Source organism: Acipenser ruthenus, chromosome 1, assembly GCF_902713425.1.
Source record: "Acipenser ruthenus chromosome 1, fAciRut3.2 maternal haplotype, whole genome shotgun sequence".
NCBI lineage: Eukaryota > Metazoa > Chordata > Actinopteri > Acipenseriformes > Acipenseridae > Acipenser > Acipenser ruthenus.
Window position 1 is genome coordinate 23,010,912 of NC_081189.1, and position 72,089 is coordinate 23,083,000.

Consider the following 72,089-nt stretch of genomic DNA (forward strand, 5'->3'; position numbering starts at 1 on the left):
AAGCCCTGAGATCAAGACCAGAGAACTCTTTTGGAAGTTTAGTGGAGACAGCTTCAGGACAGAGGGCGGGAGGCACATTTTTGGGTATATGAATAAATGTGACGGGGTGGTTGCCCTCTAAATAGATAATCCGCTCCATCTTGGTACCTCAAAACCATATTCTTCATTTACAACAGCAGCAAATTATCCCACACAAACACACAGAATTATTGTGCAGAATGCTCATCAGTTTTGAGTCTATTCCTTGTGAAACACCAGTAATTTGCTGTCGTGATACCGAACACCCTGCTAATTGAGCACCTACTAATAACCCCGCTATCAAAGTCTGTCAGACCTGTGTTGACCATTATCACAGGATCTAATTTACAACAGAAAGATGCAATTATATAATCAAATTTATACAATGCTTTTATATAATAGAAAATACGCCTCATTGATTCCCTTTGCTTAACAAATAAAGTGTGGGACAGTCCATTTAAACTAAAGTGTGTTCAAAATTTTGTAGGTATTACTGATTTTTGGTTTTTTTTCAATCCCTGTACATTAATCGTGCAGTTTGTGTTTTCATTTCCAGTTTCCATTTGTTAATTTTCAATTTGTTAGACTTTAAAAGTCCCAACAGCACGATATCTTGAGCAAGAAGAGCAGAACTTAATTATTTTCACCAAACAATCTGATCAATAACTATCTAATGTATTGCAACAGTAAGCATACGGGTCAGCATGTCCATCACTTGTGGAAATTAAGCGCAAGACACAGTCAGTTTCTAGTTTGTGTGCTGCCTTCACCACCTTCTCCAGCCTTGATGCAGTAATGCTATTTGAATACAGACATCATTGTATGCAGGGAGTCAGTAGAAGTACTTGAGTCCCACTTTTTAAAAACACATTGGGAATTTCAGACGAGCAGTGATTGTAATAGTTAATATATTGGGTAGGGTGAAACTGGACACTGTGGTGAAAACAGACATTAGAAATGTTTGCTAAAATGCTGAGGCTGGTCACATGTCCCTGTAGGATTGTTGGGATACTAAATACACCACAATAAAGTTTTGCTGTTCCAAAATAGCAAAATCTATCAAAAAAACTTAAGAACAGAATAGAACTGAAATTCATCACATTTTACATGTTGTTGAAAGAGTTATAAAATTAAATGAAGAGAGATTCATGGTGAATATATATATATGGCTAAAAAGAAATTGATGGTAGAACAAAGAAGCTTGACTTTGAAGACTCTTTACCCTGGCTTGTGGGGTTGTTGGGCTGCAGGCTGAGGTCTAATATCCTCCAGTTTCTAGCAGGTGGTGTCTCAGCCCTCAGGTCCACTCATTGCCTGTACAAGTTTAGCTCCAAAGGCAAATTCCTCAAGAGTAAGGGATTGTTCATGAGATTAAGTTACATGTGTCCGTGTTTGTGTGGAGGGCAAGTATTGCAACAGCGTGCTCATCAAGAATGGTATTCAAACAGGGCAGTGGAAATGCAGCTCAAGTCTTTCTAGACATCAACCCAGTTTAGCCACCACCAACTGCTGCTGGCTGGCCAATGAAATCGCACAAAGGCATCCCAGGGATTTGAATTTACATATGGATTTGAATGAGTCAGTTTCTGTCATTTTACATAAAACAAAATGTACAATGAAATTACTCACATGCATGGATATAAGGGACCCCACTGCAAGTTGAATTGGCACTTTAAGGGTTACTAGCTCAGGTGTGTATAATTACTAGTTAAATATAGAATGGCTGCTATGGAATGTACTGTATATCTCTACCTAATCACCTTAGCTAAATAATGTGCAATCAACCCACATTGAAAACACGACTGCCATTTCACAATTACATTTTCAACACATGTTGATCGCACATTATTTACACAGTGTGAATAGGGTACTAGAAGTCATTTTTCATAACCTTGGTTCACAATAAGACCAATGTAAATGATTTAAAACTGGGGCAAATTTAGATTAATTGAAAAGACCAATAAACAAAAAGCATGCTCACCAAGGTTTTAAAATCCACTTTCTTACATCTTATTAGCACAAGCAATATTATCACTTCTTCACTGCTGAAGTTCTTCCTTTTTCTGCTTGTTTTTAAAGATATGCTGAATAACTGATCTTGTTTTCTGAATAAAAGGATATAAAAAAAAACAAAGTAAATAACCACATCATCTTGAACACAGGAAAAGGGTACCAATGCCAACAAGAAGTAAGAAAATTTGATTTTAAAACCTTGGTTAGGACTAGAATCGAGAAAATCTAGTTTATCACATTTCTGTAAACCAGTTTTAACATGCTATTAGCTCATGTCAGTGTGATCTACATGGGTAATGCTACCAGGTTCAGAAAACAAACACAGATCCATAACATAGCTGTAGGGTAAAAGAAGACTTGCCATTACATAGACAGCTGGAAATAACTGACTTAGCAAGCTGTAAAGGAGAGTTCCGGAGACGCACATCTGTGAAACACATCACCTGTGGAAATGTAGCAAAATTCAGCAGTTACAGTAACCACTAAAATTGTCAATTTCTAACCCTGGACTACAAATCACTTTTTCTGTTTGCAGGCTCATCCACCTGCTCCTGCTTTATCACAGCACACAGGGGAAGGAATCTATCAGTTCATGAAGTGCGACTGTGTATATTGGTAAACAGGCTTTATATTCCTTGGAATATGTTTAAACTGTAGTTTAAAGTCCATTAAACTTCTACATTCCATTAGTCACTGGAAGCAGCTTGTTCTAGTAAGTATTACGTGTAAAAGCCCAAATACACTAAAGCTTAACTTTAAGGCCACCTCAATAAAAAAGACCACCTTGCAAAAAAAAAAAAAAAGAAATGACAGTCCCGATTTGCTCCTATTGACAGCAATGCAAAATTGTATGATTATTTATTTTTCTGTAGATGTTTACCTACTTAGGGTCCATGTGAACGGTGAAATTGACTCCAACCGCCTTTTCTGTCTGGCCCCATTGTCTCAGTCCATTAAGGTGACAATATGCCAATAGAAAACTTCAATACTGGTTAGTGTCAGTTACATTCTGTATAATAAGGATTTCAAAAAGACCAAACTACCTTTGACAAGCTTTGGAGACCAGATGAAGTAAACTTCACAACATTCTGAATTCTAGAATAAGAAATGGGTGTCACTGATATTTTTCTGTTTTGACTGACATTATTTTAATGGTCGAAAGATTTTTTTTGCCCAGAACAGCAGGTAAAGGGCCTGCTTCAGCTTATTCACAGAGCAAAAGTCATCAAATGGAAATTGAGCTTGAACAGTATCAATAAAGAGGTCAATATGAAGTTAATTAACTAGACTCTATGCTTGTTCTAAGGGGCTATCTCAAAGGATAACAGCTTCAAATGCAAGAAATGAAAGGTCCATCCCAGTTATGCTATGGTACTGTTTGCAGTTTCTAATTTGCCAGCAGAATCAGCTGTGAGCTTGAGAAAGATCTAGATATAGGCTTGGAATATTTCTTTATGTGCACAAAAAGGAAAACAGGATACCACAGGAATACTGGTCATATAGAAAATAAAAGTATAGTAGCATAAAGATCTAGCCATGAAAGATAAATAAAAATGAGTGTAGCTAAATGCAAAAACTATTTATTTGATTTATTGCTTTAAATAAATAAATAAATAAATAAATAAATAAAGAAAGAAAGATATAATAATAATGCTGTTATACGTGGCAATTGCTCAGATCAGCATTTCTGGAAGACGACTCATAATCTACACAGACGGAAACTATATTAAAGGAAACTGACGAAAGAGATAATCGGATACTTCAGCAAATTAAATGCAGCTGTTGCTAGTTGTTGCATATTCCACAGACCTAAAATTTATTTTTAATTCCTTTTAAACAGCTCATGAAACCTACAAACACAATGGCAATAAAACAAATACAAGAACTACCATGGAAGACAGACAAATAAAATATTTAGTGCAAACTGTAACCACCAACTATTTGTTATTATTATCAGCTGAAAAGCAGCAATGAATCATGTTATTGTGTTCAGCAGGTATGTTTCTTTAAAATGAACACAGCCTGCTTTTAACACCTTTTTATGTATGTTTTGTAAAACTTGTTTCTAACAACTTCTAGCAATACATGTTTACCTGTTTTTTTCTGAGATCGTTATTATATAGAAGCAACACTGCCATCTAATGTTCAACCATACTGTAACTGCTGCTGAATGAAGTTACCTTCATTCATGAAAAGGTATTTTTGACTGCAAAAACATGGCAGAGAATACAAGTTTTATAAAATAAAGATGCAACATTGGGGAGGGCATGTCTTTATTTTGAAAACTATATTACAACACATTAAATAAATTAATTGTTTAAATTGTGAATACAAAATATAAAGAACCAAAGTTAGTGCACAAAACGCACTTACAGATAAGTGACATTCACCATTGAAAGCGAGCTCACCACTGAGCAGTTTCTATGGCAACAGTAAAATAAAGTTCAGCCTTCAAGTGACCTGAAGAACAGAAGTAGGCTTTTGCACCTTTGATACTGGTTTGGTTTGCATGATCTTGTTGGGGATCATGCAAGTCATGCATTCTTCTTGGTAGGGTTATCACAATAAGGTTGATTTTCCAGAAGATGTTCTTCTCTGTACCGAAGTTCTGTCAAAAAAGCAGAACAATGTTGACCTCTTTTATCTTGTTTTACAGAAGACATATTTAATTGGGTGAAACATGCTTGCAGAAAACTCAGTGTATTTGAGGGTCTGGGATATACAAACTCCAGTATGTAAATGACAATATTCCAGGACACACAAGGCGACTAATAATAGAAAATCAACATATTTGCTTGATTTATTTATGTTTTTTTTTTTTTTTTACAGTAAAAACTATATTACTAATTACAATTGACTTCATTTAATATATGGAATTTCTTGCTTGTATTTCTGATCTTTGTCTTGATCATATCGCATCCAACTCATGATATACAATGAAAAAGACCAAAAAACTGGGTAAAAATCTGAAAAAAATTGCAAAATTTCAAGCGAATTAATATCCGACACAAAACTGGTATGAAATCTTACAAAGGTAACAGTTATTAGAAAGTTATTATTTTCATGGACGCTTGTTGTTGAAATGACTGAGGTTAGCTTTATAAAGGGTGGAGTCTTCTCCTGAAAATTCTGCGAAACTTATCTCAAATTAGTCTTTGTAGTTATTATTTTTTGATTAATATTGTATAATATCAACAATGGAAAATGTATTTGGAAACTACTGGACATATTTTACTGTATTTATTAAAATGCCACATCTCTTGCATATTACATTTTTTGTAACATTAAACACTGGGTGTATTTATTGCAGATCATAACAATTCATTTACATTGTCATCTGACCAAAATATGTTAAACTTACAAAAGGCCAGGCTGGAAACATTTGATGAGCTTTTACCAATTATATACAGTACATATAATTACAAAGGTTGTGCATCACCCTATAGAATTAACTAATAATTTTGCTTCAAGTCGAATGAAACCTGCTGAATGTTACATTAACATATTGAATTACAAACCCAGCTTTCTTGGATGTCTGGTAAATCTATGTGTGATTCTGTGAATTCTAACCCAAGTTTTACATGAAAGTTAATGATAAAAACAAGCATTGGTTTGTGTAATATTGGTCACTGTAATAGATAATTATATATATAAGTAGGTATTTAAGAAAAAATGTACCAACTTCTTTCAGAACAGTTTTTAATCACCTGATGTAAACATCCACGTCTTAACCACAATGAGAAAGTAACCAGGGGTGCTAGATGCTTGAAACGATTCAGATGGCAGCTCTGTATGTTCTTTAAACAATATCCTCACTAGCCAGGTTACTCCATATAGTAACTCCAGTGTAGTATAGACATCAGACATGGGCTCAATTACAATTGTAATTGTGCAATTCGTAATTAATTGCAATTCATTTAATTGTAAATGTAATTGAACCTTGGCACCCAGTTTCATTCTGCATTTTTTTGTCATTCAATCATTATTCTTGTATCTTCAACCCCATTTCTGTATATGTACCTGCGATTATTGCTTGCTTATTTAGAACAGAATAAACATGTTAATATGTGTAGCTGTTTATGTGCCTCTTGAGTGTAACTTTTGAGTGTAATTGTAATTATAATTGTAATTACTTCAGCATGATTGTAATTAATTGCAATTGAACAAAATAGCACTGTAATTTTAACTGCAATTTCAGCAGACAATCCTGCTGTAGGTGTAACTGTAATTGATCCAGGTCTGAGAAACATACAGATATTGTTCTTACAGGGGCAGCAGTGTGGAGTAGTGGTTAGGGCTCTGGACTCATGACTGGAGTGTTGTGGGTTCAATCTCAGATGGGGGACACTGTTGCTGTACCCTTGAGCAAGGTACTTTACCTAGATTGCTCCAGTAAAAACTGTATAAATGGGTAATTTTATGTAAAAATAATGTGATATCTGTATAATGTGAAATTATGTATAATGTGAAATAATGTGATACCTTGTAACAATTGTAAGTCGCCCTGGATAAGGGCGTCTGCTAAGAAATAAATAATAATACTTACGTATTTTTTTGTCTTCTACATGAACTCCCTGGATTACTGTTTTTCGAAGAATAACTTCAACATCCGAACCAATTTTAATCATCTGAAAAATATTTTTCAAGTTAAATACATTGGTTTTAAGAATAACCGCCCCACTGGAATCAACTTAGAACTTCTCATTTGAGGAACTGAATACAATCACCACATGAGTCTCTCTTCAATCAACACATTTTTTTTTTTAAACAGTAATCCAGTATCGAAGAATATTGTAAGTTTGAAATATCTATTTAACTTCTAAAGAATAAACGGAGGATATATACATTTTGAATTATTGATTATCAGGATGATCACGATTATCTTAAATCCTGTTTTAGACTCCCTAAACTGAGACTAAGGCCCTGTCCACACTATGCCTTTAAACTATATTAGTTGCCTTTAAACCGGCTTAAAAGTGCAAAATACAGTTAGCGTCCACACTACGCAATGTTTACTACCGTTCTCGAGAACCGCACTCGAGCCCACCTCGGGGGTAGTCTCAAGTCCGGTTCTAAATTAGAGCAGGGGGTGCGGTTTGTCAGAAGTGTGGACACACTGTGATACCAAACTACATTTTTTGTGTCCCAAAATGCTTTCTTATATGTTTTGGCGCGTGGACATTACAAATACAGTACTCAGAACAGGCGCCTGAAGGAGTTGAGTACGGCTATCAATAGTGCTGTAACGTATACAATTTTTGATGTTTGTTGTAAAATGGTAGATCAAGAAGCGACGTGATCAGATGCCAAAATCAAAGCACATTCTTATCTGGAGCGATGAAATAGGTCAAGAAGAAATTTAGAGTTCAAAACGAAACACACACATGATGCTTAAATGTACCTTGTGTTTTTAAGAAACAAAGCCACAACGTTCAGGCTAAGAAGCTCTGTGTTCTGTGGGTACGTGCCCCATATTTGCCGGGTTGTAAACAAAATACAGTGCATGATGGGATAATGTCATATTAAGTCCCACAGTTCTGCTAGGAACTGTAACCAAACTATTTTAATAGTGTTTGTACGCATTAAGCCCAACTAAACATGAAACGGTACTTCAGTGTGGACGCTTTGAGCTGGATTAATTAGAATGAGTATGGTTCTCGAGTTCGGTTATGTAGTGTGGACGGGGCTTTTCCCTTGAAATAGTTTATTTCTTCAACACACCCTTTTTCATTTCCCCCCCCCCACCGTCTGCTTTTTGCACACTGGCCTTTTAAAATAAAGCCATACTACTTCTCTCCCACAACAGAGGGCAAGACTGAATTGGAATATTTTTCTAATAAAAACAGGTTTAATAAAAATAAAAAATACCTTATTTATTGTTTCTGTACATGTTTCATTTCTGTATTTCTTGAATTCTTCGTTTATCTTCTCCCTGGCAGCTTTTAAGAAAAAAACATGTTGCATTGATTATACCTTCTATAGTATTTTTAATTTTTTTTTTAAGTGAAAAATGAAGGCATTTGGCAGAGCCTAGTACAGACTAATAGTAATACTCATAGGGGTCATTCTCCAAAAGGCTGTTTTCCAATTTACAAAGACACATCTCGTAGGCATGACTGGCAGATAGCAATGTATGATTGGGATGGGGTCTCTTATTTGACATGCTAGTAATAAAGCTCACAGTAAAACTAAGAATGCCATTGTATGTCCATCTGCTATACCATGTCGCCATGGCCGTTCTGGGTTTATTCCATTGCGATTACTGCAACAGTGGTTTTGGATTATTATGTAAAGAGCAATTTAATAGAAATATAAATAAATAAATAAATAAATAAATAAATAAATAAATAAATATCACCTCCCAAAGCTCTTGTGTCATCTCTGAACACGTTCTGTCTCGTTCTGTGCAGTGCCTTGAATAACCTCAGAACCTGCCGTATGTACAAAGAAATTATATATATATATATATATATATATATATATATATATATATATATATTAGTGCAATTCTGGGAAGCGATTTCAAATGTGCTACGGTTAAATTACACATCCTGATTGATCATATGTAATATAAATCTATTTTACAGAGACTGTAACACTGACACTGAATTAAAATAAACTTTTAAAATACCTCATGTACCAGTACAGTAAAGAGATTAAATGTATTCATCTCAATATCTCACTCACTCTTTGGATCCAACACAGTGCTAACATGGGCTTTTACGGTTTAAATTAATATTATTACACACTATACGTAATTTGCAATTTTACAACTGGCAATTAAAATAAATGTTATAAATGTCTGAAAAAAATCTAAACACAAGCTTGAAGCTATTAAACAACGCTTCGCCAATGCCCCTCTCACCTTCATGCGAGGCTCCATATTGCTTTTTTTCTGAACCCGAGTTGTAAATATCCACGCCTCTTTCTCAAGTCTTAACAAATCATGTCACATAAATCTGGGAAGGACAAGGTCGATTTTACTTCAAATGGTACAGTCTGGAGGCGGGTCTAGTGACTAAATGTACAACAAGGGCCAATAAACTTGTAAGTTGTGTTGTTACGGTTGCTTCGAACAACCAATAACAATCGAAAATTAAAATGAAACGTCCCACTTTTTGCTTGCAATGCAAAATATATTATTGGGTTCAGGTTTCGCAGCCGTAGACAGTGTATCACGCTTACTTGGTCATAGAAAGGGGGAGAAATAGTTTAGAAACCATGGCTGACGGCGAGGACACGCTCTTCAGTAAAATCATTCGCAAGGAAATTCCTGCAAAAATATTTTATGAAGACGAGCAGGTATTTATTAGTGTGGTTGATTTGCAGAAATAAATGTAAATAAATTAATGTATGTTTTTTCAGACTCATTGATGTATTCTCTAAACTGCACGTTCAGATTACACCGGGGCCAAGCCTTAAAGAAGTTCAGTTTACAGTAAATATTTATATGGTAACGTCATCAAAAAGGTGAAATATGAAGATCGAATTGCATGGCCGACCAAAACAATTTAAAAAGCTGCGCTGCTGTGTGGTACTGGGGGCAGGACATCTAGAGTCAGTTTTAACACCTCTGCGTTTGGTTTGTTGGTGCAGATGTCCCATTGAAATATATGGACCATATCATGTGAAAAGGAAATGAAATGTACTGTAAAATAAGGATATATTAACTGACATGTAAGAATATACATACATGTTCGTGCATTGCCTTTTGACAATTTTGTGATTATATATATATATATATATATATATATATATATATATATATATATATATATATATATATATATATATATATATAATTAATAAAAAAGCCATTTATGAATAACAGCTTGTTGCAAATGTTTGTGTTTTTTAGTGCATAGCATTTCATGACATTGCACCTCAAGCCCCAACACACTTTCTCGTGGTTCCCAGGAAACCGATTGCTCAGCTGTCCAAAGCTGAGGAAGCTGATGCAGCTGTAAGTATGGTGTATTGCAGGTCTTGACTAAAACCAATGCTTGTCCCCTTTGTTCTGCTTGTTTTTGACTTGTCCGAGCTATGCAGGTATTTCTAAGTTTGTAACCACTTTCTGTGCTGTTTCACACCCACCCCAATAGTCTAGCAACAATATGACCATGTGACCAACTGCAAAGGTTCCAGGATGTTCTTTTTATCGAAAGTGTTGAATTATAAATATGTCCATTTCCTGATGTAATACATAAAAAAAAAGATTTCCAGCACAATAATGCAGTTAATAAGAAGAAACTGTCTCACAGCACAGTTTTGAAAGAGAAACATGTATTTCTTTACAGTAAAAAAAAAAATATATATACTTACTCTGTTTATTTAACATTGTTGCATTGTATTCACAGCTTCTTGGACATTTAATGATAGTGGCGAAGAAGTGTGCGGAGGAGATGGGCCTCTCAAAGGGATACCGGCTGGTTTTGAATGACGGGCCCCATGGTGGACAAGAAGTTTACCACATTCACATCCATGTTCTCGGAGGCCGTCAGATGGGCTGGCCCCCTGGTTAACCTTACGGACCAGAAAATGTCCACATGCAAAAAACATGACTGGGCATGCTTTCCTGGCTGGTTTCAGTGCTGGATTAAAACCATTGGCTGAGCAGCTATGCAAAGGATCACTGCTGGTCTTTTCAATAGATGTTTTGCAGCACTTCAAATATTATTTTTAACACCCAATTTTGACTACATAATTTAGTTAGAATTATGTGGCCTTCTTATCTTATTTATACACATAACTAAAATATGACTTATATAATATCAAGTAACATACAAAGCAAAGCACCCAATGGGAACACAGCTAGCACCTAAACCAGTTAATAAACAGAATGCAATATGCGCTCAATCTTCATATAGATTACTACTGGTACTCACTGATAATATCGCTTCACCGTCTGTTTGCTGACCTGAAACAAATAATAACAATAAAAAAAAATTTAAAAAAATTGTTCAAAACAAAGCAATGTTTACATCTGTATTTAAAGATTCCTGAAAAGAATGTACCTGAGGTTAAGGAGAAAGGACAAGGGTCTTGGTGTAATCAGATGGAACTACCATAGCGTATATTTGCAGAAATTAACTTGTTTATTGCCACATTCTATTTTTCTTCCATGTGTGTTGAATCTTATATAGACCCACTTGTGCATTTTTTTACTTTTCATTCATTTTTGTTGCACCATCTTTAACAAATTTAGTGTTCAGTGTGTTGTTTAGCAGTATAAGAATATATACATTTTAAAAGATGATATTGTTTAAAGATGGTGCAAAGTAGAAATTACCTCAAAATGAGATAATTTGTATGTGTGGGTCTATTCCATATACATGGAAAAAATAAGAATGTGGAAAAAGAAAAGCTAATTTTTGCAAACTTCAAGAGTAAGCAGGGTTCCGATAAATATAGCGTTCCATGTCCCCACGTGTTGCTACAACTGTTTAAATAATGTACCTGTAATTTTTCTTTACAATGTTAACATCCTGACAACATTTTACACTTATAAGATTAAAGTCTGTTTCAAAGCTCTTTTCAAAATGTCTGCACTAGTGCAATGATAGTGTAAGGATTATTGCCCACATTGACAGGTAACACAGCAATATGATCCATGATGTGCTACAGAACAGAAAATTAAGAGCACTTGTTGTGTCTTCCTGCAGTGATGCAGAGGGCAGATCTCAAACCCCAGTACACTAGAGCGGATATTTTGAAAAGAGCTTTGAAACAAAAGTTGTCAGGATGTTGTCACAGATGGTTCTGGCACATCCCTTTTGTGCTATAAGTCATTAGATCCTTTTGCATGGAAGGCCTTGGTTGCAAGGGTGTGCGGTTCTTTGATGGACCCAGATTTAGTTAAAATGTGTTTGCCCACTGATGATGGGAATGAGAATGTAGAGATGGGAGCCCAGCTAATAAGATTGAAGTTTTTGCAGGTATCAAGTAAAGACCATAGTCGCCCACACCCGTGATGTAAAACGCAGGATGCACAGGCCTGTTGTGGTGTTCGTAGAGCCACTTCGAGCTGAGCCAGGAGGAGAATTAAAATCTTGCTGGGAACAAGCTGACTTATTAGATATGGACTGGATGCTATAGAATGAAATACATTGCTAATAGTAATGTTGTAGGATCCTGTATTTTGTATCCTTTTGAATAAGTCTGTGTAAGGTCTGAAAAAGAGAGCTTCTAGTATCAAAAGGTCAGGCCAACCTGCTGAAAGTTCCAAGCCTCCCTTATCGGGCAACAGCATATTTTTAATTAGACTCAGAGCCTTAAAACATTCTGATCCAGCGAGAGCAGAATGGCAAACTATTGAACAGAGTTAATATGCCAAAAGCAATCGAACTAGGTTTGATTATAGTAAGAAAAAAACAAATTATTTAAATAAATAAGAAACCTAATAACATTAAGAAAATGTATGAGCAGTCCTACGTTTTAATATTCAAGATTGCATTTGCCACCAAGCAGGTGCCTAATTAAAAATTAACCTCTTGCCTTCTGTGTATATCAATGAAGTAAATTAAAATTGCAATTTATAAAAGAGATTGCTATATTGAAGTATCTGAATTAGAAATACATGTTATAAAATCATTTAAAGCATATACTTTAACTTTACATACACAGTGAACCTTACCTGCTGGTAGTAAAAGCAGTGTTGAAGATGAAGATGGTTTTGGCCAATGTAGCAGGGTTTTTATTTTTCAATGGTCAGCAATTTAAAAGTCAAGATCCTCTCTATAATGAGCGATCTCGTTACTATTAACAAACTAAATACCTTTCAGATAAAAGAAGATAGGAGGTTATATTAAAATAAACATTTTCTATATATAACAGAAATTAATTAAGACCTGGCAAGAAGAAATGGGAATGAAAAGCGTAGGACAGGTTTACTGTGTGAAGTTAAAATCTGATCTAAAAGAATGAGTATTAGAAAATGCTTACTGTAGTGTTTCATATTAATCAACACCAAAGAAATTGGCAAAAGGCTATTTAAGGCTGTCTTAAAACCTGCTTCAACTGAATTTTGTATGAACAGAGAAAGAGGTCAGATTTAGTTCAGTCACTGTAAAACTATTGCATTCTAACATGTTAACAATAGATGAAAATAACTGAACTTTCCATTGAATGCTTAAATGACTTCAAAACAGATCAATGGAGTAAAATACAATTATTGAAGTATCTGAATTGGAAATATATGTTATGAAGTCGTTTAAAGTTAAGCTTTTGAAGACAGTTGTTATTTTTCATATATCCTACACTACACTTCCATATACTGGAAGGTAAGCATATATTTATATATCGTTTATATTGGTTGCATTGCTATAAGGTATAGGATTTATATTTTAGCTGTGGAGGGTGATATATTGTATGTTGTAAGACGTAGCTGTGGCAGCTTTAGCTTTTTGCATGTTACAGCTTGAAGGTAAGCATATGATAACCATATCTGTATTACTGTATTGAAGTAATGCTGTTAAACCTGTAAAGGCACTGGAAACGCCCAGACTGCCTATTAGCAGGGATCCTAGGTGGCTTGCAACCACGCGATCCATTTGAAGCATTTAATAAACCGAAAGGGCACTACTACTGGTCTGATTCGTTAAAACTTCAAATTAAATTAGTCTGTGTGATTTTCTTGACTATTAAAATGTTGTCTGGATATATAGCACGCCCAGTGCACGAACAAAACCACTTACAGGAGTTTAAAACATCTCTGTCCTCCTTAAACGTCTCCCCTGAGTTTAAGAGTGTGTTCAGAGCAAAAATATAAATACAAAGAGCATGTGCATTTCTGAAAATGTTAACGATGCAAAGAAAAAGTACAGGTACGTTATTTAAACAGTTGTAGCAACAGATAGGTGCGTATAACGCTACATTTTTCAGAACCCTGCTACTTACTCTTAAGCTAACAATAGTTTCAAAACAATAGCCAGTGCGTGGATTTTCTGTGTCAGGACAACACCTTGTGGTGACAATGATCCATCCCCATACATTATCAAGCGTTATACACATTTTCAAATCAATCTTGTTCACAAGTATTTATTTATTTATTAATTAATTAATTAATAATTGTGCCCCTTTTTGGAGGTACCCTGGCTAGGTTGACAGATACTACATTGTGAAAATAATAATAATAATAATAATAATAATAATAATAATAATAATAATAATAATAATAATAATACTTTGTTTTTATACTCTAATAATAATTTTAATGACATTCTGAAGAGCGTTTTTTTTTTTTTTTTTTGCTGGTTGAATATGAGCCCGTGCGTCTATCTGTGAACAAAAACGTTTTAGTTCAGTTTTACCTTATATTCTAGAAAATATGGTACTTGTTTTTCGTCCAGCCAATAAAATACGACACCAAGGATCGTTCCATTTGTAATGCGAAGGGTGTTTTTTTTATGTAGAGTCATGTTCAAAGTCCACAGTATACTAAGAAGATTAGTGGACAGTCGTTTTTTTTACAGATACAGTGGAGAGGGAGGAGCGCCTTCAGGGAGAAATAGAGAACAGTTATGGCTGATGAAATCGCAAAGGCACAAAGCGCCCAAGCCGGTGGAGACACGATCTTCGGTAAAATCATTCGCAAGGAAATACCTGCAAAAATATTTTATGAAGACGACCAGGTATTTTCATATGATTGAAATTATATAGCTAGAGATAATTACTGTATACACACAGTTCCATACACGCGTACAGCCCCCCTCCAACATTGCATAGCTAGTAACTACTGGAACATAACACGTGAACTTGTATTTGTATAATTGCACATATACTTTTTTGCTTTGCTAATAATCAAGTTTCAGGGTCAAATTATACTGCACTTACTTTGCTGCATATTGAATGAGGAGGACCCCTGAGGCCTGGCTTTCAGTGATTAGGCTCAAAACAGACAATACCACAAATAATAAGTATAAGTCAGTGTTTTTAGGTGCAGAATAATTAAGCAGCTTCTCATTAAATTACTACTTATTTTTAGTTTAATAATACAATAGTGAAAGGTTGATTTTGGCCATTTCTGTGTCATGTTTGATTCATCTCTTCGTTTCCTGCCTGCAGAAGTCAGACTCCGCTGTCACTCACGCTGCAGCAGGACTAGTCCGTACCAGAATGAACCCAATGCATTCTGGTAAGCGTAGTCCTGCTTCTCTTAAAGGTAACAATGGTACCCGAGACAGGTCAAATGTACCAAAATGCACTGGGTTTTTGAGTTGAAAAGACGGAACTGTCCCGCTGAACACGGAGCCATACGGTCACCTTACCTCTGAGTTGCAATGCATATCAGATTTAAGCCCATGAAACATGAGACATTTTTATTGCCACTTTTTAACCAACTAGTTAATTCAGCAATTGCAAGAAAAGGTTGTTCTGACAAGGTTTTAGGTGTGTTTAGATGTCTAAAGTTCTAGCTTTTTCAAAATCATAATACTTTTGTTTCCCCATAGAAGCACACTTTCACTAGACAAGACACTGACTTTAGATATGATTTTGAAATGAGAAACGCATTTGTGAACATGTACTGCTGCTATTTCCATGAATTAAAATATTCTAAAGTGCACAACATTGTTGAAAACGTATTATAAATTATAACTTACCATTTATAATACGTTCTATAATATGTGGAATGGTGGTTGCTCTGCTAATCATTATGAAATGTAAACATTTATCCATTGTTTGATGTTTTGTGTCTTTTTAGTGTTTGGCATTTCATGACGTTGCACCACAATCCCCAACACACTTTCTTGTGATTCCCAAAAAACCTATTGCTCAGCTGTCTAAGGCTGAGGAGGCTGATGCAGCTGTAAGTATGATGATTTGATTTCATACTTGGTTTGAGTAAAACACCTTTAAAAAGCAGACCATACCAACCAGTGCAGTGTGCTTTATTTATTGTTTTATTTATTTTAATGCTTTATGTATGATTCTACTAAAGGAAGAAAAATAATTTCAATGTTAATGGCAAAAAAAGTTGCACCTAGTTAATCCTGCATGTGGTTCTGCTGAAATTAGATGAAACAGTATCTGAAGGGAACCAAATATAAGATATTCCCCTGATCTTGAACAACATTGTCATATCTTCAAAAGCTTTTGAGTTCTTGTTTCATCAAATGGAAATACTGTTTGAGTGAAAAAAAACCAATTGGTTTGTTGAACTTCAAAAGTAAGTCTTAAGTTTTTTGAAATATGAGTTTATGTACAGCAATGGCCAAACATTTTGCATCACCTAGAATTTTACGATTGAAACAAATAAAAAACCTACGAACATAATTTAGATAATTTATTTAAAATCATGTAATCAAAGAAACTACAAAATGATATTGCAAATAATAGCCATAATAGTACGGTATTTCACGTTTGATTTCAAAATGTCACATTTTTAAGTCCGTTTTTTGTTAAGTATGTGGGAAAACTACAAATCAGTTTGTAATTCAATATATCAACCTAACATTATTCAGCAGGTTTCATTCAACTTATAATGCAATATGATTTAATTCTATAGGGTGATGCAAAGCTTTTGGTCATAGCTGCATATTCATCTGGGTGTTCTTACTAGGGCTACATGTACTGTCAGGGATGTGATGAAGTCTTTTTTTTCCATCAATCAAATTAAATATATTTGCATTTTTTGTATTTAAAACCTTATTACTGTATTTTCAGCTGCTTGGACATTTAATGATAGTGGCGAAGAAGTGTGCGGAGGAGATGGGCCTCTCAAAGGGATACCGGCTGATTGTGAATGAAGGGCCTGATGGCGGGCAGACAGTTTACCACCTTCACATCCACATTCTCGGAGGCCGTCAGCTGGGATGGCCCCCTGGTTAACCTTATTGACCTGATAAGTGTCAAGAAACTTCAACAGCTATATAGATTTCTTCTGTTAACCCTGACCTACAATGTCAACTGTGAATGTCAATTCATCCCATGTGTTTACTGCAAGCAAGTAATAGCAAATAAAAACCTTGCCACACATTGGTTTTATTTATTTATTTATTTATTTTATGGAATTGCACATTTGCTAATGTTTAGCTCCTTTGTGTTTATTTCACATTTGCTGAATGTTTATCAGAATTCATTGATTTTTTTTGTGTCTGTTTTATTGAACTGTCAATGTTGTAAACTAGGAGTCTGTTTTATTTTTTTTACAATTCGGGGGGGGACGTGGGGGACGTTTCTGTTTCTTGCACACTGCACATTTAGCCTCTGTTCATATTGGGGAAGGTTTTGAATGGCCCACAGTTCACCAGAAGCCTTAAAAAGTTGCTATAGTTTGGATCATTATTGAAACTCTGGTTTCTCCAAATTTGATGTTTGAAAATAACGTACAAGAATATCAAAGATCTCAAAGCGACTCACTGTTAATCAACACAATGGGAATGTATTTCTGGTAAGACAACCTGAAAATGACAGAAGCAAGTTTAATAAACAGAAAAATTGGGGGGGTGGGCAGGTATTTCTCTTTACAGTGTAAGAATTATAATCAGCATCTGGTATATTGTAGAAGCAAGACAGAGCTCCTTATCAGGGGTGCTGAGATCCATACTGTGAAGATGGCAAAAAAAAACATTCAATCAATCAATCTATTTTATATAGCGCCTTTCATTGTGGACCACCATCACAAAGCACTTTACAAGATGCAATAACAACAAGAAAATCCATAATACTTTAAATACAGAGAAATGCATAATACATGATATACAGTAAAAAAAAAAAAAAAGCATAATACTTTAAATACAGTGGAAAGTGCATAATACATGATAGTAGCACCAAGGAAATGCAGCTACAAACAAATAAGATGGAAATTGACACTGGACTTGCACTATTAATTAAACGTCCTAAAAACCTAAGCCCCTTTCACACTGACGTTCCTAACTGGAGCGTGTGGGTCGACATGCTTTGACCCACTTCCAGGTCCCCTGCCTGTCAGTCACAGTTGCCCATAGTTTTTTTTTTTTTTTTTTTTTTGCCAGTGGAGCGGACATTATGAATTATGGATTGTGTTACTACATATTCTCCCTGCTAGTATTTTTATTTGTAATTTCTGATTAAAAAAAACTTGCTGTCAGTTCTTTTATTTTCTATATCCAATGTAAATGCCTTTTGTCATTGGACTAATTTAAATCTGTCTAGTTATTTCAGAATCAGGTTAGAGATTAATTAGTACAACAGGCCCACCACAGAAATCATCCTGGGAGTAATTAAGCACATAAGGATGTAGCTCATTGTAGAACAATATAAATATTTAAATAGCTCTACCGGATTAACAATACATTTGATTTTGAAAAGTTGACAGGCCTATAGATGGAGATCATTATTTAGAATAAGACAGGGAACAGAATGTTGGGTCATTGACGTGCATGCTGGGTAATTACAATGAAGGTGTAGTATCTAAGACTTGCATTAACTGCAAGCGTAACACTCAGTTAACCACAACCTTCCATTTAGTTATACAAATGCACAATAAAAAGTATCAGTGAATGTAATAATGAAATATGAAAACAAGTGAAGGTGATTTAACCACTTGACCAATACAAACATTTGCAGACATTGTGTGATTTATCACTTCACTTTCTACCAAGGAGTTGTAAAAATATTGTAAAGAAACAAGCTTTTTTTCTGTGGTGGAATATTTAAATTCTAGACCATATTAATGGTTTATATTAATTTGTAATACTGTATGTCACTAAAATGTACCTTGTATTATAAGAGTCAGTTTGTGCTCGGTTAAGAGTGCTAAAACACAGTATCCAAGGTTTCTGTCTTTAAAAAAACAAACAAAAATACTTTATCTAGAGATGCTGTGCGTTCTGTAGGAACCACAAGAGGGCAGTGCAACTCAATGATTGCTCCATAAGGTGGTACAATAAGTGCCACTACTCAAAATCATAGCAATAGTTAAACCTTGATTGGGTGATGGTTGCCTGACTTTTTTCTTAAATATTTTTTATTGTACACTTTGCAATTACTTTAATGACAGATTAATTCTCAATACAGATCATTCAACATACATTTTTTTTTATTTTTATAATAATAATAATAATAATAATAATAATAATAATAATAATAATAATAATAATAATAATAATAATAGACAGGATTAGTGATTTGAAGTCTTTCAAACCCCCCAAGCAATATTTTATCAGATTTTAAATATACCTTAAATGTAACAAAACAAGACTCCATATGGCAACCAATCAAGCGTTAATTACAGCAGCCACACAACAGAGTTCACAGAGAAATATAATAGCATTCCTACTGCGCTAAATTATAGAGAACTCCTACAAAATGCAATTATTCCTTGCAAAAAATCCAGCAGATAAAATGCTTACAGCTGCTTGGTTGAAATTCAGCACAGGCGACAATTTGAGAAATGATACACGAGCAGCAGCTCTGGAAATCATTATTACACTTTTCAGAGTATGGAACTTCATGGCTTAAAATATAAAGGAGTTAAAGGTTATCTGTCAAGCCTAGCAACACCATTATAGTGACTCATACTTTTCATAGGGAGTAACATAGGTTTTTTTTTTTTTTACTGGCCACCCATCAAACAAGGCCACTCTAGTCTGTCTATATATAGGGAAACAATCCTGTAGGTATCTAATACTTAACATTTGGAACCTAATGGTTCCTTAGCAATTCTTGTTCAAACAGCAATATTATAGTGTGCACAAATGATGCCCAGTGTCTTCGCCTGTAATCACTCACTGAAATGGCTCATAACTGTACCTAATGGGGAAGGCATATAGGGAGCAACCACATTCCCCCACACAGCTGCAGTCCCTCAGAGAGCCTTGACACTGGTTTAAATAGTAAAGGAGATCTCAAGGTCAACTTCTCCCCATCATCAAAGATGAGCCCCCAGTCACTGCAATTAAGATCTGAATTTTCATAACAGGCTTTTTTAAAACAGTGAAGCCTCTCAAGGTGCAATAACTGTCTGCAACATGACAAAGTGTCTGAAATATCTACAAGGTCAGCTGGCGTGTTATCTCTTATGGGTCTGCTGTGTGACACTGATAGAAGCTGTGGACTGAGTTTATGGGATACACTTCATATGCTATTTCTTTAAAGAGAGAAGGAAATAGAAAATCAAAAGATAAAATGGCATAAATTTTTTAATTGTTTTTAATATTTGATATTTTTCAGACCTACAGAATGTGCTTTGTAATCTACAGTATACTGTATGTGGAGCGATGGGGGATGGGGGGGGGGGCATTGATAGCACAATATTTGAAGTATCAGAGGCTTTATGGTTTCTATGGCTTTGATGCATTTATAACATTTGGGAATGCATCGCCCTGAACGTTCAAATAAAATATTTAAATGACTATGAAATATACACATGTATGCCTGCAGCGACATCACATGGCAGTGAATAAATGATCTTATCTATCACCCATTGAGACTGCTTTTTTTTAAACAATGGGCTAAATTTAAAAAAAGATAGCGTCAAAACAAGGGCAGTACTGGTCAAAATATAATACACGTATCTAATACATCTGGCATGCCTTGATCATTTCTAAGTGTTCATTTTGCCAATTACATAGCTGGGCCACAATGGGCCACCTTCTAAAGCAAAGCCAAAGTCAATATTTTCTAAGAGGAATTCAGTAATTATTATAAACTACAGGAACAACAAATTTGCATGAAGGAGTAGCTGAAATATTGTGAGTAGTTTCTTGGGCTCCTATGTGCATTGTGCCAGGCTTCAATAAACAAGCTTCAATTTAGGTGGGTTTCTAATGATTCTGTACATTGTATTTTAGAGAGATAAGGCAGGACATTATGTCTTTTGTAGAGAGCTATAGTGGATAACCCCCAGAGAGGTGTACTTTAGCTCTAGGGGATGGAAATAATAACAGCACAATGAGACGATCGTGAGGAGCTGAGTGGAATTTCTAGTCTAGGAAAAGGAAAGGGTTCCCAATACAAGCAGCTCTTCAACCTCTATAGGGAATATGCTGTGAAGAGAGCAGTAATATTATGGACTCAGATGCATGATTTACTCGGCTTCTTTCACAAAATGCTGACACAACCTTTTTTCGTGACAAATGTCGGTGTTCATGCAATGTAAATAGGTAGCGGAAGCATTTGCAATGATGCATTGTCCTGTATGCATGTCTCAACCCTCTTAGGGAGGCTCACAGTAGTTCAATACCTATCACATTCTAGGCCTCTCTTTCTTTAGACTGTCCCCAAGCCAAACCTGTAAATTGACGAAATAATATAGTAGTTTTGTAATGCGTTTCCAAAGGAGCTAGTTTAGACCAACTTGTGGCTTGTGACTTCAGCCTGATTCAATCAAGACAACAGACTAGTGCACTGACCGACCCCAAACTTTAAAATACGTTCCTGTTAATGATAATAAATAAGTGTTTAATATGAGAAAGTGGGGAATGTGACAACATGATAATTTTACACCCGAGTAAATTCAATTATGTGTTAGATGATTCATTACATGGTGGCACTAATTATAAAGCATTACCATCAAAATGAAAGAATGGGCCGAAGGTGTCTACCTGCCTTGGTCATGGTTAAATACAGCTGTGTGCAGGCTCTGAATGGCTGTGCTATTTCTTTCTGGTGTAACGGGCAGTGTTGTGTAATGTGCTGCCATTACGGATTCTGACCCCAGTCATTGAGATGACCTTAAAAGCTTTATTAATGCTTGTGCAAAAGCTCTTTTTAATGTTAAAAGCTCTAAATCCTCTGTTTACTGCTTGTAGGATTATTTACAAATTTAAATAGGTGTACTTTGAACAGGCATGTAATACATATCAATGTTATATACCAGTCTAAATGTTGATAATAGACATTCTTTAATTTTATCCAGTGTGGTCATTTACATTTGATCTAAGCTAGCATTCGTTTACATTTTACCATCACTCATCTTTTAACATGTCAGATATTATTAATTATCCTCAAGATTGGCTAGAAAGCACAAGACATTGAATCACCCAACTAATGAGATGGCTTCACAATCAATCTATATGATATGCAGAGAAGATTAAAAAGAACGACAACCGGTTCATCAAAGATTATGTAGGTAAACTGATGTAGGCATATAATATTATTTAATTGTTTCATTTATACAGGCCTATTTTTTCCAGGTTCCTGCAATGTGATCAAGGCTGTAACCAATTTATTGAGGTGAAATGGAGAACAAAAGTCCCACCCAATCTTACTTTATTGGTAATAAATAACAGGATAGCTTGCTTATTTAAAACAATGTTTATATCTGGGGACACACCTCTTCAAATAAATGTGTGCATCAAACTAACCAAAAGTCAATTGGTGTTCTACTATGTGATCAAATTAATCAGATTTTCTGAGCTTGATGAAAATATGGACAATTTTCAAAGGAAGGGAGGTGGGGTATTTCTTTATTTGTTTATATGGTTAGAATTAATATTTTATCTTTCAACAGGGTCAACAACAACATCATTTAAAAAAATGGGTTCCACTTTTATAATAGGCAGCCAGATGCATGGTTTGGAGGTGATAAAGTCTGCAATTTGCAGAAATCTTCTGGCCTTTTTCCCAAGCTCTGTAGGATTGTGTTCCCACATGGGCCTCAAATCTTTCTATTATACTGTAAAATGAACAACGAGAAGCAAGAATGTATTAATCATTTAGAAAATTAGTAATCTTCTATGCTTGGGCTATGGAAATGCAAATGTATTCATTTAGCAAGACTCAAATCAGGAAACCAGTTAAGGCTTACAATACAGAGAAGAAAATCCAATCAAATATTGCAGGTTTTCTGGATAAACTAATTGATACGAATCTCTGACTGTGCTAGCTAGTGTGCAATGTATATATTGTCAATTTCCAGCACCGCCTGGGATGAAATTAATAAGAATATTATCAAGCTGTTGAAGAAAAGGAATATAAGATCAGTGGCAGAACAAGTCATTAAAATGTAAGATACTGTACACATAAAAAAAGGAAACTATTAAGACAAGAGGATATACCAAAACAAAGTTAATGTCAGACATACAGTATTCCCTATTTTTTTTAACAACATATTGAGCAATACTGGTGGTTTCTGTCCAGCCCAGATTATTAATCACATCCCCAAATCCACAATTCTCCAATACTCTACATGAGAGAATTTGGCTGAAGTTGACCCTAGCACAGGAGTGAAATAATATGCCTCACCATTAACTACAGTTAATATTGGTTTAACGCATTGTTCAATTTTCAAGGCACCCAACTGACATGATTTAAAGAGTAAGTAGTGGGGGTTTTGAAAAATATAGCGTTACACATCCCCACTTGTTGATACAACTGTTTAAATAACGTACCTGTGAATTTTTCTTTTCATTGTTAACATCCTGACAACTTCTTACACTTATAACTTTAAAGTCTGTTTCAAAGCTCTTTTCAAAATGTGCACTGATAGTGTAAGGATTATTGAACACATTGTCAAACAGGTAACACAGCAATAACAATCCATGATGTGGCACTTGTTGTTATGTTTTTTTTTTAAATGTTACCGCTCTTCCTGCAGTGATTTTAGAGGACAGATCTCAAACCCCAGAGCAGACATTTTGAAAAAAAGCTTTGAAACAGACTTATATAAGTTATATAAGTGTAAAACGTTGTCAGGATGCTAACAATGAAAAGAGAAATTACAGGTGTGTTATTTAAAAAATTGTTATAACATGTGGCGGTGTATAACGCTATGTTTACTGTTGCAAAAAGAAATAAAAAACAAACACATCTTCCTTGCACCTTTATCGTGAGGGCAAGGCAAACACAAACAAACAAAAAATTAAAACAGAAAAATAATTGTGCTATCGTCCTTCCTTCTTAGTGACAGAACAGGGGGAACACTAGTGATGGGAATTCATCTTCATCTGGTCTGACCCTACATGAACCAAATGAGGCAAACAGTGTCACGAAGGAAAGGTTAACTTGGTTCAGTTGAACCCTTACATGTGACCTGAGAGTGTTCCTTTTAGGAATCCTTTTGACGTTTCAAACATTGACGGTAATGAAAAATAATCATTTTACCTACGCTATCCAATTTCTAGCACAGTGCTCAAAGTGCGCTGTTTCAGGCAATCAGAAAAAACAGGTTTTGCAATATTTGTATAACAAATTATAAAGTAAGCCTGCAATTTTCCCCTCACAATCAATATTAACCTGACAAGTACTCCTACTAGGATGCATTGCCTATCGGCCCAGTTAGTGGAGGAGTAAACTGTAAGCTGCTTTAGAGCTAGAACCGCAAATAGGGTTCAATTCCCTGCTGGGACAGAAAAACATTTTGTAAGTTTGCATATTTAATATTGAACTCTAAATAAATACAATACCCTAACGTGACATTGTTCACTTTTGAAAGTTGTACAATCTTATAGGAATTTTGATGGTTGAGTGGTAGCGTGTAGCATGTTAGTGCAAAGCTTGGTACATATGCTGGTTCAAATCCAGCAAGAGGGTGTGTATACTTATATATACTGTACATATATACACACACACACACACACACACACAAACACATTTATTATGAAGCACTACAAATGGTTCAAGATGCCTTACCATTTATTGAACCAATATTTCAGAACATACAGTGCCTCATGAAATGCTTACGATTCAGCTGGTTCAGAGACAGATAAAGACTTCAAGCAATTCAAACAGTTCAATGTTTAATTGAGGTTTCGAGTGATCCCAGTGTATTACGGGTCATCGCCTTCTCTGTAAACTAATAGTGTAATTGTTCATAATGTCACTTTATTATTGATAGCTGTGTTATATTTTAGTAATGCCTTGACTTTAAAGACATTGGCTTGTGCATATCTACCATTAGATGGCACTGTTGGTTATGCCTAAGGTGAATACAAATAATACAGGAGAAAGGGTTTTTTCTTGTCAAGATCCTAAATTCTGGAATGCTCTGCCTTTTTTTGTCAGGGAAGTTGGGAATCTTACTGTTTTTAAATCAAGATTGAAAACAATTTTTTTAGCATAGTTTTTTAATCTTACAATCAAATCGCTTCATCTTTTTGTCCTTTATCAATTCCAATTGTATTCATGTTTTTTATTTGACTTTTTTATTGTTTTATTTTTATAAACTGACTTTTTGTCTTTTCTAATTTGAAATTTTTAATGTATTAATTGTTCGATTTCGTGTGAAGCGGCTTTGGATGCTTGAGATGAATGGGGTAGATGTAAGCATACGCGCAAAGTGATTTGCGGGTGCAAAACCCCCATAATGCGCCCATAAATTGTGTTTAGCAGCTGTGAAGTCTGATTTTAGCAGCACACGCAAAGGATGGTGTTCACCTGGCATTCTGCGCCCGCTATCAAATTTGCACTTTGCCATCATTAATCCATTACAATTATATTGAAATGCATTCAAATGAAGAAGAGAGCATGGAATTGGGCAGGATCTGGATACTAAGCGGGCACAACCGTTATACTGTGATGTAGGAATTTTGCCTTGCACTTAGGCAACTGCTGACCCTCCAAAAAACCTTACACTTCTTCTTACAAGGTGCAAACCATTGTCAAAGTGAGTGATTAAGAGCTTTATAAAAGCACACACCTGCAGAGACCTGTCATTGGCTTCAAGATGGTTGCAGTGGTACACTTCCTGATGCAATGACACTCTTGTTGAGGAGAGGCAGGAACACGTTCGGAGAAGGGCAAGATGAAGATGATCCTGCATATTCAATCCCAGGGTCACTTTGTTTGGGATGCCGGAGGATGTGGTGCTAAATCGTTATCGTCTCACCCTGTAGGTCATCCTAGACCTAATAGCTGAATTGAGGGACGAGCTAGACCCCAGCTTGAATCTAGGGACCTCTATCCCTGCACATGTGAAAGTGCTGTGCTCTCTGCACTACTTAGCCTTTGGTTCCTTTCAGACCACAGTTGGAATGTCTGGAGGGATAGCGCAATCCGCCTTTTCCAGGGTGCTAGGCACATTTCTGGATGTCATGCTGAAAAGAGCAGGCCAATACTTATTATTTACTAAGGATACTAGCATAACTGATGTTGGTGGAGCCTCCAAACAATTCCTTTTCATACTGAGTGACCTCAGCCATAAGGACTCGCAGCTCCTTCTCAGAAAATGTTTATTTTCTTTTCCATGTGCCAAGAGGACTTTGCTGCCTTTCATCTGACTTATTTTTTTTTTTCATGCTCCACAAATTCAGTGGTGTAGCTTTGGTTTCAAAAGTGTGTATGCATGTGGGGTGGGGTGAGGGGGGGGGGCATTTATTTAGCTGGTGCATGCATGAAGATTATTCTATCTGAAATAATAAAATATGGTACAAACAAAGCATTGCATCCCTTGTATGTCTAATTCAAAGACCCAAAGACATTCCTGCGGCAATCATTCAAAACAATACATTTTTGGCACAATGTTGTCATGAGTGATGAATGTGGCAAATAGCTATATTATTCAGTCGCTTCTGAGTCATGGAATTACAAAGCCATGACTTTAGTCTTCGAAGAGCACTGAAGCTCCGCTCAGATTGGAGCCTGGATCCAGGACCAGGTCCCTTTACAACCGGCCCCTGAGGCAACATAGAGTGCATAATGCAGATTTAATGACAGGCATGAGAATTGCCCTTGAAATATATTTCTAGAAACCTTGAGGTTTCCCCACAATTGAAATACTTAAGATAAATACAGGTTTGCTATTAAAATGATGCTAGTACTGTATTGGTATAAGAAAAGGGTGTTTTTAAAAAGTATTTTCAGCTTACACCCACTTAAAATATGCAGATGTGCTTCAAACTCAAACCGCAGTGTATCGACAATAATGTAAATAACACCAAGCTCCAGACAATGAGTTTCAAACTCTAAATGTGTTTCTGTTTACAGGTAAGAACCCAACTTTACTATGGTGAATACGATCATTTTCGTTATGGTAATTGTTTATTTATTAGTTTAAAAATGTTTAGTAAAATGTTACCAAGAGTGAGAACATTGATAAATAGAGATGCTAGAGTCTATGCGATGTATTTAAGCATGCAGAATAATTTTGAATCAGTAATATATCATTAATTTGATATAATAAATGTGTAAAAAGTGGTAATGTATTTCGTTTTTATTGATGTCTGTATTTATTTGCACTGAGGTCATTTTGCTGTTTTAAGTTTACTGTTTCAATTTAAAATGAAAAGTTAAATTGTAAGTAGACAGAAACCTCAGTGTGATAACATTAGTAAATAACACAAGCTATGGTGTATTACAAACTTAAACATCCTCCTCTATCTTTGTCCATCTGTTTTCCGTTTTCCCCAACATTACTGTGACCTCAGGCTGTATACAAATTTGTCAGCAAGGGTCTTTAAACTACGCGCCACGTATGTTCACTGCTCATTGGTCAGTTTCCCTAGTTAAGGTGTGCAGCTCCAGGATAGGATCAACATTACAGATCAGTGGAGCCTGATCCAGATCCTCGTAGTAAAACACCATCTCATGATCCGGCTCCAGTGATCCCAGATCCAATGACATTTTTCTTCCCATTGACTTCTACACTAACTAGTGATTATACCAATAGATTTTCGCGAAATAAAAGTTTTAGTACTCCTGCAATGTGAGGGGGACGTTTCCCCATCATTGAAAAAGTGAGGGGGACATGTCCCCCGCATACACCGTGTAAATTCCGCCTATGCAGAAATGTCATAGAGCGCCTTCTGCTCTCTGTACTCCTAACTCTGTCACCTCTGAGCTGCAAGTGTGTCTGCTAAATGGACTGATGTGCTCATTGAGACCCTCATTATCATTGTGGATCATTATTTGTGCGTGTTGAGCAATTTGCATTGCTCTTAAGCTTACGTAGGGCACAGTGCAAAATAATTGCCTGGCTTAACCAACTCTTGTATCACTCCAGTTACTTCCATGGAACATCTCCCCTTTGTCTCTCTCTCTCTCTCTCACAGCTTTTACACAATGAATCAGTCCAACTAGTTGCTTGCTAACAAGCAACTAGCGCTGCCTGTGCACATTTACCAATTAAGTCTCCTGAAGGCATAATCTTTATGATTTTAGCATGGAACCTGAACCTACTCATGTAATTTATGTACAGTAAAAATCAATTATTATTAAAATAGACATAATGCAGTACTCTTAGACTGTATCACACATGAATGCCCCCAAGTACAACTGCAAAGTACAACGTTTTCTACAGCTTTAAGATTAGACCTTGGTTCCCAGCCTTGGTGTCTCATATAAGAAAGTGTTTGCCATAATAAAGATTATGCAAAGGACAATATGAGGTGTCAGAAGAACATCAGATTGCCTTTTTGGAACTGTCAGATTTGCACGTACTCTTATATATATATATATATATATATATATATATATATATATATATATATATATATATATATATATATATATAGGAGGACGTAGAGACTCCTATAAGTGGATCGTTCATGCACTGGGCTTGCAACGTATCCAGATGACTTTTAAACAATCGAGAAACTCACACAGACTCATTCGATTTGAAGTTTTAACAAATCAGAGTAGTATTAGTACCCCTTCGGTTTATTAAATGCTTAAAAATGGATTGTGTAGTTACAGATTACATCGAATCCCAACTGACAGGCAATCTGGGAGGTCCAGTGCCTTAACAGGTATAATAGCATTAATACTTCAATACATTTATGGTTCTAACATGTTTTGCCCTTAAGCTATGCATGCATAAAGCTAAAAACGCCCACCGCTAGATTCTAGAGCATCCAATATATCACTCTCTTAGACTAAAACATAAATCATATACCTTATAGCAATGCATGAATATAAAAGAGATATAAATTTAAAATAGTTCTTACCTTCCAATATATATGGAAGTGTAGAATATAAGGAAAGGAATTTTCTTCAAAGGCAAAGACTTCTGAATAAGACCCAAACAGCAATCAGCTTGATCAGAGATCTTCATGGATCACATCAGCTTATAGTACCAAGCTGAGTGACACTTGACTAGGATTTTACCTCTGTTTTTATAGAGTGTTGCTTCGCTTTTTACTTCAGAAGTGATAATTAAATCTTAAACATTAATATGCCTTGACAGCTCATGTCCTTCAAGTGAATATCATTTTTAAATACATCCAGTAACTCTTTCTCATGGGCGATCATCCCATAATCCATCTCCCCTACATTTTCAAAATATGTAAGGTGAACTTTTGAACTGATGTGTTTTAATATATAACACCTATTATGTTTAATTAGTCCAACCTGGGTTTTAAAACATACTTCCCTTTCAACATTAAATACATCCTCTGCAGTAAGTTGGCTTTATTTCATGTATAGATGTGATTTAACAATTAACAAAGTCATATTGGATAAAGGCTGGTAGAAGGTTCATAACAAACTTCTAATTCTGTAATTATAGGTCAAATTATTTTCACTTAAATCCAGGCTATCAAAAACATAGTCAAAATGTAGCAAGCTCATATTAGCCTTCTATGCTTAAACTAAACTTGATCTCCCTCTTTGTTTTTACAGAAATCCTGTTCAGGCAAGTTTCAGATCGCCAAGTTCATTCATCATTAATAGAAGACTCTTCTGTAAGCATTTTCCCAGACGTATGGCATTCTTACTAGATCTAAACATGGTCCTATGCTATTGCTCCCCTCACTTGTTTTACCAGGTTTTCATTAATTTCTATGATTAATGAAGCCATAGGCAGTTCACCATATACTCTCTTTCATGTACCAGAAGGTATTTCTTAAAAAGATCAGTCATCATAGAAACCTTTGATGTAAAACTGCTGACCAGTAGATCTAGCTTCAATTGCCAAGAGTTATTTTCTCCAGTTACCCACGCCTGGTACCGTTCCATTTCAAGCAAAGACAAGGTTAACAAATTAATTACATTCTTTTTGGCAGATCCTACTACAGTATATGTCTGACACAGACTGGTATTGTTATGCTTTGACTGAAGTTTTTACTTTAAGTTAATTTCTGTACTATATTCTCTTAGTTTCAAACTCTTACAGTTCTTCTGTTATAATAAAACATTCACACTTATATTCTGTTTGAATTATTCTAGAATACCTGTGTTTAGCTTAAAGACTACTTTCAGATCAAGCTTACTTATTTTTTCTAAATAAGCTACTTGACTGTGAACATGTGAGTTGCTTCTGTCTTTCTCCTCAAGGTTATAAGCCTTGGCACCAGTAGCTCAGACAAAGACAAGCTTAGCTAATTTCACAGGCGTTTTTTGGTCAGCGTGACCCCAAGCCAGCTCCTTTTTTTTTTACTCAGACTTACAAAGATACAATAATATTTTTACTGTTATAACAGAATAAACAGGAATATAGAATGCTCTAACTTTTTGTATGAACAGTGTGTTTTAACAATTTGTTTAGTATTTCTGCTGGCTTTATATTGTTTAAAACACAGTAAAGGTATTACAACATTTTAACACACATGCAGTTTCACAAATATTCAATTTGCATCCCAAATATCAGCCTGCTTCCAGTAGCTGTCACAGTCTTGGGTCAATTTCTGCTCACAGTGAGTCTGTAAAAGCCACCACAGGTGGTGTGCCTTTAAAAGCCTGATACCTGCAAAAACTTAAATCTTGTTAGCTGGGCTCCCATCTCTACGTTCCCATTCCCATCATCAGTGGGAAGACTTCAAATAAATGAAACTGTTTCTATCAAAGAGCCATCTATCTCTGCCGCATACACCGTTCACTCAAAAAAGGTGATATCACCTTATACAAGGAAAGATGGGTTTTATGGTCACTCGGTGACAGAACCCTTCCATAAAAACATGCTTCCCTTAATAATGATAACGCTTGACAGTGTAATGCTTCTGATTTTTTTTTTTTTATCACTTTAACAGTCTAAAGGGTTTGTGGCAGGGTAGAACTGAGCCCTGCACATAAATAGGGGACAGGGCTAAGCCCTGCTTATTAATGTGTTAATTTAAACAGTTGTTTGTATTTTGTGTTAAAAACATAATTTATTGTTTTGTGTTTATTTAGAACGATGTTTTGGTTTATTATTGTTTGGTTTGGATGTGGTCTGGCAGGGGCGATTGTTGGCAGCTCGTCTCTGCCAGACATTTCGTGAAAATGCATGGTCGGCAGCGGATTATGAACAGAGTTGCTGAGAGGTGACCGTCTCCAGATAAATTGATTAATTTATTGCTAATCTGGAGATGGTCACCGGTATAAAAACCACCAGCTCTTAATGGCAGGGGTGGGTGTTCGAGAGGAAGAACGTGTGTGTGAAAGAGACGGGAAAAACTCAAACGAAAGTAAAAAGAAAAAGCAATTGCTACTATTGCTGGGCAAAGTGTTTTTGTTTAAACCTTTTATTTCGCTCTGTGAACAGTGTTTTTGTTTCAATTTAAATATTTGTTTTATTATTTTTCTGAATAAAAACGTGCCACAGCGCTTTTACCCAAGTACGTGCCTGTGTGTCTCTATCAGCTGTCTGGTCTGGGCATCTCATCTAGGCCTTCCTGTCACAGAATTATATACCAGGGCATGTATAAGGGATGATTAATGGCATACCATTTTGGGGCTGGTTAAGTGGATTGTCACCACAGCTACTTGTTGATGATGAAGCCTGTCAGAAGAGTCAGTCTGGCTAAGAACTCAACTGCTGTTTAATCTTAGTTCAACCTTTTCAATTTTATCTGTGTCATTATCCTGGATGCCCTCAGAGTTTCACAACATTAACACTCTTACAGAAACTGTACCATAGGATTCAGTTGGAATTATAGTGCTTCTATCCTTCTAACAAAAAAAAAAAACATGACAAGTGTGTGCAATTATTTTATGATAATGGTCAGAAACCATTAGTTATCATAATTGTTGTTTTTGTGTTTTGGTACTTTTTTTAAAAGCTATTATAAAAATAAGTGACACCCTTGGGCCATGGAAAGCCATGAAAATAATTTTCTTTATAGACATTAAAAAAAACAACGTTTTTTGAGTTCATTAAAACATTCTTGCAAATTGACCTTGTCTTTTATACGTGTTTACCGTGGTAGACCTGAAAGGAAATGTTTTCAGTTCCCCCATGCTTTTTCCATGTATTTACTATGCATTTGCCACAGTTTACTATAGTTTGCCGTTTTTTAGTATTCTTTACCATTCCTCTGTGGAATTTACTATGCTTTCACTATGCTTTATTACACCATACTATGCTTTTACTATGGGACACTTTTAGAAGGGTCATTATGTCCCCTAATCTTTGATTTAAGGACTCAACATTGTTGGATATTAATGCTTATTAATGCTTAATGTATTGGTATTTTATTTCACATCTGTTCTTTGCACCTTTTGTTGTCTAACACTGTATTCTATTTTGAGACAATTACCAATAATAGCATTGCAGCGGCAGTTTGACCCCTTTGACAGCTTCTCTGACTATAAAAATGTTCCTCAGAAGTACTGTGGTGACTGTGGAAAGACGTTATCTCTCGTATTATTTTCAGTCCTGGAATAGAAAGATGGAAGGTTCACTACATGATGAATCCTTGTTCTTCCCTGCTTTGCTATCCAACTTCGTCAGGATAATGAATGGCCCTTGATTTCTGAAGCAAGATTTCCATTACACGAGAGTAGATGTTAAAACTTCATGCTGATTTGAACTCGGCTCTCGCCAAGATAAGCACCAACTAAGACGTAGCTTTACAGTAAACTAATGTGATCCATGTGTGTCTCCATCCATTTACGTTTCCTTCCATATGATGATGTAGATATCCTTCTGTCTGGTGTTAATGGCTGAAGTGTAATGCTGGCTCCAGGGATCAGCTTATTTTGCCTCCCTGGCGCATCAGCACACACAACGGCTGCGATGCTGGCTCCGGGGATCAACCAAAGTGCGGCCTCCCCAGCGCATCAGCATGACAACCGTCTGGATTGAGCTAAGTAGGGTACATCTCTGGGGTTTTCAAGTGGGCACCTTCCATCCTCAGTGTTTCGTCGACTAGCCCACGACACCTCAAGAGGGCTCGACGGTGATTCTGGCGTCCCAGCATCACCCCCCTCCGTCCCCCACTCAACTCAGCCCAGCTTACTTACCTGTCGCCAGCCAGAATCTTTCCGTCTCAACCACAGCCAGTTGCTGCTCCTCTCTGCTGCTTCAGATAAGTTCTTCACTGTGCGACGCAACTCTTGGCCACTGAATCCGACGTCTCTGAGAAACCGGGTTGTAGAGTGTGCCACAAATCCTCGACAACCCACTTCCACTGGGTAAACCCGAACTCTCCATCCTCGCTGTTCCGCTTCAGTGGCTAGTTGAGCATACCGCAGTTTCTTCCTCTCATACGCCTCATCTACAGCATCCTCCCATGGCACTGTTAACTCTACCAGGTGAACAAGGCGTGCTGATCCAGACCACAAGACAATATCTGGTCGAAGGTTAGTGGTGGCAATCTCAGGTGGAAAAATAAGCCGTTGACCAACATCTGCCAGCATATTCCAGTCTCTAGCAGCTTCCAGTTGTCCTGGGCGAGGATTGGTTTTAACACCTTTTCTTGGTGGTTGCTCTCCTGGGCGGAGGAATGTTGTCTTTTGTGTGTAATGTTTTGATGGAACAGGTGGCAACTTATTGGTCATGTTACGCTTGTCTTCCAATGCTAAGGCCAAACATCGCAGCACCTGGTCATGGCGCCAAGTAAACCGTCCTTGGCTAAGAGCCACCTTACATCCTGTCAAAATGTGCCTTAATGTTGCAGGTGATGAACACAAAGGACATGAGGGATCCTCTCCTACCCAGAGGTTTAGGTTCTGTGGTGATGGGAGAACATCATATGTTGACCTGATGAGGAAACTGATCCTGCTCTGTTCCATTGACCATAGGTCTTGCCAGCCAATCTTGCGTTGTTCCACACTCTCCCATCTCATCCATTCTCCCTGTTTGGCCTGGGAAATGGCCTTTATACACCTCATCCTCTCCTCCTGCTTTTGCACCTCGTTGACTACCAGCTTCCTCCTTTGAGCTGGGTCCGCCTTGTGCCATGTAGGAGGAGTTGAACTGAAACCAAGACCCCCTCTTCCATGCTGAACTTGTCCCATGATATCACCAATTCGAAGGGCAGCCTTTGCATCTTCCACAGCTTTCTTTGCCGCCCACTTTCTTCCAGTTTTCAACACAGGTGCTGCCTCCCTTACGCATTTATCGCGTGACTCTACTAATGTCATTTCCAGTCTGACCTTGGCGCACTTAAACTCCTCGGTTAGAGCAGAGACTGGTAGCTGCAGTATTCCTTTACCATAAAGTCCCACTCTGCTGAGGCAGCGTGGAACTCCCAACCATTTCCTGATGTATGAACTGATTAAAGCTTCCAGCTTCTCTACTGTTGTCAAAGAAACCTCGTACACAGTCAGTGGCCACAGCAACCTCGGCAGTAGACCAAACTGAAAGCACCAGAGTTTTAGTTTACCTGGTAGAGCGCAGCTGTCTATGCTCTTCAACCCTTCCACTGCTTGTTGTCTAACTTCTCCCACACGAACTGTGTCCTTTAGATCCCCGTCGTACCATCTCCCAAGACTCTTCACTGGCTTCTCAGACACTGTTGGTATTGCCTCACCATTAATGAAGAATGTTTTATCTACTACTTTGCCTTTAATTATAGAGATGCTCCTTGATTTAGTGGGCTTGAATTGCATTCGTGCCCATTCAATGTTATTGGTTAATTTGCCCAATAATCGATTAGTGCAGGCTACTGTTGTAGTCATGGTTGTCATGTCATCCATGTATGCTCGAATTGGTGGTAGTCGCATTCCAGAAGCCAAGCGCTCTCCTCCTACTACCCATTTTGATGCCCTAATGATTACTTCCATTGCCATGGTAAAAGCCAGTGGAGAAATGGTGCATCCTGCCATTATTCCAACCTCTAGGCATTGCCATGTAGTGCTGAATTCTGAAGTTGAAAAACTGAATTGCAAATCTCCAAAATAGGCTTTCACTAAATTTGTTATTGTCATCGGTACACTGAAAAATTCAAATGCTGCCCAAAGTAGTTCATGTGGCACTGAACCATATGCATTAGCCAAATCCAGGAATGTCACATGGAGCTCCTTCCTCTCCTTTTTAGCTGATTGAATTTGTTGCCAGATCACATTGATGTGTTCTAAGCAACCTGGGAAACCTGGAATGCCCGCTTTTTGTATTGAAGTGTCAATGAAGCAGTTCTTTAATAGGTAAGCTGACAATCTCTGAGCAATAATGCTGAAGAAAATCTTGCCTTCTACGTTTAATAGGGAAATGGGACGAAACTGACTGATGCTTGTAGAATCTTTTTCTTTAGGTATAAAGACTCCACCTGCTCGGCGCCATGCTCTTGGTACAACCTGTTTTTCCCATGCCACTTTCATCAATTTCCACAGAATTCGTAGAACTCCTGAAGCACTCTTGTACACTCTGTACGGAACTCCATTAGGCCCTGGAGATGATGAAGCCCTTGCTTTTTTCACAGCTTGCTCTATTTCTTTCCACTTAGGTGCACAGTCCTCCATTTGGTATTCTGGTGGATTGATAGGTGGGATGTCTGACGGAATTGACATAGGCTCCTGCCTTTTTGAATCTGTATGTGTTTCCTCCAAATATCTCTCCAGCTCAACCTTAGATGCTTTTAGTGTGCCATTCTTCTCACTGGTGAATAACTTCTTTACAAATTTGAATGGGTCTTTATAAAAGTTAGCTCTCGCACGCTCCTTCTTTTTGTAGCGTTTCCGTAGGCGCTCAGCTCTGCGCAATGTTGCAAGCTTATCTTTTATGACCTTTTGTAAGAGATTGAGTCCCTCCTTCTGACTTTGTTCTGCTCTTCTCCATTGGTTCCTCAGCTGTCTCCTTTCTCTAACTAAGCGTTCAATCTCCTGCTGCCGTCTAGACTTTCCAGGAATAGTTTGTACTTTTTCCTTCCTTTTTTCAACTCCAAACCTCTCACTTCCATATGCGTAGATGATGTCCCCAAATTTATCCAGCTTCTTTTCAACTGTTCCACTTAATCTTTCCAATGCGATGCAGAGATCTGTGTTTACTGTGTCCCATGCAGTTTTCTCACAAGCTCTTGGCCATTTAACTCCAGGCTTGTGCCCGTTGAGGTTCTTTTCTCTCTTATGCTGGTTTGTCTGACCGGGTTCACAAGGATCATTAGGTTCATCACTAACTGTGTCCATGCAAGTCCTCCTCACATCTATGACAGGGGTGCTGATATCCTGCGAACTGTGGTTTGCTTCCTGTCGCTGGATTTCATTCGACTGACTTGACTGACTTCGTAAGAAGTACTGATCAATGCGAGGCCCTTGTCCCTTCTCCCTCAAGCATTTCATTCTCCCTTGATGAATCTTCAAACCCCTGACCGTTGTCGCCTTGCTCCAGCCGCAGACACAAACCTGGAGTTCCATGTCTTTGTTAACTGCAGATCTTGAACTAGTCTTTTGTGAAGTACTCTCCATACTCATATCCGTTTCCGTTCCTAAGTCGTTAACCGTGTTGTCCAACGTTGAGTCATCTTCCGCCCCCGCTCTCGCAGACTCTAGGGGTATTTTTCTCTTTAATTTCTTAGAAGCCTTGGGCGGGTGTCTCCAGCATCCTGTAAACACAGAGCTGGATACTGCCGACAAGGGTAGCTAACCCTTACCAGCCCCAATGGGGTCTCTTTCCTCCTGTCAGCTGTCTCTCCAGGCTGTCACAAGGTCTTTCCCTTGTTGCCAGCTGCACTATTCACAGCAGTCACTGGACGTATCCAGATCTTCATGATTTCCATTACACGAGAGTAGATGTTAAAACTTCATGCTGATTTGAACTCGGCTCTCGCCAAGATAAGCACCAACTAAGACGTAGCTTTACAGTAAACTAATGTGATCCATGTGTGTCTCCATCCATTTACGTTTCCTTCCATATGATGATGTAGATATCCTTCTGTCTGGTGTTAATGGCTGAAGTGTAATGCTGGCTCCAGGGATCAGCTTATTTTGCCTCCCTGGCGCATCAGCACACACAACGGCTGCGATGCTGGCTCCGGGGATCAACCAAAGTGCGGCCTCCCCAGTGCATCAGCATGACAACCGTCTGGATTGAGCTAAGTAGGGTACATCTCTGGGGTTTTCAAGTGGGCACCTTCCATCCTCAGTGTTTCGTCGACTAGCCCACGACACCTCAAGAGGGCTCGACGGTGATTCTGGCGTCCCAGCATCACCCCCCTCCGTCCCCCACTCAACTCAGCCCAGCTTACTTACCTGTCCCCAGCCAGAATCTTTCCGTCTCAACCACAGCCAGTTGCTGCTCCTCTCTGCTGCTTCAGATAAGTTCTTCACTGTGCGACGCAACTCTTGGCCACTGAATCCGACGTCTCTGAGAAACCGGGTTGTAGAGTGTGCCACAAATCCTCGACAACCCACTTCCACTGGGTAAACCCGAACTCTCCATCCTCGCTGTTCCGCTTCAGTGGCTAGTTGAGCATACCGCAGTTTCTTCCTCTCATACGCCTCATCTACAGCATCCTCCCATGGCACTGTTAACTCTACCAGGTGAACAAGGCGTGCTGATCCAGACCACAAGACAATATCTGGTCGAAGGTTAGTGGTGGCAATCTCAGGTGGAAAAATAAGCCGTTGACCAACATCTGCCAGCATATTCCAGTCTCTAGCAGCTTCCAGTTGTCCTGGGCGAGGATTGGTTTTAACACCTTTTCTTGGTGGTTGCTCTCCTGGGCGGAGGAATGTTGTCTTTTGTGTGTAATGTTTTGATGGAACAGGTGGCAACTTATTGGTCATGTTACGCTTGTCTTCCAATGCTAAGGCCAAACATCGCAGCACCTGGTCATGGCGCCAAGTAAACCGTCCTTGGCTAAGAGCCACCTTACATCCTGTCAAAATGTGCCTTAATGTTGCAGGTGATGAACACAAAGGACATGAGGGATCCTCTCCTACCCAGAGGTTTAGGTTCTGTGGTGATGGGAGAACATCATATGTTGACCTGATGAGGAAACTGATCCTGCTCTGTTCCATTGACCATAGGTCTTGCCAGCCAATCTTGCGTTGTTCCACACTCTCCCATCTCATCCATTCTCCCTGTTTGGCCTGGGAAATGGCCTTTATACACCTCATCCTCTCCTCCTGCTTTTGCACCTCGTTGACTACCAGCTTCCTCCTTTGAGCTGGGGCCGCCTTGTGCCATGTAGGAGGAGTTGAACTGAAACCAAGACCCCCTCTTCCATGCTGAACTTGTCCCATGATATCACCAATTCGAAGGGCAGCCTTTGCATCTTCCACAGCTTTCTTTGCCGCCCACTTTCTTCCAGTTTTCAACACAGGTGCTGCCTCCCTTACGCATTTATCGCGTGACTCTACTAATGTCATTTCCAGTCTGACCTTGGCGCACTTAAACTCCTCGGTTAGAGCAGAGACTGGTAGCTGCAGTATTCCTTTACCATAAAGTCCCACTCTGCTGAGGCAGCGTGGAACTCCCAACCATTTCCTGATGTATGAACTGATTAAAGCTTCCAGCTTCTCTACTGTTGTCAAAGAAACCTCGTACACAGTCAGTGGCCACAGCAACCTCGGCAGTAGACCAAACTGAAAGCACCAGAGTTTTAGTTTACCTGGTAGAGCGCAGCTGTCTATGCTCTTCAACCCTTCCACTGCTTGTTGTCTAACTTCTCCCACACGAACTGTGTCCTTTAGATCCCCGTCGTACCATCTCCCAAGACTCTTCACTGGCTTCTCAGACACTGTTGGTATTGCCTCACCATTAATGAAGAATGTTTTATCTACTACTTTGCCTTTAATTATAGAGATGCTCCTTGATTTAGTGGGCTTGAATTGCATTCGTGCCCATTCAATGTTATTGGTTAATTTGCCCAATAATCGATTAGTGCAGGCTACTGTTGTAGTCATGGTTGTCATGTCATCCATGTATGCTCGAATTGGTGGTAGTCGCATTCCAGAAGCCAAGCGCTCTCCTCCTACTACCCATTTTGATGCCCTAATGATTACTTCCATTGCCATGGTAAAAGCCAGTGGAGAAATGGTGCATCCTGCCATTATTCCAACCTCTAGGCATTGCCATGTAGTGCTGAATTCTGAAGTTGAAAAACTGAATTGCAAATCTCCAAAATAGGCTTTCACTAAATTTGTTATTGTCATCGGTACACTGAAAAAATCAAATGCTGCCCAAAGTAGTTCATGTGGCACTGAACCATATGCATTAGCCAAATCCAGGAATGTCACATGGAGCTCCTTCCTCTCCTTTTTAGCTGATTGAATTTGTTGCCAGATCACATTGATGTGTTCTAAGCAACCTGGGAAACCTGGAATGCCCGCTTTTTGTATTGAAGTGTCAATGAAGCAGTTCTTTAATAGGTAAGCTGACAATCTCTGAGCAATAATGCTGAAGAAAATCTTGCCTTCTACGTTTAATAGGGAAATGGGACGAAACTGACTGATGCTTGTAGAATCTTTTTCTTTAGGTATAAAGACTCCACCTGCTCGGCGCCATGCTCTTGGTACAACCTGTTTTTCCCATGCCACTTTCATCAATTTCCACAGAATTCGTAGAACTCCTGAAGCACTCTTGTACACTCTGTACGGAACTCCATTAGGCCCTGGAGATGATGAAGCCCTTGCTTTTTTCACAGCTTGCTCTATTTCTTTCCACTTAGGTGCACAGTCCTCCATTTGGTATTCTGGTGGATTGATAGGTGGGATGTCTGACGGAATTGACATAGGCTCCTGCCTTTTTGAATCTGTATGTGTTTCCTCCAAATATCTCTCCAGCTCAACCTTAGATGCTTTTAGTGTGCCATTCTTCTCACTGGTGAATAACTTCTTTACAAATTTGAATGGGTCTTTATAAAAGTTAGCTCTCGCACGCTCCTTCTTTTTGTAGCGTTTCCGTAGGCGCTCAGCTCTGCGCAATGTTGCAAGCTTATCTTTTATGACCTTTTGTAAGAGATTGAGTCCCTCCTTCTGACTTTGTTCTGCTCTTCTCCATTGGTTCCTCAGCTGTCTCCTTTCTCTAACTAAGCGTTCAATCTCCTGCTGCCGTCTAGACTTTCCAGGAATAGTTTGTACTTTTTCCTTCCTTTTTTCAACTCCAAACCTCTCACTTCCATATGCGTAGATGATGTCCCCAAATTTATCCAGCTTCTTTTCAACTGTTCCACTTAATCTTTCCAATGCGATGCAGAGATCTGTGTTTACTGTGTCCCATGCAGTTTTCTCACAAGCTCTTGGCCATTTAACTCCAGGCTTGTGCCCGTTGAGGTTCTTTTCTCTCTTATGCTGGTTTGTCTGACCGGGTTCACAAGGATCATTAGGTTCATCACTAACTGTGTCCATGCAAGTCCTCCTCACATCTATGACAGGGGTGCTGATATCCTGCGAACTGTGGTTTGCTTCCTGTCGCTGGATTTCATTCGACTGACTTGACTGACTTCGTAAGAAGTACTGATCAATGCGAGGCCCTTGTCCCTTCTCCCTCAAGCATTTCATTCTCCCTTGATGAATCTTCAAACCCCTGACCGTTGTCGCCTTGCTCCAGCCGCAGACACAAACCTGGAGTTCCATGTCTTTGTTAACTGCAGATCTTGAACTAGTCTTTTGTGAAGTACTCTCCATACTCATATCCGTTTCCGTTCCTAAGTCGTTAACCGTGTTGTCCAACGTTGAGTCATCTTCCGCCCCCGCTCTCGCAGACTCTAGGGGTATTTTTCTCTTTAATTTCTTAGAAGCCTTGGGCGGGTGTCTCCAGCATCCTGTAAACACAGAGCTGGATACTGCCGACAAGGGTAGCTAACCCTTACCAGCCCCAATGGGGTCTCTTTCCTCCTGTCAGCTGTCTCTCCAGGCTGTCACAAGGTCTTTCCCTTGTTGCCAGCTGCACTATTCACAGCAGTCACTGGACGTATCCAGATCTTCATGATTTCCATTACACGAGAGTAGATGTTAAAACTTCATGCTGATTTGAACTCGGCTCTCGCCAAGATAAGCACCAACTAAGACGTAGCTTTACAGTAAACTAATGTGATCCATGTGTGTCTCCATCCATTTACGTTTCCTTCCATATGATGATGTAGATATCCTTCTGTCTGGTGTTAATGGCTGAAGTGTAATGCTGGCTCCAGGGATCAGCTTATTTTGCCTCCCTGGCGCATCAGCACACACAACGGCTGCGATGCTGGCTCCGGGGATCAACCAAAGTGCGGCCTCCCCAGCGCATCAGCATGACAACCGTCTGGATTGAGCTAAGTAGGGTACATCTCTGGGGTTTTCAAGTGGGCACCTTCCATCCTCAGTGTTTCGTCGACTAGCCCACGACACCTCAAGAGGGCTCGACGGTGATTCTGGCGTCCCAGCATCACCCCCCTCCGTCCCCCACTCAACTCAGCCCAGCTTACTTACCTGTCCCCAGCCAGAATCTTTCCGTCTCAACCACAGCCAGTTGCTGCTCCTCTCTGCTGCTTCAGATAAGTTCTTCACTGTGCGACGCAACTCTTGGCCACTGAATCCGACGTCTCTGAGAAACCGGGTTGTAGAGTGTGCCACAAATCCTCGACAACCCACTTCCACTGGGTAAACCCGAACTCTCCATCCTCGCTGTTCCGCTTCAGTGGCTAGTTGAGCATACCGCAGTTTCTTCCTCTCATACGCCTCATCTACAGCATCCTCCCATGGCACTGTTAACTCTACCAGGTGAACAAGGCGTGCTGATCCAGACCACAAGACAATATCTGGTCGAAGGTTAGTGGTGGCAATCTCAGGTGGAAAAATAAGCCGTTGACCAACATCTGCCAGCATATTCCAGTCTCTAGCAGCTTCCAGTTGTCCTGGGCGAGGATTGGTTTTAACACCTTTTCTTGGTGGTTGCTCTCCTGGGCGGAGGAATGTTGTCTTTTGTGTGTAATGTTTTGATGGAACAGGTGGCAACTTATTGGTCATGTTACGCTTGTCTTCCAATGCTAAGGCCAAACATCGCAGCACCTGGTCATGGCGCCAAGTAAACCGTCCTTGGCTAAGAGCCACCTTACATCCTGTCAAAATGTGCCTTAATGTTGCAGGTGATGAACACAAAGGACATGAGGGATCCTCTCCTACCCAGAGGTTTAGGTTCTGTGGTGATGGGAGAACATCATATGTTGACCTGATGAGGAAACTGATCCTGCTCTGTTCCATTGACCATAGGTCTTGCCAGCCAATCTTGCGTTGTTCCACACTCTCCCATCTCATCCATTCTCCCTGTTTGGCCTGGGAAATGGCCTTTATACACCTCATCCTCTCCTCCTGCTTTTGCACCTCGTTGACTACCAGCTTCCTCCTTTGAGCTGGGGCCGCCTTGTGCCATGTAGGAGGAGTTGAACTGAAACCAAGACCCCCTCTTCCATGCTGAACTTGTCCCATGATATCACCAATTCGAAGGGCAGCCTTTGCATCTTCCACAGCTTTCTTTGCCGCCCACTTTCTTCCAGTTTTCAACACAGGTGCTGCCTCCCTTACGCATTTATCGCGTGACTCTACTAATGTCATTTCCAGTCTGACCTTGGCGCACTTAAACTCCTCGGTTAGAGCAGAGACTGGTAGCTGCAGTATTCCTTTACCATAAAGTCCCACTCTGCTGAGGCAGCGTGGAACTCCCAACCATTTCCTGATGTATGAACTGATTAAAGCTTCCAGCTTCTCTACTGTTGTCAAAGAAACCTCGTACACAGTCAGTGGCCACAGCAACCTCGGCAGTAGACCAAACTGAAAGCACCAGAGTTTTAGTTTACCTGGTAGAGCGCAGCTGTCTATGCTCTTCAACCCTTCCACTGCTTGTTGTCTAACTTCTCCCACACGAACTGTGTCCTTTAGATCCCCGTCGTACCATCTCCCAAGACTCTTCACTGGCTTCTCAGACACTGTTGGTATTGCCTCACCATTAATGAAGAATGTTTTATCTACTACTTTGCCTTTAATTATAGAGATGCTCCTTGATTTAGTGGGCTTGAATTGCATTCGTGCCCATTCAATGTTATTGGTTAATTTGCCCAATAATCGATTAGTGCAGGCTACTGTTGTAGTCATGGTTGTCATGTCATCCATGTATGCTCGAATTGGTGGTAGTCGCATTCCAGAAGCCAAGCGCTCTCCTCCTACTACCCATTTTGATGCCCTAATGATTACTTCCATTGCCATGGTAAAAGCCAGTGGAGAAATGGTGCATCCTGCCATTATTCCAACCTCTAGGCATTGCCATGTAGTGCTGAATTCTGAAGTTGAAAAACTGAATTGCAAATCTCCAAAATAGGCTTTCACTAAATTTGTTATTGTCATCGGTACACTGAAAAAATCAAATGCTGCCCAAAGTAGTTCATGTGGCACTGAACCATATGCATTAGCCAAATCCAGGAATGTCACATGGAGCTCCTTCCTCTCCTTTTTAGCTGATTGAATTTGTTGCCAGATCACATTGATGTGTTCTAAGCAACCTGGGAAACCTGGAATGCCCGCTTTTTGTATTGAAGTGTCAATGAAGCAGTTCTTTAATAGGTAAGCTGACAATCTCTGAGCAATAATGCTGAAGAAAATCTTGCCTTCTACGTTTAATAGGGAAATGGGACGAAACTGACTGATGCTTGTAGAATCTTTTTCTTTAGGTATAAAGACTCCACCTGCTCGGCGCCATGCTCTTGGTACAACCTGTTTTTCCCATGCCACTTTCATCAATTTCCACAGAATTCGTAGAACTCCTGAAGCACTCTTGTACACTCTGTACGGAACTCCATTAGGCCCTGGAGATGATGAAGCCCTTGCTTTTTTCACAGCTTGCTCTATTTCTTTCCACTTAGGTGCACAGTCCTCCATTTGGTATTCTGGTGGATTGATAGGTGGGATGTCTGACGGAATTGACATAGGCTCCTGCCTTTTTGAATCTGTATGTGTTTCCTCCAAATATCTCTCCAGCTCAACCTTAGATGCTTTTAGTGTGCCATTCTTCTCACTGGTGAATAACTTCTTTACAAATTTGAATGGGTCTTTATAAAAGTTAGCTCTCGCACGCTCCTTCTTTTTGTAGCGTTTCCGTAGGCGCTCAGCTCTGCGCAATGTTGCAAGCTTATCTTTTATGACCTTTTGTAAGAGATTGAGTCCCTCCTTCTGACTTTGTTCTGCTCTTCTCCATTGGTTCCTCAGCTGTCTCCTTTCTCTAACTAAGCGTTCAATCTCCTGCTGCCGTCTAGACTTTCCAGGAATAGTTTGTACTTTTTCATTCCTTTTTTCAACTCCAAACCTCTCACTTCCATATGCGTAGATGATGTCCCCAAATTTATCCAGCTTCTTTTCAACTGTTCCACTTAATCTTTCCAATGCGATGCAGAGATCTGTGTTTACTGTGTCCCATGCAGTTTTCTCACAAGCTCTTGGCCATTTAACTCCAGGCTTGTGCCCGTTGAGGTTCTTTTCTCTCTTATGCTGGTTTGTCTGACCGGGTTCACAAGGATCATTAGGTTCATCACTAACTGTGTCCATGCAAGTCCTCCTCACATCTATGACAGGGGTGCTGATATCCTGCGAACTGTGGTTTGCTTCCTGTCGCTGGATTTCATTCGACTGACTTGACTGACTTCGTAAGAAGTACTGATCAATGCGAGGCCCTTGTCCCTTCTCCCTCAAGCATTTCATTCTCCCTTGATGAATCTTCAAACCCCTGACCGTTGTCGCCTTGCTCCAGCCGCAGACACAAACCTGGAGTTCCATGTCTTTGTTAACTGCAGATCTTGAACTAGTCTTTTGTGAAGTACTCTCCATACTCATATCCGTTTCCGTTCCTAAGTCGTTAACCGTGTTGTCCAACGTTGAGTCATCTTCCGCCCCCGCTCTCGCAGACTCTAGGGGTATTTTTCTCTTTAATTTCTTAGAAGCCTTGGGCGGGTGTCTCCAGCATCCTGTAAACACAGAGCTGGATACTGCCGACAAGGGTAGCTAACCCTTACCAGCCCCAATGGGGTCTCTTTCCTCCTGTCAGCTGTCTCTCCAGGCTGTCACAAGGTCTTTCCCTTGTTGCCAGCTGCACTATTCACAGCAGTCACTGGACGTATCCAGATCTTCATGATTTCCATTACACGAGAGTAGATGTTAAAACTTCATGCTGATTTGAACTCGGCTCTCGCCAAGATAAGCACCAACTAAGACGTAGCTTTACAGTAAACTAATGTGATCCATGTGTGTCTCCATCCATTTACGTTTCCTTCCATATGATGATGTAGATATCCTTCTGTCTGGTGTTAATGGCTGAAGTGTAATGCTGGCTCCAGGGATCAGCTTATTTTGCCTCCCTGGCGCATCAGCACACACAACGGCTGCGATGCTGGCTCCGGGGATCAACCAAAGTGCGGCCTCCCCAGCGCATCAGCATGACAACCGTCTGGATTGAGCTAAGTAGGGTACATCTCTGGGGTTTTCAAGTGGGCACCTTCCATCCTCAGTGTTTCGTCGACTAGCCCACGACACCTCAAGAGGGCTCGACGGTGATTCTGGCGTCCCAGCATCACCCCCCTCCGTCCCCCACTCAACTCAGCCCAGCTTACTTACCTGTCCCCAGCCAGAATCTTTCCGTCTCAACCACAGCCAGTTGCTGCTCCTCTCTGCTGCTTCAGATAAGTTCTTCACTGTGCGACGCAACTCTTGGCCACTGAATCCGACGTCTCTGAGAAACCGGGTTGTAGAGTGTGCCACAAATCCTCGACAACCCACTTCCACTGGGTAAACCCGAACTCTCCATCCTCGCTGTTCCGCTTCAGTGGCTAGTTGAGCATACCGCAGTTTCTTCCTCTCATACGCCTCATCTACAGCATCCTCCCATGGCACTGTTAACTCTACCAGGTGAACAAGGCGTGCTGATCCAGACCACAAGACAATATCTGGTCGAAGGTTAGTGGTGGCAATCTCAGGTGGAAAAATAAGCCGTTGACCAACATCTGCCAGCATATTCCAGTCTCTAGCAGCTTCCAGTTGTCCTGGGCGAGGATTGGTTTTAACACCTTTTCTTGGTGGTTGCTCTCCTGGGCGGAGGAATGTTGTCTTTTGTGTGTAATGTTTTGATGGAACAGGTGGCAACTTATTGGTCATGTTACGCTTGTCTTCCAATGCTAAGGCCAAACATCGCAGCACCTGGTCATGGCGCCAAGTAAACCGTCCTTGGCTAAGAGCCACCTTACATCCAAATATAGACAAGAGTTTCAGATCAGTAGAATGCAAAGATTGAAATGTCAGCTGCACCACAGTCCCTGCTTGGTATTCAGCATTGTGCAGTTTCTTATTTTTGCTTTGGCTGAGCATGTTGACTGCTTATCTTAGCTTTGTGATGCCAACATTCACCTTGGTCTTGAGTTCATTTCATTATCATATACTGCAGAGGATCATTAAGCTCACTGTTCCTAACTCACTCATTAGAGAAGGATTAGTGGGAAAGAAATAGCCTTGCCAAGGTGAGCTGTATGATGCCCTTCCTGATTTAAACTGATAGCCATAACAAATGGCCATGTGTTGTCTACAATATACAATCAACTCTGAAATAGCCCTTATCTGCATGTAAATTACATATTGAATGTTTTTAAAATCTTTTCTGGGCAGCTTTGGTAAATTTGTCCTACTTTTTTTTTACAATACAAAATACTACACATTATTATTATTTATTTCTTAGCAGACGCCCTTATCCAGGGCGACTTACAATTGTTACAAGATATCACATTATACATTATTTCACATTATACAGATAGCACATTATTTTACATACAATTACCCGTTTATACAGTTGGGTGTTTACTGGGGCAATCTAGGTAAAGTACCTTGCTCAAGGGTACAGCAGCAGTGTCCCCCACTGGGGACTGAACCCACGACCCTCTGGTCAAGAGTACAGAGCCCTAACCACTACTCCACACTGGAGTGGGCCAACATGGAGGTGGGAGTTCTAGTGTGTTTTGTACCTTATGAGAAGTTTCAATTGAAGGATTATAAATTAAAATTTGAACTGCAAAATGAAAAAGGCTGTTGGTATTTCATTTATTTCACACCCATTTATTTCACTCCACTTTGAATTGCTTCTTAATATAACTTTTAACTCTTCATGTCTGCTAAATATTTATTCATATGAACCATTTTCAATATGGGATTAGTACAAATAAATCAGAGGCAAAGCTCCACAGAAACAGTTATTTTAATTTAAAACTGAATAACAAACTGCCACAAAATGTATCTTTCCATCATTTCTCCAATGCATGACATTACCTTGAGAAGATTACATTTTAGTTTAAGATTTTTTGGGAGGTTTTTGAGTTAATAGAATACTGAAAGTTTCGTATGAAAAATCGTAGATGACATTGACAGCTGAGTGCTTTATAAGTTTCATAGCAGATTCTAAAAATGGCTCCAAAAGGGTATATGTGAAGTGTTGTGAAACTCTTTATATCTTACAGGATTTATTAAGTTCTAAAGTAAAAATACTCAAGAAACGACAGCTCTTGTTAAAAAAAAACACACAAATAACTGTTTATCTAACATAATTGCTTGTTATGATTAAATAGGTATGGATGTTACCGTTTCATTTTTCCAAACTCCCATGGTCTATCGCAGGGCTCTTCAACTACCGATCCAAGGGACAACCAAGTGGCCCACCGACAGTCAGCAAAAATGAAAAAAAATGAACTCAAATATGGAAAAAACAAAACAAAAAAACAATAACATCGTAAATCAATTTGTGATTAAGACGATTTTTGTATCCGGCAAAGCAGAGGGAACATCACACCACCCCTTTTCAGTCACTACTCACTCAGAACGACTCGCAAGCCAGTTCAATTGAGCTCGGCTTTGCGTAATCTGTGGGTGATTATAGTTTTTTTTAATCGTGTTGCTATTAATAGTTTTTTTCTGTCTTATTTTGAAAGTGATATAAACATGGCCTTCTTTAGCTAGTAAGAAGAGAAAATCGTAGATTCAACAATGAGTGGACCAATAAATACTTATTTATTTCACCAACTGTACCGAACGCAAATCCAATGTGTTTATTATGCAATGAATGTGTGTCAGTAGTTAGGGAACGCAATTTGAAAAGGCATTTTGAAACCAAACACAGAGCTTTTGGAAATACGTATCCAGAGGGCTCAGCGGTTAGAAGCTCAAAAGTGGCACACTCACATATCGTGTGATGAAAGTTTTTGTGTGCACATCTTTACCTTACTTACAACCACATTGTCACACATGTTCTCGCTCTCAAGACCAGGGGTGAAATTCTGCCGGTACTCACTGGTACCGTGATTTATTTTGATGCTGGTACTGGGTACGGGGACTTATTAATTTGCTTATCATCCAACGCGGATACATTCCATCCACTCACACAGTCCACTAGCGCAACGTTTCTCAAATGCGCTTTCATTCAGCACAGTTCATGCTGCTTGCATTCTGTTTCCTCACGCTGCTTCTGTTTCTGTTAGCTGCTATTGGCCACCATTAACATCAGTATAATCACTGCATGTTGATTGGTTGAGCTTTCATTCTGATCAGATTTCATTTTGGCATGCGTCACAAATCTCCGCCCATTTCGCTTTGTGTCATTCGTTGATCAACGAGAGAAGACCATAGCAGTGCAATGTGAAAACAGCGGTGTCGAATAATTATCATTCTTACGAAGTAATAATTATTTTCTTCAGTGCGGCGGATAAACTATCTGAATATTCGAATGACCATTGCTGCACATGAATTTGAAGGCAAAAATCCATGTCAGTGTTCACCATAAATGACATAGTTGATAAATATTAGAAATAATTATCATAACTCGTTTTGCCTTGAACCGATTTACTACATTGCCAGAATTTGCGCAAAATTTTCTAAAATGTCAAGTGATATGTGGGACACTAGGGATTAACATTAAAAAAACAGGGTCAACAAAGTGCTGCTTCAGATTTTGGTAAGCGAGTCAGAATCGGGATACAGATGGAGGTGTGCTTCACGCTTTTCAAACACTGGCCTAACATGCAAGGTGCATGTTAAGCATAGTGATCAACGTTTTGTTTTGTTGTGATCCTAGTATTTTCTGTTATGAGGACTGTATTAAACGAAAACAAAAATGGTGAGGTGTTTTTTTTTTTGTACAGTGCCCCCTTTTCTAAGACATTTTGAATAGTTTATTTAAGTTGAATGTAAGTTTTCACTTGTGTGTACATCCAAAAAAAAGCAGAAGTAAACCTCAATAATGATATTACTTTATGAAAATGTGTCTTATGCCATAATACCAGGGATAAAAAAAAAATTAAAACTTCTACTTTCATACTGTTTCTGCCTGAAAAATATTTTCCTGGAATAGATCATGGTAATTAATCTACACAGAAACAAAACAGAGACGCACACAGAACATATTATTGTAAGATAAGTAATAAGTACAAAATTATTACAAGAAATGGAGATATGTTCTAATCCAAGGCTATTATTGTAGCATGGCCAGGTACTGTTGTAGGTGAGTACCCGGGGTCTGGAAAGCATGGGGATGATTTCAGAGAATACTGTGGAGATTAAAATGGGCAAGTACATCATTAGTCGTAGTAGTGCCTGTTTCATAATAAATTTGAGGGGTATTCTAGACCCTATTGTGAATTGTTTCTAGACCTTTTTGTATCATTTTTTCATAGCACAGTTGTTTTTTTATACCCTTTTTTTATAACATCCCTTTTTTAGGATATCTTGAAACAAAGCCCTCTCTACAGCAGTTACTGCATAGTGTAATAGTTCTTAATGCTTGTCATTTAAGGTTTAAATTAAGTGTTATATTACAGTACATGACTGAGTGATCAGCAGGATAAAACGCTTTCAGTATTTTCAGCTTCCTTGTTTATAGTGAATTGGTTATAATTGATCAGATTTTTAAGGCTTATTTTGTATTTATAAATGTATCATGTACCAATGTGTAAACATTTTAAAAGTATTTATTAATTGGCACTCAAAAATGTTCTCAATTTTTAAATGTTTACACCCGGCTGTGCATATGAGTACCTGCACTTTTTTGTTGAGAATTTCACCCCTGCTCAAGACTATATATATTATAGTATATAGTATAGTATTACAGTTATACTATTAATATGCAGCAGTGTGGAGTAGTGGTTAGGGCTCTGGACTCTTGACCGGAGGGTCATGGGTTCAGTCCCAGGTGGGGGACACTGCTGCTGTACCCTTGAGCAAGGTACTTTACTTAGATTGCTCCAGTAAAAACCCAACTGTATAGGGTAATTGTATGTAAAAAATAATGTGATATCTGTGTAATGTGAAATAATGTGATATCTTGTAACAATTGTAAGTCGCCCTGGATAAGGGCGTCTGCTAAGAAATAAATAAATAAATAAACATTTTTAAATGTTTGTAATGAAACTCCATTAAATGGTCACACTGTTCTATTATTAAAGTACTATTCATATGGTAAAATGTGTAAGTCTTGTTCAATATACAAACATTACGTTATATAATATTTATTATATTGCTTAAAAATGTGCAGAGCAAAATACTTCTGGCCTGCCTACTCCTAACTTTTTTTCAATCTGGCCTCCTTAAAAAAACTAGTCTACCATGTGTAAGGGAGGAATCGTGGGAGTGAGGGGATCAGTTCAACTCATAGCATGGCACTGACTGCAGAGATAGCTAAGTTTAAATATACAATTTGTGGCTGCCGCTGCTTAATGAATGTGAGAGTTACCTCCTTAGTTCAAAGGCTGCTTGACTTTTGGAGATGGCGGTCCACCCGATTTGACTGTAATCAGTGCATTCAATAAGCATAATCAAGACCCATCAGATGCATTTGAATAGTCTCTGTGGTCCCCATGAGCCACACATGAGGTCTGTAGGTGATCATTAACGTATTGAATGGTGTTCACAGTGAGACAGGCTGCACCCTGTACAATTGAATTATATTTTTGTGGCTAAATAATTAAAGAAACGTGTTATACTCAATCCAGAGACATTTATTATTAAACTTCTCTTACATATTTTAGAGACATGAATTATATGCTTGATGTCGGTTATTATTAAAAATACCTAGTGTATTTTTTTATTAAATAGTAATTCCAAACATAACACCATGAATTTCATGGAGGTGTGGAGAACAAAAGATGAAAATATCAGAATTGTGTCTTTTGTAGTTTTTAAGATATTATCATTTTTGTAAAATAAATGCTGTTTAGCTTATTTGCGTAAGTGTTGCTGACGTCACTGAGAACAGTCAGCCCTGTAACGGCGTCCCCTGGCGGGCGTTTTCCCGAAGGCGTTTTTGACAAAGTTGTACATTGGGATTATAGACACCATTATAAAGCATGTCTTTAAAGTGACATACATTGAAAAATACTTTTTTTAAAGGGTTGCTCTGAGTTTCGGCATTAAAGGGACTGGTGGTGGGCTCTTATTTGAGCCTGTAACTCTGCAACCACTGGTGCAAGTGGCGTCTCTTTAGCTGTCCAATAGTCTTTCACTGGTTGCCTACGAGGGCTTGAGAGGAGGCGAAATTGGGAGTGAGATATTAAGAATGAGACCAGATGAGAGGATTTCTCCGGTTGCTTAGGAGGCTTGAGAGGGGTGAGACATTTGAGAGTTTAAGAGTGAGACGAGTTTGAGGGATGGGGAGATTGAGGGCTGGAGTTTGGGAATGGTGCTTAGTAACATTGAGGTTAGATACTGATAGCAGGACGAGATAGGGGGGACGAAGAGTTTTCCCTTCTCGTCGGGTCAGGCAGCATTCTCTGGCTGCTGGGCGACGTAGAGAGGGAGACATGAGAAGAGCAAAGGATTAGATATAAACACTTTCCGCCAGGTCAGGCAGCATCCTCCGACTGCTGGGTGACGTAAAAGTGAGAGAGAGAGCAAAGTTTAGACATATAACATACAACAAACTGACTCTCGCTCCCGACGGGTCAGGCAGCATCCTCTGGCTGCTGGGCGTTTAGTGGAGCAAGAGACAGGAAGGGGACGAACAGGACAAAAGGACAGATCCTTCGCAACTCAGTGCAGCATCCTCAGGCAGCTAAGCTGGCAGCTGGGCGGCGTGGAGAGCTTAGGAAAAAGTGTCTCGGGTCCGTTTAGGAGAGACGAAAACAGAGAAACCCCCCCCCCCTCGGTCGGGGCCCGCTCGGCAGGTGGAGGCACGGCCTACTGCATGAGGGGGCTGAAATGGTCCTGGACCTGAAATAGAAGAGAGGAGATGGGACAGCAAAGTTGAGGCCTGGAAGGCTTAGCGCATAAGCAGCAGAAGAATAGGATGTGGCCGGGGGTCCCCTCAGGCCGGCGAGGAACAGCCGGGCGGCAGTGGTTGAGACGAGAGGCCGACCCGGACAGCCGGGGGAGTGAGACTCACTTCCCCCCCTGAGGGAGCCCTGTGCGGACAGTGCGATATAGAAAGGAGCAGAGGAGGGGAGGAGGAGGAACAAAAAACAAACACAGACAAGGAAGCGGAAATAGTGCTGGGTTAAAGTAGAAAAAGAGAGCGAGATAGACAGGAGGGGCAGCCAATAACACATACGTGGAGCAGTGCTGGCCATGCCCTAATAATTGACGTGGCGACCGCTGCATTGTGCGATTGGCTGGAAATACTAAATGAGGCTGAACTGGGATCAGCTTCCACCCGGAAGAGATCGCGGACGCTACCGGGCAGGATGCCACGGAGGGAAGGTAAGACAGGCTAAAGAAAAGGAAATAGGATAAGAAGAAAAAAGGAGCGCAAAGCGGGAGAGCGCCCTCTACGGCATCCCCCGAATTACGCCTAAAGGCTAACATTTAGCTATCCAGAGAGCCCACACTCGAGCCTGTACCCTAGTGCAGCGTAGAACTGCATGCGTTTTTGTTTATTTAAAGTGACATACACACAAAAATATATCTTTTTTTAAGGATGGAGCTGAAATTGGGCATGCAACACTCAGGCTGCTACTCTGATCACAAAACACTTTGAACGGAGTGTCTAGGTGCTACGCTTCCCGAGATACAGCCTAAAACTATTGATTAAAAATCAATATTAGGGGCATGTTCAGATAGCTGCTGCTGCACGGCAACCAAACAAGCCACAACCCCCCCCCCCCGATACTGTGTGCCCCATTTCCAGCTTTATAGGACATTCAGACAGCCTGGTCTCTTTTTTTTTCTATGACCTTTGTGCATCTAATGAGACCACCCACAGTGAAAACCTCACAGGGGTCGCTGAGTTACAGGAGAGAGAAGTAACCAAAAAGTGATTTGTTTACATAGGCCTCAAGGCCTAACTGTAGTTTTCCATTGAAAACAATGTATTTTATAACTCCTCGACCGGAGGGAGATTTGGAAACTCATGGAATATTTATAACATAACAGTGTGTCTAGATAATATATCTAGAGGCTCAGATTTGTGACTTGTTTGGTTACTGTGTAGCAGCTGAACTAGGGTTGCCAACTGTCCAGTTTTAGCCCGGACAGTCCGGTTTTTAAACTTGCTGTCCGGTTTTCTAGTACACTGAAAACCGGACACGCATTGCCCGTTAACACTCAGTGACAAAGTCACCAAAGCACTCACTGGCTCTGTGCCAGTGGTGCAAATTTGTGACAGACTGCCGTGTCTTTAATTATCAATTGCTGTTGCTAAAACAATAAAAGAGCTGGACAAATTGACGTCACCACGATGAGCAGCACAATTTCAGATTTTGATAAGTACATAATTTAATATATGTTGCCATTCAATTCTTTTCAGCAAATTGCTGTAAAGATTTTGCTAGCAGCCAAACAGAGAAGGAGGCGGTGCCTGCGTTGTGTAGCAAGCACGCTGGTTCTGTGATAGTCTGTCAGCAAATGTATTTCATTTTGTCTCGCTCAACCCGGGTCAAAGCATGTTCTGAGGTTGCTGACATGGGTAAGAGTGCCAGTGTGAAAAGGGCTTTAGATACTGTTTGGGTGGCAAGTAACCAAGCCAGTTGTAAACCTGGTTATCCTAGCCAGAGCCAATCAGTGATACCTGGAGAATGGAAGAGATCGATTTAATTGCTACTTCTCCTGTTCGATCTGTTCATTGAATGCATTCTCTTTAATTTATTGTTAGGGGTGCACCGTACTGATAGCCGATGGTTATCTACCCATATCAGCCGCTACCGATAGGATACCGATAATAAATATATAATGTGACATTAACTTTTATAGCCACATTCTGTCAAACATTGCGTATAACTTTGACCTATATTGTAATAGAAAAGAAATGTAGCCTACGCAATGTCAACTACAACAACGTTAAATTCTTATTTTAAGCATACACTGCTTAAAAATGCAGCACAACTTAAATTGTTCACTTAATCAAAAATAAAAAGATGTCAAAATAATATCCGGTTACAAACTGGAATTCGTTACTTAACAAAAAACGGCACAGTAATCAATTCCTGCTTCAAAATGCTGCAGAATACATCCATAACCAATGTAGATTAAGCAAGATTTAAACACAAATTACAGAAGGTAATTTTGAAGTACATTGTGTAATAATAATAATAAATATTTAAAAAAAAAATCCAAACACTGCTCTTCTGAGACAGATTTAGGTTGATCTCACGTTACACAGCACTGTGAAAATTACTGCAATGTTCTTGCCTCATTAGTAAGCATTATATGTGCTGGAAAAAATTCAAGCATGAATATTTTTGTATGTTATCTGCTAAAATAACACAAACTGCTTTTTTTCCCCCTTTATATTGGTGCAATGCTGATAGGCTACCAATTACCGGTGCACCCCTATTTATTGTGATAGTGTCATGGGGCTCAGAGTGAAATCCAGCTGACTCAGTCTGTCGGGTCTAACCCATTGACCCACAGGTTTCGTACTGCAAGGGTTAGTTCAAAGAAATACTTTATATAAAAATATTCAGTCAGCCCACCTTATAACAGACAGCAGCTTGGCCTTCTTTCTCATCAAACAGGAGTCATTTTCTTTGTTATTAATGCGCTGCTTGACTACAAGTGTATTTCATTTGTCTGCAAAATTCTCTGGTTCGTATAGAGTAGGCCTATATATATTATGTGGCAGTCTGCCTTATTCAGATGATTTGAGATGGAAAGCAGGCCTGATGATCTTTTGCTGAGTAAGTTTTTTTTATCCTTTCATTTCAATTATTATATTTTATTTCTTGTTAGAGTACCATATTATGCATATCTCTTAACCTTGTTTTTGACAGCTAATCTTGGTCACCCTTTAAGAACTTGGCTGATGAATATGTTGCTGGAATGCCAGACGGCAGTAGAGGAAGATTATAATTTGGAGATCAGACATCATGTCATGGGGTAGAACTCACTTTTAGATGTGTCTGCATGTTGGGATCTATCAGACACTGCCTTACTCTGTATCAATGGGCAATTACTTTTAAAGTGATGCCAACTTTTCTTCCTGTCCAGCAGATTAATTTTGTAATGTGGAACCGGTAAGGGGAATGAAGAATAATATGGAGAGAAGAGCAAAAGCTAGCAAAGCAATCCTGTGCCCATTCTAAAAAAGCCCCATTCTTATCCTGTATTGAACTTCAGAGTGTACAGTACTGGGTTACTGTAACCACGGATACCTAATTAAATGCTTCATGTCTGGAATCCCTAACTGGGTTGTAAAATCATTTGAACCCCCTAATGATGGTTCTGGTGGTTATATAAAGGATGCCTGCAAACATCCTCTCTTCTAAGAGCGCACAAAAGAGGAGGCAGCAGCAGAATTCATAGGTGGTGTGCCCAAGGCAGTTACACCAGAAAGGGAAGTTTGTCTTATGCCACAGGCTTGAGGGGGCCTGCTGACTATAAATGAGCCATTCAGATCCCCTTCAACTGACCCTAGTGCCATCAGAGAAAGCAGAACAACATCTACAATGGTAGTGCAAAGCTGCCTCATGCAAAAAATCATTACTTTTATCATCCTAACCATAATCATTGTAGACAATTCATGAACATATATATTTTTATATGAAAGAGTTTGATACCATTAACTTAATTGTAGGCAATACAAAATAGCTTATTTAAATCACCTGCATTTATATGCTGTGCAGTAAGGATATCACCTTCTAGCGTTATAGTAAAACTACAAATTACAAAGCATTCTAAAATGATTTTTTTTACACATATTCTGAGTTTAGTACTTTCCAAGTTGTGCCAAGATTTATTACTTCATCCCCCATTCCCTTGTCAAACCTCAGTACTACAATCACGCATTGAGCGTTTAAAGAGTGGAATGCATAGATTTATATGTATTGTCAATAAAAAAAAAAGATTGAATTGCCCTTGAAAGCTCACGATATACGTAAGTTGGAAGTGCTTTTAGATGAAATCAGCTGAAGTAATGTTCTTGCTGGCTGGAGCAGGAAGTGGGCTCCTGCCTTTTTGTTCTGCTTTAATCTATTGATCTGATCAGTTGTTCTTTTTATCTGCTGAAAAAGGACATTTAAAAAAAACTCTGGCTTTATCCTTGCGTTTCTAAAGTTTGAAAAATGTAACTGTTATAGAAAAATGCAGTTGGTGTCTTCTGACTTTTCCAAGGTTGTTAAAAAAATAATAATAATAAAGCAGCCCTGACCTTATACCATACAGGTTGTACAATGCATGTGGTGTCAATAGCAGCTTTCAAACCGCCTAACCTATAATGTGGCATTTAGCAGACAATGCACAACCTATGCACACATCACACTTGACCTTTGATTCTTTCTGAAAAAGCACTGATATATTGACCACACTATCTGTTCTTCAGTTGTAGAGCAGCATAATCTATCAGGGTACTGTATGTCATCTTACACACACAAGTGGACTTCAAGGCACAGGAATTGCCTGAATTGGAAATCTTTTGAAACTGTGCTGTATCATTAAGCATCCTTGTCTGTTTTTTGCAAACCCAACACTACCACCTTTTGAACAGCTCCTATTAATCATACAAACTGCACATTTGGTACACAGCTGTATTTCACAATCCTCATTAGTATCCAATTAATTAACTGTTTTGTGGTCACTTTTGTTTTAACCTCCTGGCATGTTTTTCAGAGACTGTTAACAACACACACTTTGTATATATATATATATATATATATATATATTTAACTTCTTCCGATATCCATTGTTTCACATACCCATTTTGCTTGGTGTTTACAAGCCATTAGATGTCATTCGCCTTATATTATGTCACTGACAATGCTTTGTTTTTGTTCACATTTATTTTCACTAGTTTTACCTTATTTCACAACACTCACATGCAGATTCATTGTTATGCTTAATCCATTTAAAGCATGAACATTAAAGAACAAATTTAATTAAAGATTTTCCGATTCATTTACTTTAATATTACTGACTGTTTCAAAATGTTCTTACTCGTAATTTAAGTGCATGAACTGTAATTAATGCTGAACATTAAAGTTTATATGAGGCTCATTAGTCAGGGGTCTACCGATGTGTCATTAAATAATTGTCTATATTCATATCAGTAGGTTTTAAAGTATGTGCGTAAGTATGTGTAAGAAAGTATTATTATTTTTCTTATTAAAGACCACCAATGCTTTTGGAGACATGGTCAATCTCGCTTTATAATTTCATGAAATCATCTGGAAAAATGTATCATGGTTAGATTAGATAAACCTACCCCTCAACACAGGATTCAATCAAGACAAATTGTCTTGCCCATTAGCGCCCACCGCCGTATGCAGGTTACGCACTGTGCATGCCTTTCATTTTCAAAATGTCATCTTCATAAGTGTGGACTCACATGCAGTGGTCCAGATAAGCTGCGTGCCTGCCGTTTTTACGCATTAACAAATTCCAAATATGCAATCAATTTTAATCTAATGCGTAAAAATGCACATAGCAATTTTGCTGCACAGCCTGTCTGCCTCCCCTAAAACTTCCACTAACAACTACATCTCCCAGAATACAATGTCTTCAGTTAGTAGGAAATTGTGCACAATTACTCTCCCAGTGTTAAAACTAGAGGCTAAGTTACTCCCAGAGCCAAACTGACTTCACAACAGCACACAAAGTTAATGAAAATGATGACCAGATTTCAAAATGTTACTGATGAAAACAGAGACGTGTTTGTTGAAAATCAGGAAAATGCTGCCACAAGAAAAAATACATTGAGTGCCATAAATTTACTAAAGCTTTTAGTAAAAGCGTAACTGGAAGAAAACGGAGAAAACAGGAACATTCATACCAGTACAGCAATTTGACAACATTATGGTATACTGAGAAGCAAAGACAGATATTTAACACGACACAAATATGAAAGTTCAATTTACTACGGTAACCAAACAGTCTTCACAAAAACAAAAAGAAGATCTCCCGCCAGGACACAGCTTGGCGGGAGCCCCTCCAACCGGCGGAGAGCGGGAGTCCCCAGTGGGAAGCCCTGTACTCTCCGCTGGTCCCAAGAGGAGCTGTGGACTTTAGATGGAGAGTTCTGCACGGAGCGCTTGCGTCGGGAGAGATCCTGTGTCACTTTATCGACTCAGACGCCACATGCCCTTTCTAATAAGTATTCCATATTTATTTATTTTTCGTGTGCCAGACTGCAGCCGTTCTTGAAGAACCTCATGCTGCAGTTCTGGCTGCATTTTTCCCCCACCCTATTTATTTTTGGGCACCCTGTTCATGACTCAGCAGATGGACCTCCTGGTGAATCTACTCCTTGCTCTTGCTAAACTGGCAATTTACAAGACCAGAAAGCTCAAGATCACTGGGAAGGGTCTCTTTGACTGCGGATCCATGTTCAGGGCCCTGGTCTGGTCAAGGGTTGCTTTAGAGCACACCAACGCGGAGTCCACTGGCAACATGAAGGCTTTAGTTGATCAGTGGGCTCTAAGTGCCATGCTCTGTATGGTTTCTTTTGGTTTTATTTTGGTTTTAAATATTTAATTTACAGTCCTTTTAAAACTGTTTTTTTCATTAAGGAAGTTAGTGGCCAATTTTTGTTAGCAACCCCTTTTGTTTAGGGGGTGCTAAACCAATTTTTTTCACCGGCTGCCACTCAGCAGCTGGTGTAGTCCCCCTACTGGCACTAAATAGGACTAATTAAAACAAATAAAATACACCAATAAAAAGCATGCAATAAAAAGCATGCAATTGTATCTCAGGCTTCTGTTGACATGGATACTCCACCTTCGGTCTCATCATTTATCTTGCCACGAGAGTTTATTCCTTATATTATTACTGTTATTGATGTTTTTTGAACTGGCTGTTTTTATCAAGTTTATGTTTATACACCGTGCTTATGGGATGCACAACGATTAGTTGTAGTGATTGTGAGAGTAAAATGATTAGAAATAGAACCAGCATAAAAGATTTGTGTGCTGGTTTTTTTCCCCTATTTTAAGTGTGTATTTCAAATAGGTTTATTTGATTTTATTATTGTTGTTGTGGACTATTTGGCCGTCACTGTAGTTGCTGTTTTGTGTCTATGGCAGCGTGCTGTGTTTATTCGTTTTTAGAAAGGAAAATTCAGGAAAGAACAAAAATGCAGCACTCCGATTGGCTGAAACACTTTACAGCATGGTGATGCTGAGTCGTTGTCAGCATGAGATGGAGATGCTGGTGTGGTTCAGTTGTGCATACTATGTGAAAGACTTCTAGGGGCACACCTGGTCCTGCCAACACCAGCACAGGCTTCAGCAGTGCCAGCAATGGGGGTGTATACAACAGTCATTTATTGTTATTACTGTATTTTTAAAAGAGTTCAAATTGATTGCACTGCAATGCTGTCGGTATAACTGCTTCCCAGTTTTCTTGAAACATTATACAGTTATTTTCAAAGTGATGTGATAGCTGTCGTATTCTCTTTTGATTGGATACCCTGGTGACAGATACTGGAATCAAAAGGTGACAATCCTTCAGTTTTTTATGACCCAATTAGCTACCTACAGAAAGCACTATTTAAATAGGTTGTTGAAGTTAAACTGTTAAGGAATCATTTAATCATTCAAATATTAATTAAACTTTTGAAGTCTTATCTTTAAATCTACTCTGTTTTCGCTAAATGGGGAGCAAAACAAGTCTGTCTTATGTAAAGTACAAACTAAATCTAATTTGTTACATTGGATTTCTTACAACATGAAGTTTCCTTTGAAGTTATTCAGGAGCAGTTATAAAGATTAGAGATGTAATATAAAAAGAGAATGGGAGAAGTGTCCCCGCCATTGAAAACACCTTGTTAAATCCAATCTTCCTTATTCGCCATATAGACAGGCTTGCTTTGGACATCGTCACTTTAACCCTATGAGGGGTGAGCACAATGTCAAAGCAGTCCTTAAACACCACTGCCAACATTTGTGGAAGAAAGCAGGAACGGGTCAGTATGTTGTTGCTGGTGCCGATCAGTCTGTTTGGTCCAGCAGATTGTGTTGGTCATCCACTCATTAGGATAATGTATCTTTTTCTCTCCCTTTTTTTTTTACTTTACTTTAAAAAAAAAAAGTTTAGTTTTTTGCTTAACAGATTTTCAAAGTATTGAAAACATTTACAAACAGACTCAAACATTCTGAAATAAATCACTTAAAGTTGTATGAATGCTGTAAAGCCCAACATGAATTGAAGCAGCTCATGATAATATTTCCCCTCCTACACAAATGAAACCCTTTCACAGAAGTGAAAATGTGCTAAAATACATCATACAAAAAGGCTCTGAAATAAAATAAGCTTTCATCTCACAACACGGCTGGGTGGATGTCACTTGCCACTGGGGTTTCGTGTCTAGTTCTACCCTTTAAATCTGCTGACAGCAGTATTCTGTGCTTCTTGTCCCTGAATCTAATGGAAGGAGGGTGGAAATTTGCTCTTGCAGAATGGAGGGTGTACACACTTCAAGGTAGAAAGCTTCATCAAACAAGTGCAAATCCCTGAGGGAAATACTGATAGTACAGAACAGCATTGGTAGAATCAGCATTCATAATGTTAAGAGACTGGTAGTTGCTGGGAATCGATTTGTTAAAATAAAAGCTTTTTCAATTGGTTTGCACTGAAAGCAAATCTGGGCACTGTAAAATATTACTTAAGAACATGGTAAGATCACTGAAAAGCCAAAAGTGTGTGCAAATTCTCCTTAGCAACAAAGTGAGGAGCATAGAAATGACGTACTGTGTGCATTTAAAATGGTTTTATTTCCTAGCCGTGTGTGCTGCAGGCCAGGATTAACAGTGGACGTGTGAAGATTAGCAGCGCAGGCTCTTCTCCAGGACTCACACACAGTTGTCAGTGGTGTTTGCGCAGTGCTAAGAGTGGATTTTGAGACTGCGAGTTACTTTTTGAACTCGGCAGCTCTTGCTCTAATTCATCATCCTGACAGGCCCTCTCCGACAGAAAACAAAACAGTGGAGCCAACAGGAACACTGGCCCCAGGTGGCAAGCCTGGAGAGGAGTTGAATTTAGTGGTCCCTAATGGCTCTGGTCTCCATGCATTCAGCTGGACCAAGTTAATGCTGTGTTTCTTGTCAGCCCCTTCCTTACCCGTTTGAATTAGCTGTTTCGAGGCAACATGTGGACGCAATACAAAATATTATACTGTCAGTTATTATTTAGTTTTGCTGCCGGTAACATTTTTTCATCTTCCTTCTTTTGTAATGTACACCATGTACAATACAAGAGAGGCCACGTGTGTGTGTTAAAATGCATTTTATTAAGAAAATGAATAACGCTTTGCATTAATACCCATTTTAACTTATTATTGTACAGACTGCTTCTCAGTGGGCAACCTTGTTGATGCACATTTAATATAATGTCCTTTTCTTATAATTTTTAAACAAACAGGCAATCTTGGCATTCTGCCATCCATGAATAAATATGTGCCGTGCCGAGCGCAAAAATAATAAATTGCCATGGAAACATTTGCTATGCTAATCAGTTCCTGAGACAAATATACATGTGGGGAAACAACAAAATATACAAAACACTGCGACAGAACTGATGTTAAAAACACAGATTACATCTTCCTCAGTCTTGTAGAAAAATGTGACAGGTTCTGTTATTGGGTGAGAAATTATGTTTTTGCTTCAGTCTGTAATTGCACTGAGAAACAAGCAATGTGAGATGAGAGTACATTTTAATTGACCTTAGTGTTGTTGTTGTTGTTGTTGTTGTTGTTGTAATGACTCAAATGTCTTTAATTACCGTACATTTTTGTTTACTGTAGTTGCCAAATTCCTTCAGATAGACGAATTGTCCTGCCTATACATATCGCACGCTAGATAAGATAAGTTAGGGTTATCATATGACTCCATGACCACTACAGTTCAGGACAGTTCAGGCTTTTCAACACACAGCACAATGCATTCTGGTACATGTTACCTGTCTCAGGAGCAAATAAAAACAAACAATAAAATATAATTTGAAACTACTTGACCTAGAATTATACTGAGCTGTTATAACTTTGTAACACATGTTTTCTCTGTCACTATTGAAAATGATTAAATATGTCTTCATTGCTTCTTTGGGATGATTTCTGCACAGCCAGTTCATATAATGCTTGCTTAAAAGGATCAAATCTGTATAGGTTCCCAAAGCATCATTTAAACAATACAGTGGAACTTATTACAATATTTAACTACATATAATCTATAATTCTATATTGTATCTTTATTTGTACTGGTATTTTGGGAACTTGGGAACTTGTTATGTATAAAACATGTACCCAGACCATGAAGATTAGTCGAAGGACATTTATTGATATTGACCTTGTCAGTAGCTGTAAACTGACCTATCCTTGTAAAACCACAGCACAAATTTCAATTTCTATTCTAATAGTTGCTCTCACACTCAAAACTGATAGTGGACATGAACATACTGGGCACAACCTGGGAACTAACATCCGATTTGAATTTAATAAGCCTATTGCATGGAATTCAAATGTAATCAAGTGCATTTTAAGAAGGAGTTGGCAATCACACACATTTCTATAGAAACCTTGCGGTAAAGAATCTACAGACATAGCTGATCAAATGCATTTTAAATGAATAATAAATCAAGTGTATAGCAATGTGTTTAATACATATTTTATTGGAACTCACCCTCAATAACAAAGTTGTACCGCGCTTTCTAATCACTAGCTCAGAAAATTTTCTCACTTTTTATTTTCATACTAAATTAGACAAAAAAAAAATGCATAATTTAAAAACCTTCTTTGTGGAAACATATGGTCATGATGGTTCTCTTTTGATTAATTTTAATTCATTTTTGGTATCATTTCCACATGTGGGTGCAATTTGTGTCGTTTTTAACAGCGAAGAGAATGAATCAGTTTCCTTGGTAATAGTTCTGTAATCTTACCATCGTTTCACGCCAGTCACCATCGAGCCCTCTTGAGGTATCGTGGGCTAGTCAACGAAACACCAAGGATGGAGGGTGCCCATTTGAAAACCCCAGAGATGTACCCTACTCAGCTCAATCCAGACGGTTGACATGCTGATGTGCTGGGGAGACCGCCCTGTGGTTGATCCCCGGAGCCAGCATCGCAGCAACTGTGTGTACTGATGTGCCAGGGAGGCAAAATAAGCTGATCCCTGGAGCCAGCATTACACTTTAGCCATCAACATCAGACAGAAGGATATCTACATCATCAGATGGAAGGAAACGCAAATGGATGGAAACGCAGATGGATCAGTTTACTGTAAAGCTATGTCTTAATTGGTGCTTATCTTGGCGAGAGCCGAGTCTAAAATCAGTTTTAACATCTACTCTCATGAAATGGAAATCACATGCAATTTCCAAAGGTAATCAAGCATGCAGAGGCAGAACTAAAACAAATCTGTCTTTCAAATTTAAACATTTACAATAATTGATAGAATTTCCTAACATATGTTTAAAATTAAAAACTGATTTAGGAACAGCTGCAGAACGACATAAGACTTGCTGCACCATGTATATCCCCAGAGAACTATGCCTACTGCCCAAATATAGTTTTTTCCTTGGCAACATCAAAAGTTTGAAGCAAATGCGACACTCCCTTTGGAATCCCCAGTAAAGACTGGCGACTCCGAACAGCCAGGACTCGAACAATGCACTGTATGATTCACCGTGCACACCACGCGGCTGTGCTTTTACTAAGTGAGCCCTAAATTAGGGACCCCTAAATGTACCAGTTTTTGACAACAGCAAAACAGCAGAAACCGGTATGTGCATCAAAAGTGGTATAACAGTTTTTGATAGCAGTACAACACCCATCACTGCACATCTACCACAGTCTGACAGCCTACCATTTTCTGAAGTAACATGGGTCACATTTTAGTATGCTTACCGTATTCCGACGATCTATCACTTTCTGATTTTACAACGGTGAAGGCACTGCATAGAGCTGCATGATTTCTTTAAAATTTCTTCAACAGAAAAAGACACCAGCTGCATCAAAGATATATTTCTGCTAAAGAACGCTCTGTCCAGTACAACATGGGGACATATTACTTGTACATTGTTATTTTTATATTTATTCATGTATTTTATTTTGTTTGATAATTCACTGAGGGTAAAAATAGAATGTCTTTAAAAGGTGAACATAAAACATTTAGCATTACTGTTTTTCAGGTAAGCATTTAAATATTTAGGGACATTTGTTGTATAATTAGAGAAATGCTGTGAAATCTGTAATTTTTTTACCATGAAAAAATACAGCCCTACTCATAATGCAGTTTGGTTTGAAAAAAGTGGGTGCATCCATCAGAGTAAATGCAATAGCATTGGTTCACTTCGTTGAATCAATGTGCACACCAAAGTACTTAGGTACATTATAAGTCTTTTATTTGTAACTTATAAAGAATTTTATTTGGGGGGTCCAATTGTGAAAGGACATTTTGTGAGCAGTGCCTCTGCATTAAGCCTCTTAAGCTCCTCATAGACATTGAACAGTTTATATAAAATCTAGAGACTGCAAATCTAATTTTGAGCTGTGACTTGATCAATGAAGAAACGGTAACTATACTTGTATGATGATTTTTCTTTTTTTTATTATTATTATTGTACAAAAAGAATGAGTACAGTTTGTTATTTGTGATTAACCAAATGGTTAATCGCATTCAGACACATATATTGCCTGTGATTGTTTTAAGAGTTAATGTTAACAACTACAGAAATATATTTTTAGATTTTGTTTGTGCTTTGTTGCTGAATACATCATCATAAATCAGTACGTATAAAGGAAGAGTTTTCAAAATGTAAACAATGCACCTGTCAACAGCAGAAGACCAATGCACACCAATTATTTGGCTGTCATTCTATTTTACTTGCAACTTATTTAACTCACTATCAAGAATTCGCCTGCCTTCTGCCCTCATGAGAATTTCATCATCACTATTGTAGCAAAAAGCTCCTTTTCAAAAGCTGTTGAATCTCCACAGGTTTAAACTGTTAGTTAGTTTGTGGAAGATGTCTCTTACAAATTAAGGGCCCTATATTCTCAAAGTCTTAGCTCATGATTTGTTAAAAAAAAGGTTTTTAAAAAGGTTGTTTTAATGGTTTATTTTCTGGAAACTTTTTGAGTTTTGGCTCATTCTAAGAACAGTCTTGAAAATATTCATGAATATCAAGACTATTTTATTCTTAAAGATTAAGAAGGACATTGTTTTTCAAGGGATCCTTTATATTAGGGGTGTGCTGCATAATGAGTATAAACCTGTATCTGTAACAGATGTGTCGATTTTACCAAGTACTTGTTACACGCAAGTACAAAGCTTATTACTGCACTAACAAACTTCAAAGTGATCAAAATCACTGTTAAAGTACCACTTGATCTCTTTTTGAGTGCTGGCAATGAGTTTTGTGAGGCAGGTATTGAGGTTTTAGTGTAACCCACTTCCACTGCGATAAAAAGTTCAAGAAATGTGTTTTATGCCTAGAGATTGAGATTTTGCATAAAGATTTTACATTTACTAACAGATGGAAAGGGGGCAGGATTTACAGTTACGCAGCCCTAGTGGACATTTCTAAAACCATCCCACCATTTATTCAGCTTTTAGAAGTGATGAAAAAGGTGGAATTACAAGTAAGCAGACATTATTATAGAGAATGATAGATACCCTGGATAAGGGCGTCTGCTAAGAAATAAATAATAATAATTAAGCAGGTAAGCAATTAAATAAAATAAAATGGAGATGATATAACCTTTAAAGCTTTGGGAGCGACTTAGATTTTATTTTATCTTCATAACACAGTTCATCAGGCGATATGGTCATAGCTCCCATTTGCCTCATAATGTAATTTTACTAGCACTTGTATTCCTGTTATAAGGCAGAGGACAAAAAATATGGTTCCTATGTAAAGTGTTGTACACACTTGTTCTGGATATTAAGTACCTGAGAAAGGTATAATTTTGCTGAAAACTGCAGATCCAGGCAGTTCAGGTTTTTCAAAGTCGTCTGGGTCTCAGGAGGACTTTACATTGCTTTGTCTTTCACATTGTGACACCAGTGTGGCTGTAAATCTCCACAGCAGTCAATAATCAATTTAACTGAATTTTGGTTCTCTCTGTCAGCTGTATGCTTAAGGGCCACTGCTAGCACTTCCTGTGGGTCACCAGTGATTTATCTGTGAACCTCTAAATGACCTCTTTACTTTTGCACAACTGGCATGTTTTTAATATTACTTGTCAGGCTGCTCCGTGTCCAGTTGACCTAAATCACCAGTCACAAATATTTATTTTCTGGTGCTTCTAAATTTTGTGGCCGTGGCAATTGGACTGTTTACAGTGTATTTTGGTGCCTTAAGAATGTCCCCACAAAGCCCCATAAGTGCACCTCACTTCCACCAAACTGATTTTTACTTGTGATCCAGCCAGATTCAAACACTGACCCTAAAGATTTTAGAGGTTGGTGGCATGGTGTTTTGTTTATACTTAAAGTTGTGGTAACTCAGGTTTATATATGCATTCCTACTTGTGTAAGAATTGTTATGGGAAATGTTTCGGGTATTGGTTCAGCAGTGTTTGACTTGCCATGCCTGTGTGATTGATGCAGGGATATAAATATAAAACTAATACCAATGAAAATGCCAAGCAGCAGAGGTGAACACAATGTGTAACCCTTAAATTGAAAATGTTCAGAGATAAATAAGAACAAATCTCAGATGTGGAAGTACAGGTAGTGGACAAAAAATGGAAACACCTGAGCAAATGAGGGACACCAGGTATATTGAAAGCAAGGGCTTCCACACAGGTGTAGCACATGCGTTAATTAAGCAAATAACATCCCAGCATGCTTAGGGTCATTTATAAAAATGCTGGACAGGCCTGGTTGCCTATAATTATGGCTAGCTCGGCTGCAAGAGGAGACCTCAGTGACTTTAAAAGAGGGGTGATTGTTAGGGCGTGTTTGGCAGGATCTTCAGTGACCAAGACAGCTCAACTTGTTGATATTTCATGAGCAACGGTGTCTAAGGTGATGTCAGCATGGAACTCTGAGGGAAAGACATCATCAGCAAAGGGCAACAGTGGGCGGAAGCGCATACTCCAGGATCGTGATATCCGTGCATTAATTCGAAGTGCAAGGCAAAACAGGCGAGCAACTGCAGATCAATTGACTGCAAATTTCAACCTGGGGAGCGAGCAGCCAGTTTCATCAAAAACGGTCCACCGAGAACTCCACAGAGCGGGATACCATAGTGGCCCAACACCCTATTAAGTGACTTTACATTGGTGTTTCCATTTTTTTTGTCCACTACCTGTATATGCTCGTCTATAGCTCTTAGATGCATTTTTGCGCTGTGTAGCAATTCCACATACCGTTGAATGTTCGGGGCCTGTTGAAAGGGTTTTTATGTTTTTTTCTGGGTTTGGGTGAGTGGATGCTCCCAATATTTAACTTTCCAAGTATACTAGCCAACATTCTGAAAGACTGTGGAGAATCCTGCACAGTAGCCTACAGATTCTATAGCCATTTGCATTTCTACAACAATTAGTTGGACACTTGTTCCAATAGATACACATGCAGTTTGATTTAATTGTTGTATTTTAAGATAATCACAAATATAGCTTGATCTATTGGGATCAAAATGCATCCTGTAGACAAGTCCATGGTGGTGACATTAAAATGTATTTCCATATACATCTCTCTCTCTCTCTCTCTCTCTCTCTCTCTCTCTCTCTCTCTCTCTCTCTGTATATATTCACAGAGAATTGTGAGGGTCTGGAACCAACTCCCCAGTAATGTTGTTGAAGCTGACACCCTGGGATCCTTCAAGAAGCTGCTTGATGAGATTCTGGGATCAATAAGCTACTAACAACCAAACGAGCAAGATGGGCCGAATGGCCTCCTCTCGTTTGTAAACTTTCTTATGTTCTTATGTTCTATATAAATACATATAAAATTGAATAAGTAACTGGGCTCTGGGGTATCTCAGGTCTGTGTGAGCATGCTATATTAAATGGGGAAAGCACGAAACTTAAAAATTGATAAAGGAAAGCAAATTCCATGTTAGACAGGGAAGAATACATATGGATCCACTTCTGGATCCCTACTTTGAATTGTCAATATTGCTATGTGTGCCATGTTTGCCCGCTGTTTTTGTACCAAATTCTGTTTTGGGCCAGGATAAATTCATATGTATGGTGTAGAGTGGTTCCACTGTGTTTGTATTAACTTTGAAATTAGCAGCCTGAGGTGATTTATCGCCTGAAATACCAGATACTTATTCAATTTTAGTTATATTTGTGCATATTAGCGAATAAGAAGTTTGTATGTGAATGCCAGGGAGACTTGGTCTGACTTGCTGTCACTCTGGCAGATAGCCGTATTGACTGTGCTGAAGCAGGCGAAAAGCTAACTGGTGGGAGTTTACATTAGCCACCACTTTCGTCTTTAGAAAATAGACATGGATTCTTAGATCATTACGTATTCCACCAAAAGAAACCGTCAGAATAACTAATGAACCAAACTAGTGGATAGAATGGTGTCGTGTTTTCCGCAGCTTTAGAAAATACTGACTCAGTGGGGAAAACAGGGGTCCAGAAAAAAACGGTTGAAATAATGAGACCCCCCAGCAGATCACCTTTGAAAATAACCCCCTAAATATAGATGCATATAACGTAATTCCGTCTATGGCTATTGCATGGTTATAAACAATCTATAATGCTTTATTAACACTCTATAACAGTTATTAAGCATGTATTATATATTTATAAAACATTAATAAGCAGCACCTTAATATAAAGATTTACCAAACTAGGTATAGAGGCAGTTTGCAGCTGTCTCACAGAGCATATCAGTTACAGTATGTGCTGCTTCTCATTTGCAGTTGTGATTACTCGCACATATTTTTCTCCATTTTTGTGAACTGTGGTATTGCTTAGCATGTTGAAAAATACAGGGGTCTAATCAGCATTTCTGATCTGTCCAAGCTGTTACTGATTGTTAGAACTGAGCCTAATAACGAAAAGCTTCTCTTCTTATTACTTAGGAAGCTAATGATGCTTCTTTGAAAATGGCTGCCTGTATGTCATGGATGATTTGAGACCAGGCAGTGATGTTTTTGTTCGGCAGTCAGTCATGTTTCTGTTTGTGTACTCGGCAAGTCATGTCTTTTATTGCCAATTTTAATACACGCATCACTATACTTGAATTTAAGATGCAGGCCATCTGTGAGAAGAAATAATTGGTTTGAAAAATGTGTTTTAAATTAGAAGGAATGCAGTATATTTCATTATTCAGTCTTGCTAAACATGAGTCAATGTATGATACAGGTATTTATTCCAAAGACAAATTATTCTTGTTTAGTATAGATAACTTGTACAGTACTAAAAAATGAGAGTTCAGATTTGGAAACACATACCAGAAGTTTTCATGGTGTCTTTTTGTCTTCTACTGATTCATATAAAAAATGTGTTAAATAATTTGTTTGGTTTCATCTGTTTTATTGAACTGATTGTTCAATTTGCTTTAAACTTGATTTATCTGCTAGCTGCTGTATTAAGACCCCTTTATTTTCATGCTGCAGTTCATTATTGCTATCTTACTGGAAAGATGAATTGCTAAACAGATGAGTCATATACAAACTGCTTATGGCTTATGCAAATGTGACGTATATGCTCGTTGCTCGGCACTCTGGTTCTTCTAAGGCAAATTTCTGACACACACCGGGTCATAGACAAGCTTGTCTACGGCTGGGCAAATTGCACATGTTTCACTTTTTATAAAGCTGCATTAATATATTTTTTTAACTGCTTGTATTAATATATCTCTTCCTGCTTTTCTGTACTGTAGTTTTATGCACTTTGGCCTTTAGGGTATTATTGCGGTGAAGGAAAGTTAGGGTTAAGTAACACATTTTGATTGTTTTGATTTAAACAGCTGTAATTTTGGCACCAGTTTGCTTTCTTTGCAAAAGAGAAAAGCTTTAGCGTTTTCACACGGTCAACTGCTGCATTGGCTGGTGCACCATAATTCCTGGCTTATCCCCTTCTGATAGAAGAGCTCCAGATCTTTTTGTTTTCAGCGGATTTTAGCATTTGGACTTAATTCATTTTTTAATAACTTGTTCATTTATTTGTAGTCTTTCGGGAGGCAAATAAGCCAGTTGTAATAAAAGTGGATATCTTATTTGGTGACTCTTGGGAGATCTGGCCTGTGTGCATTGTCTCTCCCTGAATCAAAAGAACCTGTGTGTTGCTGGGAGAAAATATTTATTCTAGGCAATAGGATTTTCTATATTTTCCTAAAGTGGGATCCTGGGGCTCAATAATTGTCAGGTGGCGTAGTCTTGCAGGTATTCTTTTTAGTTTTGGTCCCCATGTTGAGTGGGTGGTTGGTAGACCACGTTTATGTTGCTGCCCCCCTTTCCCCTATCACAGTTGGAACAGGCAGCTTCACACCACTGTCAAATGTGATGAACACTGAGGAATAGCAACAGAAATAGAAAGTCTCAGAACAAAGTGTAGACAAGTAGACTGCTTCAGAGCGTTCTAAGTCTAGAATGCAGAGAAGGTGATGAATTTAGCCAACTGCACTTGTGGAATGGAAAGCACTTTTGCTTTGTTTCGCTTGCCTAAGGGTTTATAATACAGAATACTGTGATATCTTTTAAATGCTTTTTTATTTCTAATTTTTGACAGAATTACATAGCCAATTAATAAAACAATGTTGCATAATCTGCAAAAACAGGTAACATTTTTTTTTTTTTTTTATCAGAACAAATTAACAAAAGCTTTAAAGGGTTACTACAGCAGTGCAGAATTTGAGATCAATAGTGCTGCAGCTACTGGGATAATTCCAGGAAGAGCTGATCTAAATCAAGAAATGATACAAATTGATCTGTGATCCTGCACACCTTCTATCAGGCCCATCTCCCCTTCTGAGGCAACGTGAACCTTAAACAGAAACAACGTATTTATTATTTATTTTGAAGTCATATAGCTATAGTAATGGAATGCTAATGAGAATTTGCACAAACCATACAAATGACAAGCAGAGCACAGCATGATAGAGGCTAACTCTACTATTGATTAGAGCTCTGCGTTGACAGTAACAAAGGCTCTTCGGTACTTTCCAAATTCATATGGGTGATGCAACTTTTTTTTCTTTCAACATAATTTGGTTCTCAAATTGTGGGGTGCATCCCACTTGGGGGTAGCGGACAGGTTCCCCGGGGCATGAGGTTTGTAAAAAAAAATAAAAGGTACAACAATCTAGGTAGCTGTCCAAAATGATTTAGGTATCTCTTTATTTTAAAGATATTGCAACATCCTGGAAATATAACGCACTACCCTAACTGTGTTATTATTACCCTTATTTCCTTGTTGATATTCAAATGTCATTGATTTGCAAAGTTCCTATCTAATGGACCTGGTATTTTGTCTAATTGTTATTATCTTCTGGAATTTGGGTGGTTTAGGTCTAGACAAGAGTAGAGATTCTGGGCAGTGTTTACAATAAACATAGATAAGGAAGGAGTAATCCAGTGGGTACAGACATAATAGCAGTGTAAGAGAGTATAGTTCAGCCTGGGGATTTCAAGTCTGTGTTTTAGCAAAGTTATAATCACCTCTCACCATACCCATACAAGCAGTCATGATCCCGACATTTAAATAGTTTGTGGTTAATAGATTTTCTGCATGTAAAGTACTGTCAAGTTACTATACATATTGTGACAGAAAAAAAAAAACGCTCAAGCATTTTGGAGAGTAACTGAAAACAATAATT

The 72,089-nt window shown here is 38.7% G+C and overlaps 3 protein-coding genes across 4 annotated transcripts; 2 read left to right on the top strand and 1 right to left on the bottom strand.

Moving 5' to 3' along the window:
- Positions 1-4,287: 4,287 nt before the first annotated feature.
- On the bottom strand, positions 4,288-9,009 carry LOC117971939 (complex III assembly factor LYRM7-like). Of its 2 annotated transcripts, none has more exons than XM_034920084.2 (5): positions 8,897-9,009; positions 8,390-8,462; positions 7,900-7,970; positions 6,578-6,659; positions 4,288-4,639 (listed from the first exon to the last, which is right to left on the bottom strand). In XM_034920084.2, the coding sequence occupies exons 1-5, from the start codon at positions 8,912-8,914 to the stop codon at positions 4,566-4,568; spliced, it is 318 nt and encodes a 105-aa protein (XP_034775975.2). In that variant the 5' UTR covers positions 8,915-9,009; the 3' UTR covers positions 4,288-4,565. The 2 variants fall into 2 exon arrangements, with proteins under 2 accessions (XP_034775975.2, XP_058878247.1); XM_059022264.1 differs by lacking the exon at positions 8,897-9,009 and adding an exon at positions 8,719-8,885.
- Positions 9,010-9,169: 160 nt separating this feature from the next.
- Positions 9,170-13,866, top strand: LOC131736844 (adenosine 5'-monophosphoramidase HINT1-like). Its single transcript, XM_059022256.1, has 3 exons — positions 9,170-9,333; positions 9,890-9,994; positions 10,389-13,866. Exons 1-3 carry the CDS (start codon positions 9,253-9,255, stop codon positions 10,551-10,553), a joined length of 351 nt encoding a protein of 116 aa, XP_058878239.1. The 5' UTR covers positions 9,170-9,252; the 3' UTR covers positions 10,554-13,866.
- Positions 13,867-14,444: 578 nt separating this feature from the next.
- LOC117962517 (adenosine 5'-monophosphoramidase HINT1-like) lies at positions 14,445-17,004 on the top strand. Its single transcript, XM_034920086.2, has 3 exons — positions 14,445-14,660; positions 15,731-15,835; positions 16,693-17,004. Exons 1-3 carry the CDS (start codon positions 14,550-14,552, stop codon positions 16,855-16,857), a joined length of 381 nt encoding a protein of 126 aa, XP_034775977.1. The 5' UTR covers positions 14,445-14,549; the 3' UTR covers positions 16,858-17,004.
- Positions 17,005-72,089: the final 55,085 nt, after the last annotated feature.

What these genes read in the sequence shown, in the direction of transcription:
- LOC117971939 (XM_059022264.1), bottom strand. Translation starts at nt 8,745, where the DNA reads ATGTTAGCACTGTGTTGGATCCAAAGA. An exon ending in CACTGTGTTGGATCCAAAGA is followed by an intron (nt 8,463 to 8,718) that starts GTGAGTGAGATA and finishes TACATACGGCAG; the next exon opens with GTTCTGAGGTTATTCAAGGC. An exon ending in TGACACAAGAGCTTTGGGAG is followed by an intron (nt 7,971 to 8,389) that starts GTGATATTTATT and finishes TTTTCTTAAAAG; the next exon opens with CTGCCAGGGAGAAGATAAAC.
- LOC131736844 (XM_059022256.1), top strand. Translation starts at nt 9,253, where the DNA reads ATGGCTGACGGCGAGGACACGCTCTTCAGTAAAATCATTCGCAAGGAA. An exon ending in TATTTTATGAAGACGAGCAG is followed by an intron (nt 9,334 to 9,889) that starts GTATTTATTAGT and finishes TGTGTTTTTTAG; the next exon opens with TGCATAGCATTTCATGACAT. An exon ending in CTGAGGAAGCTGATGCAGCT is followed by an intron (nt 9,995 to 10,388) that starts GTAAGTATGGTG and finishes TTGTATTCACAG; the next exon opens with CTTCTTGGACATTTAATGAT.
- LOC117962517 (XM_034920086.2), top strand. Translation starts at nt 14,550, where the DNA reads ATGGCTGATGAAATCGCAAAGGCACAAAGCGCCCAAGCCGGTGGAGAC. An exon ending in TATTTTATGAAGACGACCAG is followed by an intron (nt 14,661 to 15,730) that starts GTATTTTCATAT and finishes GTGTCTTTTTAG; the next exon opens with TGTTTGGCATTTCATGACGT. An exon ending in CTGAGGAGGCTGATGCAGCT is followed by an intron (nt 15,836 to 16,692) that starts GTAAGTATGATG and finishes CTGTATTTTCAG; the next exon opens with CTGCTTGGACATTTAATGAT.